The following is a 72,089-nucleotide window of genomic DNA, read 5'->3' as shown; positions in this document are numbered from 1 at the left end:
AACAGGTTTTAAATCTTGCAACAAGTGTTTGTTGCCAGTCATGTGCCGGGAACAGCCGCTATCTACAATCCAAAGATTGTTGGCAGCCCTGTTCAACTGTTCCTGCACAATAAAACAATGAGTTAGAATCTTGGGACCCAAGACCAGTTGGTCTTGGATCGATACATCCCGTACCCTGGCTTTCTCAAGTTAGCGTCAGGATAATTTCTGTACGTCCTGTTAGGGAATCTCCCTGCAGATTGAGTGTAATGCCTTCCAAACCTTTGAGAATAGAAAGTGTTATTTCTTGTGGTTTGGTTGTAAAAATGAGGTTGGTTTTTATGAAAACTTGAATTCGTTACATTTTGGCAATTTTTAAAGTTTTCATTTTTAGCTGGAATAAAATGACGCTTATTCTCATTTTTATTTGGCTTCACATCTCTAAATCTCGGTTTCAAAGGACAATCTGCAACAAGATGTCCTAACCTGTTACATCTAAAGCAACATCTACTCTCCATTTTCTTGTCAAATGTTGGTTTGGATGTAGAGGTAGTATTACCAGCCGTTCGTCTCACATAAGGTGGGACGTACGGATTGAGTGGAGAACTCTTTTTAGAAACTTTATCATTATCTCCACTGGTGGGTAATTCTACCTTTTCTTTTGTCTGACCAGATTCGGACAACATATCCGAATCTGATGAGACTGGACTTGATACGGAAATATTCACACTAGAAACAGGCGAACTTGTTTCGCCACAGCTAACACTTGGTTTGACACTAGTAATTCTAATTGGGGTTGACTGAGCAATCTCAAAATCAACAGATTTCTGAACACTTGGATTATAAGTGTAATTATGGTTAAAGGGTGGTGGAACCTCGTGGTATCCGATTCCTGCCCTCTTTGCAGAGGTACTTGGATCACTCACAAGGTGATCAAGGATAGCCGAGGAGTTTCTGAACTGCTCAAGTTTGCGGTTCAGTTCCACCACCTTTACCTGGTGGTCAGCAATCTGTTTATCTCTATCAGCAATCAATTTTGTCTTTTCTTCCAAAACCTCATAACTAAGATCAATAATTTCTATTTTCTCAGCAAGTTTAGTTTTAAGACTTTTAATGTCTTTTTCACAAGACTTTATCTTAACTTTATAACTGTTTTCTCTTGCTTTAATGAAATGGTGATCTTCTTTAACAGTTTTAAACTCAGCATCTAATTTGACATACTGATCAGTTATATTGGTTAGTTGCTCAGTCAAATTTTCACAATTAGCACAAATAATTTTGGGACATACCTTGGATCTACCATCCTGATCGTTCGCCATGAAAGCAGTTTCTTCTTCATTTGCTTTCTTCTCTCCATCAACCTTCTCAACTTCTACAGCTTCAGTCTCAGCCATGTGTGCTTGTTCACCCAAACCACTTGAGTGTTGGTTCCAGTTGTATTCTCCTGCCTCTCTAGTTAACATGGCATTGATCTCGCGGTTAATTCCAGAGTGTTGGTTAGGCCTAACTTGTCCCCGTTCAACTCTCTCATTCCTACATTCCCTAGCAAAGTGCCCGAACTGTTGACAATTGTAGCACCTTACTTTTGATTTGTCAAATCCAGGCCTACCACCAACAAACTTTCTTCCTGTTTTGTTCATAAAACGTTTTACCCGTCTCACGATCATTGCCATTTGCCATTGCAAATCCATTTCTTCCAAATCGTCAGCATCAATCTGGTCATAATCCTCATCAAGAACGGCAGGGTCCACAATCTTCCCCTGGATATAATTCTCGTATGAAGCAATAAATGAAGCGTAGACTGCAAACTGCTCTTCAGCAGATTTTACACTCATAGGCATCTTGGTGTAATTATTGCTTGTGGGACCAGCTGAATAACCACTTGTAGAGGATTGAGGCTTTGAAGCACTAGATCCTCCAGCAACAAAACATACGTCCCCATTTGAGTTCACAGAAACATTTCCTTCATGTGCAGAGTCAGAACCTGACTCCCCCTTCGAATAAAATGCAGCAGATTCAGGCCTTGAACTTGAGCCTGAGTTAACTTTAGCACCATACATACCAGGGTCTTGTATCTGGTCTGTGGGTGTCTCCTTTCGAACCATATTTAGCTCATACGTTCTGAGCTTGTTCACTGCAGTTTCTAAGTCACAGTTAGGAAAGTCTTTGTCTTCCCTCATTAACACGGTATACATTTCCCACTTCGGTGGGAGAGCATCTAGAAGCTTTTCAACGATCTCCTCCTCTCGATAGGCAATTGAATAGTTGCTAAGCTCTGTCATTAAGTGATAGTATCGGGTGATAATATCATCTAAGGATTCATTCTTCAAATATTTGAAGACGGAGAATTGGGTTTTTAAAAGTTTAATTTTTGAGGCACGTATACCCACGTTCCCCTCGAATCTGTTTTCCAGAGCATCCCAGAGCTCTCTTGCAGAAGTGTACTTTCGGAATGTATGAAGAACTTCTTGAGGTAGTGCCATAGTAATAGCAGCATGGGCCTTACTCTCAGCCTCATACATTTTCTTCTCCTCGTCATCCATCTTACTGTACTTCTTCACCACATCACGTCCTTCGTATTGCATGGTTGGAGGTACATATCCATCCTGCATGCACACCCACATCTTGGCGTCCTGATATTTGATATACTGGATGAACCTGTCCTTCCATGCCACGAAGTCCGTTCCCTTCATCAACCTCGGGGCCTTAGTGGCTGACCCCGCCTCTACCTCCATCTTGACTAAATCTGAGATGTTAATCGCGGACATCCTTGCGAAAACCTGAAAAACCTGAAAAACACACAAAAAAAATATTAAAACAGCTCAGATGGCGAAGTTAAGAATAACTTCGCTGGAAGTTAACTTCGCTGAACAAGAACTTCGCTGGATCTTAAATTCGCTTGACTTGGCGAAGTTAAGAATAACTTCGCTTAGAATGAGCGAACTTAGGATGTAAGCGAAGTTGGGTGGTAAGCGAAGTTACGGATAACTTCGCTTTGGCGAACTTATGAGGTAAGCGAAGTTGTGGTTAACTTCGCTAATCCTTATATCTTCGCCGAAACCCTAATCTCCAGTGACGGCAACTTCGCCTGAATTCAGCAACTTCGCCCGATGAACGCGAAGAACAGTTCAGATCTGAAACTCGGATTTTAACGAGAATTTTGAAGGTTTAAAGGCTTAAACACACTGGTAGGTAGCTAGAATGAATAAACACACCAAAAACTCGTCCCGGTAACACCCGAAATGAAACGAAATCTACACCCGCGTGAAATCCCGAACCTCACAATCGAGCCGATGGCTCTGATACCAATTGTAGGTTCCTGAACGCAGATCGTACACGGGAAATCTCTAACAACGCAGGTGCGGAATCCCTGCGTATATAGGTACGAGTGTAGATATTGTAGAGATTGAATACACGAACAATGAACACGAGCTATAAGGTAAACACGTTATATTGAATAACTAAACACGTGACAGTAAGTCACTGTTACAGAGAACAAAACGAAACAAAGCGTAACCAAAAACCCTAACTCACGTTCTCTTCTGTTTCGGCTGAAACAGTGTATTTAAACACGACAACTTCGCCACTGGCGAAGTTGTCAGTAACCTCGCTAAATCAGCAAGTTCGCCATAGCGAACTTGCTGATAACTTCGCTAGTTTACAAAACAAAACATAAACAAACCATTAACTATATTACAGACTCGATAACAAATACTAGACTATGAACTACTGACAAACATGTACCAACAATTCAAAAAGATTTTATTTCTGGATTATTTTTTATTACCAAACTCTGTGGATAAACGATTTGAAAAGAAAAAGATTTTCTCACGATTTAAGTTAAGTTTGTTAACGTAAGCACTGTCAACGTAATGTTTTTACCTTTTTGGTAAAACTTTTAATGTATTTTAAAGTAGTTTTATCAAAACTTTGGTTTTTTTAGTTACTTAATTGGTTTGAAATGGTAAAATTTCCATTTTAAGGTAAATTTACCATTCGTTACACTGTTGTAACGAATGGACGACCATTCGCTAATTTATGATAACGAATGTGGTACATTCGTTATTCATTCACATTCGCTTCCGCTATCTGATAACGAATGGGCATTGATTCATTGAAATAGTATAACGAATAACTAGCTATTCGTTATGTTTTAATGCATGAGTTTATTCATTAATTTATTAGCGAATGAGCTTACAAATGAAAGGTTATTCGTGTATTTAAATGTAAGATTGGGCCTTATTCATTCACCTAGGGTTTTATGCCAGTACAACATATAAAAATACAGATCCAACGAATGAACCCTTGTTCGTCCGGATATATTTACATTGAAAAGAGAGAATACCAAAGGTTTCTCTGTCCAGATTTTCTAAAAATCCCAAACATCATCAAATCAATATTTGAGTGATTGTATTGTGTTCGTAATGTAATTACGAGTTTAATGATTTAAGAATCATCAGTTTTTTTTTACCGTGTTTCATATGTTAATTGGATCAATATTCATACGAAGCTAATATTAACTAATTGACTGCTTAAATGATTCAATTTAATTAATTAGTATGTTAGGGTTTGTGATCGACATCTTTACGGTCACGACGATATCATTTTTAATGTATAAAACTGATATATGAACTGATTTGCAATTTCAAATTGCATGTTTGACTAGTCATGTTCTTGATAATTTTGACTTCTGACTAACTAGAGTAAAAAAAATTCGATCGTCATTTCACATTCGTTCTCTGTAACGAATGAGAAGGTCATTCGTGATTTAGGTAACGAATGAGACTTCATTCGTTAACTTTGAAAGTTAATCATAACGAACAAATTCATTCATTTAACTTGTCATAATGAATGTGATCATAGATTAATTAATGTAACTAATGAATAACGAATGTCAGTTGGTTTAATTTTGATAAGAATGATATTTCACTAAGATTTAGTGAATTTTTATTGAATTTTAAAGTATAAATTGGATTCTAACTATTCGGGTTTTCCTGATATGGCCGTGGATATGAATATTGAGGCTTCGTCTCAGGAACAACCTATTGCTCAAGCTCAAGAGGAACCTCAACCTTTAGAGCAACCAACTGTTGAACATGTTTAAGTTATTGAGCTATCGTACGACAAGAAGCACAATTTCCTTGGGCGAGCTATGCTCGAAGTATGATAGAGTTTCTTAAACGCTCGAAGATTCATTATGCTCTCTCAGCCGATAAACTGATTTACTTTAGCATTATCCTTCCATTTTGGGATTCTGGTAAGTATAATGATGCAGAGAATCAGATAGAGGGGAGATCCGGAATAAGAAGATAATCAATTATGTCGAGGTTATACACAAGGTGCTACAGTTTCCTAATATTGTAGATGATCGGTGTGAGTTTGATAAGGAGCTTATTAGAGAACTACTTAGTTGTTTGAAGTACAAGGGTGAACTTAAGAAGTCGCAGTAAAGCTTATCTATGCGAGCATTATAAGTACCTACTCCATGTACTTATACATGTTGGGCAACAGAAAAGGAGGTTTCGACTAGTGTCGGATTATGTTACAATCCGAATTTGTGGCTTTGGTGTTGAACAAGCCATTCAACTTCTCTGAGCTTGTCTTTTACCATCTCAATGAGAACTACACCACACGTAACAAGAAGAACAAGTTCCTCATGTACCTAAGGTTTTTTCAGTTGATTATTGCCCACCTAGGGCCGAATTTGGTGAGAGATTCGGAGTTGATGGATGATGTTATTCTTGAACACATGAGAGAAGAAATGATGTAGCGTTTGAGAACATATCGTGGTAGAACTTTGGAGAACAAGCCAAAGTTTAAACTGTTGATAGGTCACATTGCTAGACTTGATTATGTATGTCCACCTGATGGTCGTTGGATCCACGACGACTCGGATTCTGAACGTGAGGGTGTAGCATGTGGGAATGATGGTGGTGAGGGTGGAGATGGTGGAAATGATGGTAATGGGGGAGATGGTGATGTTGTTGCACGTGAAGATGTCGAGCATAAGCGTAAGGGCAAGTCTAAGGTTTCTAATAGGTCTTCTAAACGCCAAACACGTAGAGGTTCTGCTATGGAGATTGATGACTTTGTACCAAGTTCGACTACTAATGTATCACTGCAGCAAGCACCCGTGGCCACTACTCCTGTTATTACCATGGTGGTTACTTTATCGATGACTGTATCATCAGATCCGAGGTTCGCATCAATTCCATATACATTATTATCACCGTTGCCGACTCCTCAACAAGCTGCTTCTGCTACAAGTCCTACACCGATGACTATACACCACTGGACTTTTCGCTTAAGTTATTTATCTGTCCAGCAGGTCCTATGTAGTTGGCTCCTCCGTCCTTTCACAACATGCCACTTTAATTAAAAATGTTCCAGTTGTTGAATTTGGTACATTTACAGAAGAACCAAATGGGTGCAGATCCTCAATTCCAAGAGCATATAGATTTGGATCAGCAAAAGATGGTTAGCCACATCTTGTATGTTCAACGTGAAAACCGTGAACTGCGCGCGTTGGTTACTGCTCAGGGGGAAGATCTAGAAACAGGATGAGATCATACTTCAGTTGATATGCAAAGAAGATATGTTAAATAAATTCTAGAGGAATGATGATGACAAAGAACCTGAGGCAGGTGCGAGTGGTGGTGAGCGGCACCAAATGCTGGTGCTTCTGGTAGTAGTGCTGTAGTTGAAGGATCGGATAAGCTGTTAGTAGTTTATACCGATATTACTAATGTGCCGTTGATAAAATCTGTGAAGGCTAATATGATATTATTTATGGATAATTAGAAAGGGATTGTGATGAGTATGGAAAATGCGGACGAGATTGAGGAAGGCGAGTTGTGGATTGTTCGTTATCGAAAGAACAAATTGATTTACGTTTGGGGTTCAATGAGGAAGAGATAGATGAGTTGGAGAACGAAGAGGATGTGGAGGTTGTAGACGATGAGGAAGTTCGGTTTTATATGAGTATTCCTTCTAGGATTACGTGGTTTGATTATGATGAGGTGAAGGTTGAAGATGTGATAGCCGAGGAATACCCTGATCTGTATACTTGCTCGAAAACAGATGAAGGAGTTCCATTCTTCATGACTGAACATGTTAAAGGCTAAAGAACGTCCAAGAAGAAAAAGAAAGATAAAGTAAGTGAAGCTGGAAGCTGGATCTGGATCAAAGGATTCAAGTGATAATGTATTCGATGGGATGTTCAAACACAATAAGGCTCGTTTGTGAAAGCTTATTGATGTTCTAAGGTATGCTGAGCAAGAAGCCATGCAGAAGAAATCTCATGCCACTACTCATCATATGGCAAGGTATAAAGCTTCAAATACAATGAAGGGTGATATAGGTTCATGGATATATGATTCTGAGTTGAAGGTTTGTATTATCAACTAGGAACACAACATCCAATATTTTCAACATGTTGCTGATGTTCTTAATTTGCCAAGGTGGGATGTGCGGACGTTGGCGAATAGACCGTTCGTTAATCGTGGTGGTAACCAGATGGAATGATGGTTTTATAAGCAACTTTTATTTGAGGTACGTCATGGATTTAATTTTTTCAAGCCACAGGTTCCGAATTGGAAGAACATTGATAAGATTACCCGAGAACTGGCTGGAGAAAACTTGTTCTTAAGGTAAAACCGCCACGTACATTGAATCGAGTTCTCGTTAAGATTTTCCTTGAATCCGTACTAGTAAATCCGTGATTTTTCTGGGATCGGGGCTGAATACGGAGTTCATGTGTGTAATCGACCCGATGTGGTTGGTTAATTTATCTGAATCTGGTAACGATGCGTTATCCAATATTCAGATCAGGTGGAGCCGAGATGAAAGATTATGATCTTCCTATGCAATTTCAGCATGTGGTACTTGCTTTCCATGCGTTCGGGATTCATAGTTGTGCCGATTGGAAGTCCAAGTGTTTTAAATGATCAAGACAAAGAGCTTGAGATGAGGGGGAGTTTGTTAGTATAGATTTTGTCTTCTCGGTCTTTGTTTATAATATATTTGGTGTATAAGGGCATTTTGGTACATGTACTAAGGTACATTTGTTATGTAATATGAGTCCATTCGTTAGAGTAGATAATAACGAATGGGCTCATACGTATTTAGTTAAGTCCATTCGTTAGGGATGTTTTTTAACGAAGAAGAAAACGAATTGTACATTCGTTTGTTTTAATGTATAGAGTAGAGAATGGTGACGAATGAAGTCCATTCGTTATGGCCTGTATAACGAATGGCTTCATCTTCTATATATACTCTACAATTTATTGTTAATTCAAGCAGTTATTATTATTATTGTTATTATAATTATTATTATTATTATAGATTTCATCTCGTTATGCTACCCATATATCCTCTCACACACTAGGCTAAACGTATTCAAGCTACCCTAATCACCTAGATCATATCTAGTGACTAGATGTTAATCGTAGTTGTATAAGTCATAATGTATTCATACGAACATGGTTTCTCAAGATAGATAGAAAATTCCAATCAAAACAAATCATGCCAAGCCATTGTACAAGATACATAAATTGGGCATGATCAAAGGCTTTTGTGAAATGGTCTGCAAAGTTGTAATCTGCGTGGGCCTGTTCAATATTAACAAGTTTACGATCATAACAGTCATGAATGGAATGCATTCAGATGTGAATATGTTTTGTCTCTGAGTATTGGACCGGTAACAATACAAAACGCTGTATCGTTATTACACTTGATTGGGGTGTTAAAGAAATTCAAACCTTAACGTAGTAGCTGATGTTGGATCCATCGCTTGAGAAAAGAAGCTGGAGGCAGCAATGTATTCTGCTTCATCAGTGGAGGTGGATACGATGACATGTATCTTGCATTTCCAAGAGACCAAGTGGTCATCCAAGAATTTTGTTCATCATATAGTTGACTTTCTGTCTAAGTTGCAGCCTGCATAATCACAGTCGGTGTAAGCATGCAACATCAAAGGAAAAAACTTTTGGATACCAAAGACCCAAACAAGGTTTCCCTCGAGATACCAAAATATACGTTTGGCAGAGGTTAAGTGAGACTCTTTCGGATCAGATATCGCACAGTGACAAACAGGAAACATGATGATCGGCTTACACAGTGAGATACATCAGAGAGCCAATCACCTGAAAGGTGTTGATCGATTGACTTTCCCAATGGATCTGGAGCTAACATCGGTCAAGTAACAATATGAGTGACGAAAGAAATAGGATATTTGAATCCAAATTTCTGAAGAATTTCATGGACGTACTTCTCTTGATGAATCAAAATCTTATTTGTCTTCTGTACAACTTGTAAACCCAAGAAAAATGTCATCTCCCCCAATGAGCTCATCTCAAACCGACTCTGCATCACCTCTGAAAACTCTACACACATATTATCATCAACATACTCTTGGACCAGGATCAGATCATTGCCAACTTTCTTGACCAAGAGTGTTTGATCAATAACACCTCTCCTGTAGCCATTATCCAACAAATGTTCTGCCAATGTTTCATACCAAGCATGAGGTGCTTGCTGGAGGCCATAGAGAGATTTTCCAAGACGATAAACATTGTTTGTATGATTAGGATCCTCAAAACCTTGCAGTTGCTCGACATAAATATCTTCCTTCACTTTACCATACAAGAAAGCAGTCTTCACAACCATTTGATAAACTTTGAAGTTCATGTATGACGCATATGCTAGAAAGATACGAATAGCCTCAAGCCTAGCAACAGGGGCATAGACTTCATCATAATCAAGACCTTCATGTTGTGAAAATCCTTGCACCACCAATCTTTCTTTGTTTCTTATAATTACACCTTTATCATCCTTCCTGTTCGGCTTCTTTATAAGTCTCCACACATTCACCTTCTTAAATTGAAGTAGTTCTTCTTGCATAGCTTCAACCCATGAGTTCCCTTTTTGGAGCCACATAAATAATCTTTTGGTTCCACTTGAGAAAGAAAACATGAAAAAAGACACTTGTTACTAGTACCTAGCTTTCTTTTTGTTTGGATGCTAGCTGATAAGGAACCAATTATGTTCTCAGTTGGATGTCTCATGTGAATGGAAAATTGTGGCATCGGATCAACTTGCAACTCAACAGTTAGATTCTCAATGAGTTGATAGACAGTAGGAGCATCGATTAGAACATGAGTGGTTGGTTGAATGTTTTCTAGTTAATCAATCACATGTTCTGGAACAATAGGACCATCCCACAGATTTTCCATGAAGGGGACTTGAATTGAAGTGATCGGAGAAGAATCTGTGGTGATTGAAGAGCCAAATGGAGTTTCAAACATCTTCAGCAGTGGCAGGTGCTTCATATTCAAAAGGATAATGTAATTTACGAAAATTCAAAAACCCTAAAATAATAATAAAACTGCATTATTATGGCGAATTTGGACGAACTAATATATTGTAAAAATGATTACATGTATTCGCGAATAACCAAGTGCTTTATATAATAAATAAAGAGTGGTTAATAAATCCATAATAACAACAATATTAATATTTAAGACATAATGTAACAAATAAATTAAGAAACATATAACAATATTATTTACTAGCATTTGCATTCACTTTACTTTTCTTATTTATTGGAGTCAATGCATAATAAGACTAAATGAATAAATAAGTGACATATATAGTTGTGCGAATGCGCTTAACGACATATATGAAAGAACGATTTTATTTTGTACATAAATCGTCCTCCGATCACATTTAATCACATAATTACTTGATTACCAAAATTTTTATTTGCATTTTGACGCCCCTTCCGTTTCTAAGATTTAAACCCATGTAAAATTCGGGATTTCTTAATCCTTTTAAACAATCAATTAATCATATTAATATATTAATTCCACCCTTCGAAAAGAGTTTGTCTCCCTTTGTTGAAACCCTATGTTTATCTTCAAGAAGCCGACAAAATGACACCTGCAGTCACCGGTTTGAACCAGTAGCATCGGTCTATTTCGCCTTGAGATATTTGATAATCATCTAACATAGTCATTTCAATACACACATGTGTAAACCTACTTTTTATGCAAGTGCAGAATGCATAATCATGTCAAACATTCATATTGCAATCATAATCAAGCATGTAGAGTGATCATTTCAATTCATCACACAGGAAATTTAGACACACATATTCATTGATCATTAGCACACACAATCAACATTCTTATACAAAACAAACACATCATTCATGGATAATCAGTCAAGCACTTTTCACGCAACCACATATAACCAAACAAACACATAGAGAACTCTTAAGACCTTTCTAGAGATAGTCAATTAGCACAATAAGCATATTTCATTAATTAGATTTTATAAAAGTTTAACAGAAATTCGCCCAAAGCCTTTAACAGAAAGTTGAATCTAGTTTTATCTAGTGGCTTGGTGAACAAGTCAGCCAAGTTATCACTAGTCACAACTCGTTTCATTTCTATCAAGCTTTTCTCATTACAATCTCTGATAAAATGATGTCTAACTTCAATATGCTTGGTCTTCGAGTGTTGCACAAGATTTCTTACAATGAACATAGCAGCAGTGTTGTCAATGAGAGTATAGGTATTCAGAAAATTCGAACTATAGTCCAAAAACTGATTCTGAATCCAGGGAACTTGTGCATAGCAAGCGGATATAGCAATGTATTCCGCTTCAATTGTTGAAATGGACACTATAGTTTGCTTCTTGTATTTCCATGACAACAGTCTATTACCCAAGTACTAACAACCCCCTGAGGTAGAGTTTCTACTCATATTACAGCCATCATAGTCAATGTTTGTGTATGCAAGAAGATCAAGTGATCTATTCTTTGGGTACCAAATTCCAAAGCCGGTGTTTCCCTTTAAATATCAGAAGATCCTTTTCACGGCCATCACATGAGAAACTTTGTGATTGGCTTGAAAACTTTAAACAAACACATACCGCAATCATGATGTCAGGCCTAGATGTAGTAAGATACATTAATGATCCTATCTTGGCTTTGTACTCATGCTGGTCTACACCCCCCCCCCTTTCATTAACGATCATTTTCTCATGTGTGTCCATAGGAGTTGAGGCTGTATACTGTCACACCCTCAAAATCCACTTACTGAGTTTTACCGTCAGAGGGTGTGAACTAACAGGATCGGAATCATTAGTTATAATCAAACCATAAAAACAAAGTTTCAAAACCATGAAAACGTTTACGAGTAATTAAATGCGGAAGCGTAAAACCATAGAAACCAATGTTGCGTCACGCAGGACGACCTAAAACCCAATGATAACAGTTTAAGATAAGTTTGCATAATTAAAAATGTTTCAAGCAATGCATGTTCCTAAACCGCGCGCCCGCCTCGGCTACCTGAGAATAACATACTAAAAGTGTCAACACAAGGTTGGTGAGTTCACAAGTTTAAATAAAATAAAGCGTTTAGCGTTTGCGTTCAGCGTTTTGCATTACAGCGTTTTGCGTTAAGCGTTACCAGATAGTGTTATGTCAATTATATATCTATAGGTAGCTAGCCTATAAAACAAGTATTACTAAGTGTTCGACACCGAAGCTGACTGTTTATCATTTGCCTTGCCACCAGGTCTATCCCGACCATAGTATGTGTTTAGCCAAGATTACACCCACTCGACCTCCAGTCGAGTTTAGCGTTGGGTGGGGTTTGTCAAACCCAGTAGTACTACTCAACAATGACTCGCTATTATCCAAATATTAACCGGTTCGATGTTATGAAGGACTTTAGTTATTGCGTTTGCCACTTAGTCTTTACAAGTGATATATAATCTATATTAACAAAATCTTAAATGCGTTTCGGAGTATGTTATCTCCCCCAAGTGAAAAGTGTTTGAAAATAGTTAAAAAGGGGAAAGTAAAACTCACTGTTTGCGAAGTATTCCCAAAATAATTCACCAAGATGCGCGTCACAGAAAAACTCTCTCTAGCGCTCTAAAACAATAAAGAGATTTTTCTAAGTGTCGGAATATTATTGAGTCTCTAGACCCGGCACATAATACCTATGCACATAACATGTTTCGTGTTTCGTTTGTGAATTGTGTGTGACTTTAACAAAGGTATTTGTGATACGTTACATGTGTAAGCAATTATATACGTGTCATGTATTCATAAAGTACATCACTAGCAATTACTCACTGTAAGGGCATTTTGGTCAACAAATAACAATTAACTAGCCATTATTCTCCATGAGGGCAATTTGGTCAAATCATGACAATCAATTAGCAATTATTCCCTGCAAGGGCATTTTGGTCAAAACATAACAATTATATAGCAAGTATCATGTTTCATGCATTTTCACAAAACTCAGCAGCTAGTTTCACCGAGACAGAAATTCTACTTGAAAGATTGTACTATCTCACCAATCATAGCATCTCAATTAATTTACCAAAAATCATCACAGAAGCATATATGTCTTAGGTTTCCAGAACATATTTTATTATATTTTTATTCCACATAGTTTTCTCACAATCATCAAATCATTACAGCAAACTCATAACAGTCAAATTCATGCGCAACAGAATGTTATTTGAAATTCCCGTTAAACGAAAAATCCAATAAATGCAAGACCACCTGGGTTAGGTTCATAACTCAATGAGTCAACGTCCAGAAGTGGAACCAACCCAATTGGTCTTGTAGTTCATGAGATATAACATTTACAAAACAACCTAACAGCAGGTCTAACAGCTCAGCTTTGCACAACGTTTTTGTAAAATCATAAAAGTTAACCTTTACTTGTCCAAAAATTACAAGTTTATATTATTTAGAAACTAGACTCAACCTAGTTTACTGTAGTATCAATAATCTCAACCAATTTTCACATTTACACTTCGTTACAGTCACTTAAACATCAATAACACAATCTGTCCAGAAACTGTTTGCATCCAAACTCAACATATTAACTATTTATGGACCATCATGCATTCATATTACACTCTAGACTCCATAAAAACTATCCATGCACATCAATTACACATTACATATATGATTAGGGTTTTTGTTTTGAACTCAAATCAAAGACACAACAATTAACGTGTAACAATATCAATTCTATTTATCAAATCATCATCAATACATCATCAATACATTATATGAAACACATACACACATAATCGGCTTCTAGGGTTTTCAATTAACCCATTAAACATCAAAATTAAGTATAAAGGATGCATAGGATAGTCGTTTATACCTTCCTAGTACCTTAATCTTCGATCAAAACTTGAAATTGATGGTGTATATGTGTGTATAAGTCGACGGCAGCCAAGGGAGTAAGGGGAGGGGTTTCCGATCGGGGTTAGAGGGAAAGAAAAAGAAAAGTGTTTTAGGGTTAAGGTTTAGTATTATTTATAAACATAATATGTTACACTCAAGTCCCTCAACTTCTAAGTATTACTAATCTAGCTTAACTAACTTGTTTACATCTTGAGTTAACGTTTATAACCATGTTATCACATAACACATAAGTCTAACACATAATTATCACATAATTACTGTTTTGACGTTTTTCGTTTATTCATCAATCATTTGCGTCAACTCGTTTGCGTTTCGGTGCAATTCCCGAAAGACTACACATGTAGTAAATGTTAAGCGTCATTTAAACCCTAGTTTAAATGTAATGAGGTGTGCGTTATAGATTCAGTGATCTTAAGTTTGAATTGACGGAGTTGAGTTAACGAAGTTAACCTGAAATTGACGATTGTCACATATACACATCATGGCATTTAAACTTGGTCAAGATTTCATTTACATACTTGAATTAGTTAATGAATATTCCATCCTTTTTTTGTTGAACTTGCAACCCTATGAAGAAATTCATATCTCTCATTGAACACATGTTGTACTTTGACTTCATCACACCCTCAAATTCCTTACACATCTCTTCATTTGTAGATCCAAAAATGATGTCATCAACATACACGTGTACCAGCAGTAAGTCTTTTCCTTTCTTTATAAATAAGGTCTTGTCGATAGCTCCTCTGTTGAAGCCATTTGCAAGAAGATGGTTTGATAACTCATCATACCAAGCTCTTGGAGCTTGATGTAACCGATACAAGGCTTTGATAAGCTTATACACATTGTAAGGAAACTCAGGGTCTTCAAATCCCAAAGGTTGAGTCACATAAACCTCCTCATCTATCTTTCCATTCAAGAAAGCAGATTTGCTATCCAACTGGTAAACCTTGATGTTCTTTGATGTTGCATAAGCTAGGAAGATTCTAATTGCTTCTAAGCTACAAGTCTAGCCTTTTTTGTTCACTACAATCCCTCTCTCATCTCTCTTATTCCTGAAAACCCATTAGGTGCCTATAGCGTATTTCTTGTTGGCTTGTCTACCGGTTCCTAGACTTGCAAATCTCTGAACTATGCCAACTCATCCTACATAGCTTCTACCTAATTGTTGTCTTTCAATGCTTGAACAATGTTCTTTGGTTCAATTTGACATAGAAAGCAAGAATAAATACAAATATTTGCAGTTTCATATGCAATTCTGGTAAACCTCTCATGCAGGTCACCAATGATGTTTCCAAGAGGATGATTTCATTGAACCGAAGAGGTTTGGTTGATTGAACTTGTAGTCAGATCAGGGTATGAATTTGAAACATTCAAATTAGACTCATTATTGTTTTGATTTGAAGTGTTGGATGTTGAAGCAACATTGTTTGAAATATTAAGATTTTCAAATAAAGATTCAAACATAGTTTGAGTATCATGTTGAGGTTGTTCATAAGGATATTCAATTGGATCTTCATTAGTGAAATTTTGATCTGTCTCTTGAGTGACAACATGCTGCTCAATTTCTTCATTATCAGTTGAAATCTTCCGTTGAAATGTAAACTCAGTGTCATCATTAGCAACTTTGGACCATAATTTGTCCAAATATATTTTCATTTCAGTTGTTGCTTCAGGAAAAATAGTTTGATAAGCACTTTCTTCAATGTATTCAGGGTATATCTTGGATGACTAGATGAGCTTTTCAAGGTTAAACAACCAGCTATGACCATCGACAGTGTTGAAATGGTTTTCATTGAGTACAATGCTAGAGGATTCAATCACACTTAAATGATTTTTGACACAGACTCTATAAGGTTTTGATTGTGATGAATATCCAACGAAGAAACAATCCAAAGATTTAGCCTGCAACTTGTTCAAGTAGTCCTTGGTGTTCAACAAGTAACATTTGCAACCAAATGGTTTAACTTTTGTTGAGAAGCACCGTATTTTGAACATAACAAGTTGTGTTAATAGCCTCAGCCCAAAAGGAGACAGGCTGATAAACATCAGCAATCATGGTTCTTGCAACTTCAATTAATGTTTTGTTTCTTCTTTCAGCAAGCCCATTTTGTTTAGGAGTTCTAGGAGCACTAAACTATTGAAATATTCCCTTTGCAAGACAAAATTCAGTCATTACCCCATTCTTGAATTATGTACCATTGTAACTTCTGAATACCTTAACCCTCTTGTCAAGCTGATTCTCCATTCTTGTAATGCAACCATTTATTAGCTCAGTTGTTTTATCCTTCGTAGACAAGAAATACACCCACGTGAACTTTGAATAATCATCAGTTATCACCAAACAAAACCTCTTGTTTCTAATACTTGGAACACTTACAGGACCCAAAAGATCCATGTGAAGCATTTAAAGAACTTTATCTATTGAGTTTATAAATTTTGATTTGTGCGATGATTTATGTTGTTTACCCTTTTTATATGAGGACAATGGTCTTTAAGCTTGAACTCCCTTATAGGCGAACCAATTACATGCGCACCTTTTACGAGTTTGTTCATATTTTTTTAAATTAACTTGACACAATTTCCAATGCCACAACCTTAATTCATTTTCAGAAGCCTTTGAGATAAAGCATGCTCCTCCTATTGATACTGCATCTTTCATGCTCAGCTCATATAGATTCCCATTTATAGTAGCCATCATCATTATCATAGAAAGGGGAATCACAAACTCAGGTTTCCATATAAGCAGTGTGAATCATTAAATCCCACTTTATAACCCTTGTCACAAACCTGTGAAATGCTCAACATGTTGTATTGAAGTCCTTCAACATGTAAAACATTATCAAAAGATATTTTTCCATTTGTCAAGATTCCTCTACCAACAATCTTTCGTCCATTCTCATCACTGCCAAATGAAACATGTCCTTCATACTTTTCTTCATAATTAGTTTTGAAGTGAAATACAAGCCAAAGAAGCTTGCACTTCTTCAACAATCTTTCTTCTTATTGAATGTCATGTGTCTGGAACATCACTGTCCATGTACCATATGTCAGTTTGCTATATGGACTGCTTCTTCACATTAAAGAGACATTTTGATTAGTTTTGAAGTGAAATACAAGCCAAAGCAGCTTGCACTTCTTCAAACACAATTTCAGATTGTTCATCTTGAACTAGATCTTCATAGACTACTTCACAAGACTCATCAGTCTAAAAACCACTCTCATAAGGCTTTCCATAATAAGCCACAATACTAGTGCATTCTCCTAATACAGTTTATCTTCTCAGATTACTTCTTAGTGTTTCATCTTTAGGCTTCCAAAGAAATCCCCTTGGCTCATGCCCGTTTTTTATTAGGTACTTTTCATCACCATTAAGTTTTCTTCCTTATTTTCTTCTGAAGGTTCATGCATTATATTTTCCTTTTACACTAGTTATAGAAGATGACACTAACTTCTCAGAATCAAATGAACTTTCAGATTCATGTGATATGAATGAACAATTCTTCACAAGTTTCCTTTCTATCACAGTTTCATTTTTCACTTCATATCCCACATCCTTCTTCATATCTCTCTCCAAGTATTCAACATACATTTTCTTGTTAAAAAACAAAATCTTGACTAAACTTGGTGGAGTCAAGAACATGAAAAGGTTTAGGAGTGAATCTGTCTTGAGAAGAATCAGTATGATGCCCATAAACATCACAGATCCTTCACCACACTTGTCCATTATGCTTTGCAACTAAGTTTCCGTTCTTGTACCACTCACTTGGTCTATGAGGATCAATACCAATGGTCTTCTGATGGGTGATTTCTCTGTAAAGTCGATTAAGATTGGTTGAAACACATTAATCTTTTCATTACTTTGAACATAAAGTTTACTCTTGCAATATTTACTCTATTTCCTCTTTGATCACATTCTCTTGTCGGACTTGTCTCCTTTTGGAAAAAAACTCAACATCTCCAATGCCAAATATCTCATGGTTTGAAAACACATGATAGATGGGTAGGAATTGATTGATGTCTTTTAAAGCTTCTTCAGATTTCTTGTAAAATGAATTACCTTGTTTTACATTATTGAATTGTTTATTCTTTAGTTATTGAAGGTTTCTCTTCTCTTAAGGACTCTTGTTTGCATATTTCATTTCTTGTTTTTCTTTGAGATCCTCCAGAAATATCAAATGGTTTGTGATTCTTTCTCATCTATTAATAATGTTTCTTCAAATTTGGAGATATTGGGGTAATTTTGCATTTTCTTTGATGGATTTTTCTTTTGTGACGTCTTCTTGTTCTTATCAGTGATCTTGCAGCTACAACAGCTTAAGCTTTTACTCTTTTGACTGCTTGAATCTGTTTCAGCATTTTCACTTGAATCTGCTGATTTCATATTACTTGAGTCATCCTCTTTAATTTCAAAGTCACCCTTATCATTCACAATCACCTTCTCATAGTTTTCTGTGAATTCTTTCTTTTCACTGAAAGTTGACGTCCTCTGACACAAATATGCTTCTATGTTTTCTTTATCAACCTTCAATTGGTAATTGTCACCAAAAGGTGGTGGAACGACCCTATATTTTTCTTCGGGTTTAATTTTCTCAAGTTTTCCACAAATGTTTCCAGTGGAGACCAAATTCTCTAAAAATTCGACTTCAACTTGTAACTGAGTGTTCTTCAACTTTTCCTCTATATACATTTTTTTTCAATCCATCAATCTGAACTGTGAATCTTGACAAAGTCTTGTAACTTTCAATATAGTCCTCCTTAAGACCCCTGATTTGATTTGCATATGTATGTTCACTCATTTTGTACACATTGATGACACTATCCTTCCTGTGACTTTTACACTCCCATTTTCCCATATATTTTCTCAAATTATCAATTATGATCAGTAATTCAGAAGATGAGGGTTCAAAAGTTACATGACTGTTTGAAGATACACCACTTTCATTGATCATTGCCATGTAAGACACAACATATTTTTCAATTTCCTTGGCATGATTACTCCAATCAAACTGTCGATCTTGTGGCTCTCTTGCAACTGCCACGTTACCTTGGTTTCTTAGTTGTTGATTCATGTCATGTTGATTTTGATTATTTTTGTTCTAATTAGGAGGGGCTTGATTTAAGTTCTGGTTGTTATGTGGTTGTTCATGTTGTTGAGGAATAATTTTCAAATTATTCTGGTTAATCTGCTGTTGAAAATTGTTCTGATTTTGCCTTTGTTAAGGGTATTGGTTTCTTTTAGGGTAGTTGTTGTTGAAATTGTTTTGATGATGCCTAGGAAGTTTGCATTCTCTTGCAAAGTATCCTGGTTGCTGACATTGTAGCAAATTGCCTTGGCCTTATCAAAACCTATTCTTTCATTAGGACGAGAGAATGTGGATCTTCATGTTCTATTATACGAACTATTGCTTCTTGGTGCCAACATTTTTGCTTGCCACTTCAGGTCAATTACTATAAGATCATCAGCATCAATTTGTTCCAAATCTTCTTGGACCACACTTGTGTGAATGAGATTCTAGGCAACAAATGCATTCTAAGAGTCAGTAAACATTGAGAACAGAACTTGGTACTCATTACTTTGACTAGCATTGTTTGGCACATAAGGAACATGAAAACTTGCAACATATGAGGTATCCCCATCATTTATCATTTGCACATTGAATTTTTGCTGACCAGACTGACTACCAAAGTTGAATTTTGAAGGTTCTTCAATGAGTGGAAGCTGTTGTTGAGGTTTTCTGTTCAAATTACTCATAGGAGCAATGAGAGCATTTGTGACGGGAAAGCTTGGTTTGTTTCCTTTGATCATATTATTTTCAATCATCTCATGCTCTGCTGCCTGTAGGAAGGAAATGACATCATCCAGGTTGAAGTTTGTAAAGTTGACCTTTTCTTTGATGAATTTACTTGTAGTGTACCATACACTAGAAAATGAGGACAATAACTTCTTGTTCACATCAAAATCTGTGATTTGCAAGTCAGTTGTCTTAATTCATTGATAATGGATACAAATCTTTGTAGTATAGATTTCAACTTCTCCCCTTCCTTAAACTTGAACCTGTCAAGTTGCTGTTTCAGTCTATCTTTCTTTATATCTTTCAATTTAGTATTTGGTTGTTATTCGGTGCTGCCGAAGGAACAAATGGTCCATTCTTGATTGAATTCCACAATTCAGAGTTATTATAATTCACAACTGCCTCAAATAGAACATTCCACTTGATATAGTTATCCTGGCCTAACAGTCTAGGAATCTTGTTAGTAGAAACCTCTTGGTCATCCATTTGCTTTTAAAAAAAAATATTTTGATAATATATTTTTGGTATTTTGATTTTTGGAAATTTTAATAGCTAACTTGAAAGAAAAGTTAAATACTTGTAAGAAAAAAAATGAAAGACTTTGAAATTTTCAGATCTAATGAGAAATTTCCTAGATCTACAGAAAAACAAAGGATTCTGACCAAGGTCTAAACAATGATGATGAAATGAGTGTATATCTAGGAATAGAAAACTTTTAAACCTCTTAGAAATTCATATATGAAGCTAAAACAAAGAAATAATAGAGTAGCTCGCGTCACTCTTCAATAGAATAGTGATTTTCTTACATCATCTTCTTCAATCTTCGTTCAAATTTGCACAAATCTTCCAATCTTTCACAATCACTCCTTGTAGTAACAAACCGGTCTTTACCGAGCTTACTCAAGCTCTAATACCATTTGTCAGGACCGTATTGTACCTCGTACACAAACACTAATTCGACAAGAAAACTAAGAGATACAAAATATGAAAAGACCCTTAGATTATAGCCGACGAAATCGACAAAAACCTGGATGTTTCTAAATATAGATAGAACACAAAGCAAACAAACACATGATTCACTCAAAAGATTTCCATTAGAATATTTAGAAAGGTAAAATTGGAAATTCTTTAGTGATTCAGGTGGAATGTCAGGTGAGGCTGCCTTTCGTACAGAGAATAATCAGTATGTCTCAAAAGGTGTGTAATCAACCGTCTTCATAAATGTGACCTAGTATTCCCTTATATAGGCACCTGACAGTCCTTTTTGAAACCTTAATCATTACGAAACATTCTCAAAATAAACACAAGTGTCAAAACAAGACTTCGAGTTAAATTGATCTTTGTCGAGCGGACCTTGTAATCCTGAGTGTGCTTGAGGATGTTCTTCGAGTAGACTTTACTTAAATATTTCCAAATTCCTTTGGAAATATTCTTCCAAGCTGACTTCAAACTTCATGATATATCCAAACTTTGATCGGATATATCCGTCGAGCAAACTTGTTCTTCTTGATCTCTTCAATCATTGTCCTTAGACTTATTCTAGCAAACACATTATACTCGGGTACTGTAGCTTGCTCGAGATTGAACTATTCTCTTAGAAGTCTTATAATAAATCCTTTAACTTCTCACAAGCATTCATGAGATCTTTCTTATGAATCTTTGCTCAACCCACCAAATTACATGTTAACATGGCCTAAGCTCGGATATGTCAAATGTTTGCTCTGACACAAACTGTGCTTGACTAAAGAACAACTTTTCTCGATGAAGTGCAGTTTCCTCGAAGCTTGACACTTAGAAGAATTATTGAAGATAACCTTACTATCATAAGATACCTTGCTAGAATAATTAAATACCTTGCTCGAAGTGTCGGGTTTGATCAACTTCCATACTTTGCATGTTTCCCAAGGAGGTTGAAAAGATTCCAATCTACCGTGATTAATCCTTTAGTCCCAAAATGTTAACTCCATAAGGGAACTTGCTAGGATCGTGAGTAATGAAGCGAATGATGAGAAAGTAAAGATGATCGAGAAGGATGGTGATTGTCAAGGTATCCTAATTGAAAAGGCATGAAATGATGAGGCTACATGGTGTAGAGAATGTGAAAAAAGAACACTAGGAAGTATGTAGTTGTGAACCTGAGACTGTTATGAAGAGACCATTATCGATACTTTAGTTAAAATCATGAGAATGGTTAAAAATTGTAAGATAGAGCTACAGGGACATGAGTTCCACGCTACTCTTTATGTTATGACCTTAGGAGGGTTCTATGTGGTTTTGGGGATGGATTGGCTATATGAGTTTGAGTTTCATATAGTGTGTAAGTGTAAGTCGATAAGGTTGAAGTTTGTAGACGGTAGTATAGTGACGGTTTGTGGTGATAAAAAAAATTTCAGGGCTTAATGTCATTTCGATAAATAAGTATGGCATATTAGGCAACCTGATTTACAGAAGCAGACAACAATGAATTCTGAGGATAAGACGAGACTTGTTGATACACATTTTGTCATCTCGATCTTTGTTTAATGCATTTGGAAAATATTATAAAGTCTAGGGGTATTTTGGTAACTGTATTAGATACATTCGTTAATGTAATTGAAACATTTGTTAAAGTAGGTAATAACGAATGTCTCCCCGCGTGTCTATCGTGCTCATCCGTTAGGGGATGTTAACATATGAATCCATTCATTATTAGAACGAATGTAGAGTAACGTATAATGATGAACGAAGATCTCATTCGTTAGGAATGTCTAATGAATGAGATCGTCTTCTATACATACCCTGTATTTTTCCAAGTTAATTATTAGTTATTATTATTATTATTATTATCATTCATGTACCTTTACTCTGCCAAATCATCCTCTCAACACACAGTGCACACAGCTAACGTAATTGTAAACGTAATTCATATCGTACACCAGATCCATGATCGTAATCAATCACATATGGTTTCTCAAGTGGTATCAGAGCCATATGTGTTGGGCTAGACTTAATGGTTAATACTTAATCTATTGGGCTTGGGTTTTGGCTAACTTGTAACACCGAAAATTCTATTTTCGGTGGCCTTTTGTATGGGCTTGGGCACTAGGGTGTTTTGTATTATATATACCTTGTAACTAGGGTGTTTGGTATTCTTATCATATTTTAATAGTGGTGAAGGGCTTAAGCACCCGACGTTTATATGACGTGTGTTTTGAGGTCCATCGTGTCTTGATTGTTGTTTATACTTGTTTGTATTGAATCAATTCGTTGTAAGTTTCCGCTTAATAACGGATTAATTGATATCACATTGAAAGATCCTGTTTTGGGACTTCAGTATGTCTGACTGAATCAAGTTTAGGTTTGATATTAACATCAATTGAAACACAAATTGAAATGGAGCCTACAAATGCTTGTACTTATATTGCATTGTGTAGTATGTATGATTCTCGAGGAATGAGAAAGGTTCCTAGGTCAGGTTTAAAGTTAGAAGGTTGAAACTCCGGGTGTAGTTGGATTTGTTAATTGCGATCACCTCTAAATTTTATATGGGTTCACTATAATTATTCTTATATCGTTTCTACAACATTTTCAAAAATCAATGGGTGTCCATGCAGCCACGGGTACCTACGTAGGCCCGCCGCTGGTTTTGTCAAGGAAACTTGAGTTTTTATAATGGTGAGACGAATAGTGAAATGGTTGAACGGATTATTAGAACACCCCTTGGGGTTCATTCAAAAATACAATAATCATTGTTGTGAATTATTCGGTTTATATTATATTAACATTTTTTTTACCTCAAAAGTCAAACTAGGTAATGTGATTTCAATTTTGACTTATTTTCAAGTATAGCATTGGGTGTGAATTTCATACACAACACGAACATAACAAGATACTTGAGGGTTTAGATTTCATGTAAACATATTAGTTTTGGGTAGAGCCCGTTTAGCTTAACGGCTCGTGTTAGTGTTAGCCTAACGAGTTCATGTGGGCTGACTCGCATAATCCATTTTTTTATATTTAAACCAAAAGACAAAGAAAAGGTTCATCATCCATTAGAATAATTCAGTGCAAAAACATACCAAATGGCATATAAAATAGATGTCAATGATTATGTTCACCTAAACCCAAAGTTAACAAAAAAAATCGACCATGACCCGCATTACATACTCAATAAATGCTTATATAGCATTGCATAATAGATGAAAAAATTGAAATGGTAAACATAGACTCAAATGACTCAGCAACTAATCCAATCGTGACTCCACATGGCTCCAATATAATGACCATTATAACTTGCAATATCAACTTTTCTTGGTATACATGCACATTTTTGTGTAAGTAATGCAGCTTGTGCTCATTATGTCCAAGAAGTTCATCGAAACGCGTTATCAAAATCTAATGATATGCCAACCCGTTTTTTTCGCTAACTCCTAGCATATCATCAGATTATGTCAAATCTTTTCGATGAACTTGAACATAATGAGTACAAGATGCAGTACTTACACCATGGTAATGCATGTATCTCATACCCTTCAAGAAGCCATATAGAAATTAACCTACATAATACACAAATTCACAAGAGTTAAACGATGATAATATTGGACTTTATTATTATTAGGTATTGTTAGTCGGAGTTTATGGGCCCACCTTTTAAGTTTCTACAGTTTGCATTCTCTAGATTGTATTTCAAGGTCTAATTCTTGTTCAAATTCCATCTTTTCTTTTACTTCCCGTGCAATAACTTGGCGTGCTTGGTGAAGTATACTTGACCTTGGGATGAGAAAGAAGTATGTACTAGCAAGATTTGATTATGGATTACGTTGAACTATCTCTTGCAGACTTATTTTCCCATGTAACGGAGAGTTCTCGCTGGGAGTCTTTCAAGGATCTCTTTGACAGTTTGAACCGCCTGATCAACCTTCTTTATCCTCCGTGGCCATCTCATAAACTTCGGTAATTAATTAGATAACATTTAAAGAAAACATGGTTAGTGTTTGTAAAATCTCCCCCCCCCCCCCTAGTCCTTTACTAATTAGTTTCAAATATAAGTTTTGAATATATACGTTTATAAAACATGTAAACAACTTTAATTAATCTTTTTGTCAAATAAGCATTCTTTTCAAATGATATGGTGGCTACCATGGTATCACCTAGTGCTAGGACATCTCCAATTTATATGTAAAATCAATTAATAGAAGGGTGTAGGAACACGACAAATAGTGATAAAAATCGTAAAAATGTGATTTAAGGTGATGAGACTTTTATATGGTATATCTTAAATCCAGACGTACCAGATCATTGTTAGAATTATATTAATCTAGACTTTAATAATAAATAAGATGCAGAATAACATAACCATCATGTCACTAAAACAATTCTAGAAATTAGTTTTAGCTGTCAGTTCTCCTAATAATTGAACATTACAATAGCTGTCCTTTTTAAATGAAAAATAATAAAAACCCAAAGAATTAAAATGACTATACTACCCCTAGACTAATATTATCTCTAACTAATGATGAAACTAGCCAAAACAAGAGAAAATATGTCAATTAAATGAAATGAACACCGACCATGCATATATAAAACCAATTTCCATCAACCATGCCTCAAATAACCAAAACATAAGGTCTATGTATGATGTTTCTTAATAATATAATTGGTGATCATCAAGATAGGTTATTTTCTCCTTATATAGATCTTAACATGCACGTTTTTTTTAGATTAAAGTCAAGGGAAAAGAATTATAGAATTACCATCAGAATGTGGGAAAATCGGTTTGGTGTATCATTAGATTTTGGTGATACCTATCGATGAACTTCTTGAATTCAATGAGAACAAACTACATCACATGCCCCAAAGTAAGCATGCATCCTACACCATTCAGAAAGCAACATAGAAACCTACAGAATAGACACATTTGTATTATCATTCTGCTTTGGGTTTTGGTTGTATTTATTGTCTTAGATGTCCCTACACATGTAAAACAATGGGTGACCTAATAATATAGCCTTGTAGAATGTAAATTGATGTTGAGAAGGAGACAAAAGTTCAAGTAAAAGCATTGTAACTGTTTGTGTTTCTTTTCTGCTGATCAGACACAACTTTAGAACAAGTGACAATTTTAGAACAATTGACAAATAGTGGTTTGAAACAGAGGATTGATGGGAAACTTATAAAATTTTGCAAACCGTGGTTTAAAATCATGGATTGCACCAAAAACATTCATCCTAAGATCATAAGATACCTTCCTTTAGAAAAAAAGAAGAAAAAAAAGATCAAATGGTGGCTTCAAACCATGGCTTGAGTAGAAAACCACCAAAGAAAATAAAACGGTATTAGGGTGAATGTTTTTGGTGTAATCCGTGTTTTCAAATCATGGTTTGTATTATTTTATTTGTTGCTAATCAATCCCCTATTTCAAACCATGGTTTGTCATTTGTGAAATGTTGTGTCTTAAACATTTGCTATAATGAAACATAAACCATGGTTTCTAATCATGGTTACACCAAATGTGAAACACCCTGTAAAAGTAAACTATTTTTTAAAGAATGTTTCTATAAACACTATTTCTGGAAAACAATTCTTCATTATATATATCCATCAAACAACAAAAAAGTAAATATCAACGTCATAGTTGAAGGAAATTAAGTCAACTAGACCACATATTAATTTCTAATTACCCAACAATGATATATATATATATATATGTATATATATGAAAACAATTATGAAATAGTTGTCAAACAAGTTACCTTGTATGAAAATAATTACAGTTTTCAACGCAATAAGTATCATTTGAAATGTACCAAAGAAAACTGCAAGAAATTCAATTGTTGATAAACCAAATCAAACTGACATGATCGCACTGAATTATTAAGCCCATAATCTCAAATCATATATTTCGATATAACAATAATGTAAATCAAAAACAGATAATTACATTTTAATTTCAATTGAATATCCGAGTTGACAAATTTCATTCAGTTTAATCATGATTAATAACTACTAATTACCCCTTACGAAAAAAACTAGGGACAATATAAACGCCTTTTTCATAGGTTTTTTGAATCACATTGTTACCCAGTCTAAAAATAATTAAAATGTTTTATGCAAGAATGCAACTGTTAAAAGCATTAACTTGTTATACAAAAGCTAACTTTGCAAACTTACCATATATAAAACCAATTAGATCACGCTAAACAAATTAAGAGCACAAACTCAAATCATGTCAACTAGGTTAAACGAAATTTCGGCAAAATAATAAGATTCAAGAATAAAATAATTCATCTCTATACTAGAATCGGTATGAAGTTGAATTAAAACTGTAACAATTAAACAAGATTTTATAACCCAAGTTATCAAAGAAAGTAAGGTCAGTAGATCTTAATTAAGAAATATATGGAAGATAAGTTAACAAGGAAAGATGAAACATTAAAACAAAGAAGTCATCGCCCAAGGAAGATCATATATACCTGTCGTTAGAAATAGATTTGTTGTTGGAGTCTCCATGGCTGCGACAAACAATAATGGGGACAAGAAAAATAAAGATTGTGTATATATATAGCAGGAAACCAACTATATACCTAGCCCTAAAGCCCAGTGGGCTACTTATTGGGCTATAACACAAATAAATGGCATTTAATATAACATTATAAGGTTGAAAATGGAAATGAGGAACATTACATATAGGAAATGAAGGTTAACTTTGCGTAAAGTATGTGAGAAAGAATACAAAAAAGAAAGTTTTTGACAAAATAAATTCTTTAAAAAAAATTATAATTACACTAAAAATTCAGTTATCAAATACAAAAACAAGTGCGATTTTTCAAGGATGTGCGCAATTGTTAAAGCGTTAGCCGATGATCGAGAACATAACATTAATTTCTCGCCTATTTTCTTAATTCTCGTTCTCGCGACAGTGAGGTTGGGTTGTGCCAATCTCAAGTAATGGGGCGACTTAAGTTGGGTTGGTTTCAACTTTTGAATTGGAACAATTATTAATTAATGCAAATGGGGATAAATTGAATAGATTGTATTAAATACATGATATATAATTAAATTAGTAGATGGACATGTAGGTATTATTTATTTTCTAATTAGGAGTTCGAGTCCATCTCTAATCGTACCGAGTTAAGGAATATATAACCTAATCAAACTAGTGATTGCGGTTATGTTTTTGTAATCAGTTTTAGATATATATTTTTATAGTTATATAGCCAGATTGAGTGCTATTCAATTGAGTTCATCATGCGTGCTTTTCATTTTGATGAGTTATATCAAATCTTTTTTCATTGATTTTGGAAATTTACCAAATGTAAAGTCTCCAAACCCCAATGTTGATAAAATAAATCAAACCGATTAGGGGATCTCACTGGATAAATAAGGTTGAAAAAACAAAGTTTTTAAACCATAACCCACATTACATACTCGATAAGTGCGTAAATAGCATAGTACATAATGGGAGGAAAAAGTTGTTAGTGCACGGTTTTGTATCTCGGTGTTTGTTAATGTATTTTGGATTATAGTTAAGGTACTAAGGGTATTTTGGTTACATACATGACACATTCGTTAATGTAAAGACATATTCATTAGAGTAGCTAATAACGAATGTGTCATTAGTCTTTATTTGTTAGGGGATGTTAACGAATGAAGCTCACGTATGTGTTCATTCTTTATGTTAATGAATGGAATTAATGTATTAATAGAGAATGAGATTCATTCGGTATGGTATGCATAACAAATGAGGCTCATCTTCTCTATACACCCTGTAATAATTAATAACAGTTCTTCATTTATCCAATTTTCTCTTGTTATCCTGACCGATTCACTTCTCAACACACACACTTAATGTAATTCATCAATACCTAAACATATTTCATATAACAAGACTAGATCCGTAATGTATAAGATAGTATTCAATCAAATCGTGTTCTCTCAAGTGCTATTAGAGCCATACGTCTGACTGAACACGTTTAGGTTGATAATTCAAGTCAAGTCCACATTAATTTGGATAGTAATTGTATCGAATTAAACGTAATTGAGTTTCGGAACTATTCGTATAAAAGTCGATCAATTAAGAATTGTAATGGTGTTGATTGAATCCAAACGGACTCTAGGATTATTCACGACGCTGAACTGAGTATTTGTTATCATTTAATTGTTTCAAATTGTGTTGAATTGTTGTAATCGATTTGCACGGGAAGAGTTTACGTGTTTGACTTTATTTTGGTCAAATTGTGTCAAGATCGATTTTAGAACTATCAACCTCGTAACCAACAACTTAATGTTGACAAGATGGTTACGAATTTTCTAATGTGAAAACCCAATGAATACTAAAGGCATAATCAGTAGTATTCAGGATGTTGCTCAAATAACACAAAGATGACAAACACGCAAGACACTCAAAATATTTCCAATGATATTAATTCATAATACGAAGGAATTACTTTAGGGTTAATAGGTGGAATGGAAGGTGAGGCTACTTTTATTAAATAGGCACACCTGACACCATCTAGAAACCCTAAACATTGGAAAAACATATTTAGACATATAAAAAATTATTACAAGTTTAAACAGGTCTTCAAGTAAGCTTTTGTCTTTATCAAGCAGACCTTGTAATCTATAAGTGTGCTGGAACAGTTCTCCAAGCAAGCTTTTACTTTGAATATTTTCCTTACAAAATATTCCTCAAGCAGACCTCAATCTTTATGATAATATCAAACTTTGCTCAATAATATCCTACGAGAAAACTTATTCTTCTTGATCTTTTCAACCTTTTGTTGATAACTTATTCTAGCAAACTAAGTGTGCTGGTGGTACTGTAGCTTTCTCAAGGTAGAACCTTGCTCGTAGAAGTCTATATAATTCCATTAACTTTCTACAAGTGTGCTTGAGATCACCATTATTGAAACCTTTCTCGACCCACCAAATTACTTGGATTAAACTTGGCAAAGTCAAGGGTTTCCACTTAAACAAACCTTGCTCAACTGAAGAACAACCTTACTATATGAAGTGTAGTTTGCTAGAACTAAACACTTAGAAGAATTCCAGAAGATAACCTTGCTCGTTGTAAGATACCTTGCTTGAATAACTATTAGACTTGCTCGAAGTTCTTGATTTGCTCGAATTCCATACTTAGCATATTTCTTGAGGAGGTTGAGAAGATTCCAATCTTCCTTGATCAATTCTTGATCCCAACAATCTCCCCCTAGATTGGAACAAACTCAGATGCACCAAAACACATCCTGTAGGTTACATACACTTGTCTAACATTCACATCAAATTCTTAAAAGCATTAATAAGGTATATCTGTATAGAGTTCACAGTAGTAATTTAATTAGAGAAATGGAAGGAATAAAATATGAAAATCTCACCCTTAAGTAACTTGAAAAAGCTTTGAAAGATAAACTAGAAGTAAAACAAAAGGATTTCTCCAAATTTCAAAAGGATTTTAGTGTAAAATTTTGTCACCACTTAGATGCAAAATAGAAAAATACCGAGCTAGCTTCCGAGTTAGACTCTTGTAAGTTGGAGATTGCAAAATTAGCTGCTAAATTGGAAAACGTTGAATTGAACTTTAAGAAATTCGATGTCTCTAGTGCTGTTGTCGAATCTATGATTGAACAACAGTTAAAATGGGAAGAGAACAAAAGTGAGGGTATTGGGTACAACTTAGTTCCTCCTCGATATAATAAAAATCACATTGGGCTTCCTCTTACTAAAGAAGAGGAAGCAAGGAAATCGTTCATGCAGTATGGCAAGCCGAATGCAAATGGCAAAATTGTTCATGGTTCGGTCAACTGAACCATCATTGAGATAGAATGATACTAATATGTTTACTTCACGTGTAGATGAAGTAATTATAGAGGATTGGACCGATGAGGAGGAAGATTTACATGTTTTAAATAATAAAGACATTAATTCTAGTGTTTCTTTAAATTTTCCTGTTTTGGATTATGTTGCTACTAATGTTTGTGTGGGCTCTATTTTTAAGATCAACGACAACTGTGTGGTTGATCCTTCTAAAACTTTTAAAACTTGTGGTGTGGTTTCAAATAACATTGATAACAATAAAAGTTTGCATAAACATTTATCACCTAAGTTTATTAAAGAAGGAAGTTCATGTGTTCATAATTGTAATAAATCAAATGTTCAGTCCAAAGCGGGACAAACTGGCTCACACAACAGGTCAAGACCAGGAGTCGACCACAATGATTTTTATATTAAAAGGGAAACATGTTTCAATTGTGGCATTCCTTGTCACATTGCTAGAAATTGCCCACATCATCCTTATGTCCTATACTACCGACATAATCAGAGGAATATGTCTCGAGATACCTTCAATAAATTTAATTCTAATAAATCAAGGTATTACAAGGCAAATCCCTCTGATGGTTATTGGAAAAGAAACAAGGCTGACAGGTTGAAATCCCGTCATGCTAACCCTGCCATGTTTCAAAAGCGTGATGGAAAATCGATTTTGGTCCTGAGACCAAATTCGGCCTCTATATCGAAATCAATCTGGAAACCAAAGTCCAACATGACTTCCGTCCGAAAACCAGAGACAAAGACAACCGTTTACGCTAGTCACAGAATTATAAAACCCACCTATAAATGGTTGCCTAACTCTTCGGTGTCCAAATCACAAAAGACTTCTTGTTCGATCTTAGATAACTAGGAAGACATGTCATGGAAACCTGTATCTTGCATAGATGTATTAGGAGTACCCATCATTACTGACTGGGTACCAAAAACTGATTGATCTCGCACATCGTGCACGGACAGCTATGGAGGAATATAATCAGACCTTGGTATGTTGATAGTGGCTGTTCCAGGCACATGACAGGAGACATCTCTCAACTGCACAATATTCAAATATTTAATGGAGGGTATGTTTCCTTTGCGGGAGGAGAAAAAGGGAAGATCACACAGAAGGGTACTTTAAGCAATGGTGTTCTTAAGTTCGAAAATCTCAATTTTGTTCCAGAGTTAAAACACAATCTGCTAAGTGTCTCGCAGATTTGTGACAAGGGTTTTTCAACACATTTCACAAACAAAGAGTGTTTATTTTAAAACCTGGTATCATCATAACAGAAGATTAGGTTCTTGTTCGATCACAAAGAAAAGATAATGCTTACGTGATCGGCATGAATAAAAATGTTCCAGATGAAATCACTTGTTTATTTTCAAAAGTGTCGAAACATAATGCCATGCTTTGGCATCGTCGTCTTGGTCATGATAATGTTAAAACTCTAAATCGTCTTACTAGAAAAAACATTGTTCGAGGTTTCCTGATCAAAGATTTTGTAACAATTGAGAAATATGTAGCTTGTGCTCTAGGCAAACGTCATCGTAAATCTCATAAGCCAAAACTGCTCAATACCATCTCCTCTGTTTTTCAGTTGCTTCATATGGATCTGTTTGGTTCTGTTCTTGTATTGAGTCTTTCTCGCAGTTCATATTGTTTGGTTATAACTAATGACTAGTCACATTTTACTTGGATGTTTTTCTTATCAAATAAGAGTGAAAGTGTAGAACTGATAAAGCACTTTGTGGTGCTAGTGGAGAATCAACTCAATTTGAAGCTAAAAGGGATTCGACGTGACAATGGCACAGAGTTCAAGAACTCAACGTTAAATCATTTTTGTATCGAAAAAGGAGTACTCAAACAATACAATTCAACTCGTACACCGCAACAAAATAGTGTAGCTGAGAGAAGCAACAGAACCCTAATTGAGGCCGCAAGGACCATGTTGTACGACTTGAAGCTACCTCTGTTCTTCTGGGCTCAAGCGGTCAACACAGTGTGCTATGTTCAAAATCAGGTGTCTATCAACAAAAAATAGAAAAAGACTCCTTATGAGATTGTTTATTGTCACAAGCACACTATAGCACACTTGCGTTCCTTTGGATGTCCATGCACTATGTTGAATCTCGAATCAACTCTAAAGTTAGGAGCTAAAGATCATGATTGCTACTTCATGGGATATGATGGTCGCACTGCCTACAGAGTTTATAACAAGGCAACAAAGCATCTTGTGGAATCTTATGATCAACACTGGCTAGTCGAGAATGAAACCAATGTTCGTGTCGGTTCTGACTAGTTATTTGATTATAATGAACTGTTTAAGCCATTTAATGTGTTTCCAGTTGTTGATGCAGGAAAATCAGTTAAGGGGTTTCGAATATTGTAGATGAAGAATAAGAAGACATATCTGTTGGTTTACAAAAGTCTTCGGTGCTGGGTATCGATCCGTCAAAATTTTCGGATATTACTCAGCCTTCGTCTTCAAGTCCACAAGAACATGTTACTGAGACTGATTTTTCTCAAAAGTCTCCTGAAGAATATGAATTACATATTGCTGAGACATCTGCGGCTGATGTTTCGTCAACAGAGGTGAAAGTGCCATTCGTCAAATATTTGGTAGCACTCTGTTTCCAGATGTCATACCAAACGAATACATTGAAAGTACCTCGTACTCGCACAGTACCTTGGCATCTGGATGGAGGAACCCGCTCTCTGAATTCCTTAAAGACCCAAAACATTTACCGGCTACCAGTTCCGTTCCCGATCACTATGTTCCAACAAGAATTCAATTGGATCATCCAATTGAGAATGTCATAGGTCCCCTTGAAACAGGCGTCTCAACCATAAGTCAAACAACACAAATCAATAGGTGTCTATATTCCTGTTTTAATTCTCATATTGAACCGAAGTCCGTTGAAATGGCACTGCAAGAACCAAATTCGGTGGAAGTCGTGCATGAATAGTTAAATCGTTTTGAGAAACTTAAGGTTTGGAGATCGTTTGAGTTACCCGTCAAGAAAAAGGCATTAGACATGAGATGGGTTTTCCGCAACAAGCAAGATGATACTGGGGTTATTGTTCGAAACAAGGTGCGGCTTGTGGTTTGTGGTTTTCGTCAGGTTGAGGGTTTAGATTACACCGAATTGTATGCTCCGGTGGCTCGTCTTTAGGCCATTTGAATTTTCTTGGCATATGCTTCCTACATGGGTTTCACAGTTTATCAACTGGATGTCAATACGGCAATTTTGTATGGAGAAATAAAGGAGGAGATATAAGTGGATCAGCCACCTAGTTTTACTAATTCGAAGCATCCTACTCATGTCTATAAGTTGGACAAAGCTCTTTATGGTCTTCATCAAGCTCCTCGGGCATGGTATGTTATTTTGAAGCATGGGTATAAGCGAGAACCATCGCACAAATAATATTCCTCTAAACTGTTGGAAAAGATTTGATCTTGGTTCAGATTTATGAGGACGGCATCATTTTTTGTTCCACTAGCAATAATCTATGTTCTGAGTTTGAGGAAATAATGAATAAAAGGTTTGAGATGAGTTCTTTACGGGAGATGACGACATTTCTGGGGCTAAAGGTTCATCAAACTTCAATAGGAATTATGCTACACCAAGGGAAATATGTCTAGGACATGTCGGCGAAGTTCGATTTCAAAGATTCTAAGTGTGCGGCGACTCCCATGGCGGAAAGATCTCTTCTTTCATCTGATCATGAAGGGAAATCCGTAGAAAAAACGTACTATCGATCAATAATCAGATCCCTGATGTATCTCACTACCAGTCGTCCCAACATCATGTTTGATGTCTGTCAATGCGAGCGTTTCCAGACCAATCCTAAACTTTTCACTTAACTGTTGTTAAACATAATTTTAAATATCTGAAAGGGCAACCGAAGCTAGCTATTTGGTATCCCAAAAACTCATATTTTGATTTATATGCTTTTGCTGATAGCAATTATGGAGGTGATGATATTGACATGAAATCTACTTCTTCTGGATGTCAATTCTTGGTGATCGACTTATTTCATAGAAATGCAAAAAACAACAAATGATGTCCACATCCATTGCTGAGGTCGAGTACATTGCTGCTTCTGCCTGCTGTTCACAGGTTATCTGGATGCAACATCAATTACTGGATTACGGTTTGGAATTTCTTGACACTCCAATCTTTTGTGATAATGATGCTACTATTGTTATTGTTAAAAATCCGGTTCAGCATTCTAAAACCAAGCACATTGACATAAAAATTCATTTCATTCATGACTGTTATGACCGGAAATTGATTCATCTTGAACAAGTTCACACTGATAATAATGTGGCAAACTTATTTACAAAACCGGTCAGAACAACCAAATTTAATGTGCTTGTAGGATTCCTTAAAATGTTACATTTCGATGATTGAGTCTTTTTTAGATTAAATTTGTATATAAAAGTTTTTCTTTCTATTAAAAATTTTGCCCAAATTTAGGGGGAGAAAATTCAAAAATACATAAAGAGTGTTTGTGTGTTATAATATTAAAAAAAATCAAACAGAGTGTGTGTGTATTATAAAATTCAAAAAGAATGTGCGTGCATCTTATAAAATTAAAAAAAATATATAAAAAACTTGGGTTTTGGTCCTTTTTCTAACTGGGAAGTGATATGTTTATTCAGTTACAAGTTTTATAAGAAGCTTGAAATGTTTTAAATGAAATTTGATCCAACCTTTGGAAAATGATAGGTAAATTGACTTTGTGTGTCTATCGTGTAAAGTTACTAGGCTAAAAAGGTTGCTGAACGGTCATTGATAAGTATGGTATCTTTCCATGATGCCTAAAAGTTTGAAGTGATATAAATTAAATCAGCTAAACGTACTATGAAGAGTTATTTTGAAGATTTATGCATGTCTCTAGATAAATCTCTCCGAATGAAAGGCAGAAAAGCAAACCCAGTCATACACGAGCCCGTTAATTTCTTGATCACCAAAAATATTTTATTCTTTAATCGTTGATAAAAAATGCGTATAATTATTGTAATAATAGTTTATAATCTTGAAGTCAAAATTGTTTTAAAGCGTAAAGGGTTAAGGAATTGTTTTTATCAAACATGAAGCGTTAAGGAATTGTTTTTATCAAACATGAAGCAAGCTTTATGTTCATTTGTGTTCTTAGCCCATAAGGCCTGGTACGCCTATTGTGTTTTTGGCCCATATGGTCTGCCCAGATGATAGTGAAAATCCCTGGTTTCAGCCCAAATCAAAATTTTGATATATAAAGGGCACTTGATATTATTTTTTGTTTATTATTTTCAGAAAAAAATCAAACGGCAAATTATACTCTCTCTTATAAATCTCAATAATCATACTTTCCATTATTTTCATCTTCTTCGCTTTCACTAATCTTTATAGGTAAATAAATTCGCTTTTAAGGATTTGTTTCAGGGTCACTGTTAAACGATCTATGGACCTTAATTAATGTTTTGATTTAAAAGGGTTATTTTTTAGTGTGATGTTTGATTGACTGAATTTGATTGTGGTGCCTATTTATGGTGAATTATGGTCTTGTTATGAGTTTTTTTTAGAAGTTGCAGGTTATTCGTTAATGACGGTTTTGGTGTGTTTGGGAAGATGACACTTTATTCGAGATGGATTTCAAATGGTTTATATGCCCGAGATCATCGGAGATCTTGGTATCATGGGTTCTTGAGGATGGTTGACCGAAAACCTTTGGTCAACCAGAGAACCCCTGAGATTTACTGAGATCTCAAGGGTTCTCAGTCAAGTTTGATCGAGAACTCATAAGGTTGACCGAGAACCTATGGTTCTCGGCTGTCTAGGCTTATTTTTAACGGAGAACTAATTTGTTGGACCGAAATCGCTTATTATTGACCGAAAACTCTTTGTTTTGACACAGAACTCATAATTTGGACAGAAAACTCATTGATCAGATTTTAATATGTGTTAATTGGACTAAATTTATAAAAAAGGACTTATAGTTTCATCATTTCAAGTCTTGGTCCTTATAATATTATCATGTTATCAAAAAAAATAGAACTAATAGAGTATGGACATAAGTTAATATGTATCTAACTTGACTCATTTGTTGCAGTCATGGCTGATTAAACATCTCTCAAATATGTTGATACACACAATATAGTTGGATGTCTGTTTGATCCTCCTCCAACTCACAAAGAATTCAAGTCTATGATTGTGAGGCTGAATACATGCAGGATTCCTCACACACTACAAGAAAATACTGTGATTTGCAAGAAGATGGTGACAGATTTTTGGAACCATGCCTCAATCAATCAATGAGGTGTCAAGGGATCAGTTACCATCGACTCTACTATGAGAAGTGTTGCTGGTTGGTGATCAACCTGAATACCCTACATAGTATTCAACTGAGGCTGTAGCAGAGATCGTGCAACGAATGGTCTATGAAAGAACCTATCCTCCTGCCATCAAGAAGCTATTCAATCCGTACTGGAGGTTTCTAATTCACACATTCTTTAAGTGTGTCTCGGGAAAAAAGGGGGTTCTGATGAGATCAGCCACACTCAAATGTCGGTTGTAGTTGCTTTGATCATGGTCTGGAATTACAACTACTCAAAGTTCATGTCAGATGAGATGATAACCAACCTGAAGGGGAAGAAGAAAGATATGTTTTTGATATATCTGAGGTTTCTACAAATAATCGTTGATTCTCATTATCCTGAGCTGAATCGATTTGTAAAGACGCTTGATCTAAAGGAAATGGGTCCAAATACCTTTGGTTTAATGAAGCAGTCAAGGAAAGGGGCTAAAGTGGTTTATCAAGGACTTCATCCACTGGTAAAATTTGGTAAATTTTCTAAGACTGAAGTTGCTGTTGTTGCTGAGAAACACGCGGTTCCTGTTCAAAGGCCTTCAACTGCCTTTGAAACTATATCTGATGATGACTCTGATAGTTCTCCATCTCAACCTTTGGAGACAGAACGCCAAGTGCAACAATCTGTACCCACTACTGAACAACTTGAAGCTTTTGAGACGTTTAAAGAAAAACTCCAGTCAATTGCATTGAAACCTCCTCAATTAGTTGCGGTGACAGATGATGAAGTTGTTGAAGATGAGCCAGCCACCGATCTTATCCCACGTAAGCGTCGAAAGAAAGATCCATGGTGTGCTGGAAAGTGACTTTGTGCCAACTGTTCAACCAAAACTAACTGAACCTATTATTGAGCCTTAATCTGAACAAGGCCCATCTGTTGAAGCCCAATATACTCGAGATCAAGATGATGATGTCATTATGAAAGAGTGTAACTTTGAAGCCCATATTCAGTCAACTACTGAACTTTCCATATCATCTGATCTGATTGGTCAAGAAAGCTGGCAACTGAGAAGATTGCCCACATTCTCGCTATCCAAGATAAGTTTTTACAAGACAAGGGTAAAGGGGTTGCTTTGGAAGCCGAACCAGTTTATGTACATGCTTTGAAACGCAGGTCTTTGAGCTTGAACAAGACTCTGTGGTGAAAGATGTGCGTATTTAAGAGCTTCAAGCCAGCAACACTGATAAAGACTCTAAGATTGAAGAACTTCAGGCTATCATGGGTGGTCTTACCGCTTTATACTTTGATCTCCAACAAAATGAAGAAAATAGAATGAAATAGATTGCCTTTATCTCAGAGTTTAAGGGAGTGGATGATAGCGGTGATAAAACTGTTGGTAATGAGCAAGGTGCTCCTGATGATAGCGGTTCCAGTTAGCGGTTCTAGTTTTGTGTACTGCTTAAAATATCGATACTTCCGCGCAACTGGAAAAATACTTAACGGCTCCGCCTAAGACTGCTGAAAAAATAGAAAGAATCAAAAGGAAGACACTGATAATGAAAAACTCCAACCAGAACATCGTATCTTCATATCATCTGGACAAATTTGTGGTGGAACTCCAAAAGGGGTTATCAGATAAATATGGTGATCGTTCAAGAGTTGTTTCATGGGGTTACGATATCGAGAAAGAGATTTGGTAGGTCAAGCGTAAGTCTGGGAACATGGAATACTACAAGAAGATGAAAGAATTTGGTTCATGGATAAAGGTTGATTTAAGTGATTTGATACAAGCCCCTTTCCATGACCCAAATCATGATCCAAAGGCCACCAAGTTCTGGGACTTTCTAAGAAATCAGGTGGAGAAAGGGTTCCTCACTATGCCCACTGCTGATTCATTTGTCAAGAAAGCGAAGGGGGTTGTGATCCTTACACTAATAAGCCGATGCTGAATATTATGTGGCCTCCAACTACCAAAGTGAAGTCCATTCTGACCACTAGGAGATTTCTTTAGGGTGCTCTTGATGAGATGAAGTTTTGGTCGTATGATGGTGAGACTGCTACAGTAATTATACGGCTAAGGAAGGGTAGTACCGTATCGTTGATCCATGAGACCTTCTCAAGTTTGAAGAGAAAGATATCAGAACTCTTAACGGCTTTCAAATTATTGCAGAACCAATTTATGAGCCAGCTGCTAAAGAGTATACAGGTATGGTGGGATCGATCATTCGTACGGGGTTATGGGTTGGTGCTTACAGAGAGTTAGATGTGAAGTGATGGAGCATGAATGAAGATCAAGCTATAAACAATCGGGAGATTGTTGGGCTATACTTAGGGGGTGTTTGGGATTCCTTATTTACGCCTCCTTATACCTTATATAAGGAGTTTTTCATAAGTTACAATATCCTAACTTATGAAACTCTTAGTTTCTTCTTTAAAAGGTTTAATAAGTTATATTATCCAAACACTATTTTAATCAATAAAAGTGAATAGGTTATAAGGAGGTAAAAATAAGGAAACCCAAACAACCCCTTAATCTATTGGGCTTGGTTTTGGCTAACTTGTAACACAGGCTTGGAACGTAGGGTGTTTGGTATTATATATACCTTGTAACTAGGTCATTATAGGAGTCGATCATTAGCAAACGGTGTGAAGTTACATAGTCTTTGATTCTTATCATATTGTAATCGTTGTGAAGGGCTTAAGCACTCGACGTTAATATGACGTGTTGTGAAGCCCATCGTGTCTTGATTGTTGTTTATACTTGTTTGTCTTAAATCAATTCGTTGTTATTTTCCGCCTACCAACGAGTTAATTGATATCACATTGAAAGATCACGTTTTGGGACTTACAATATATCTAATTGAATCATGTTTAGGTTTGATATTAACATCAATTGAAACACAAATTGAAATGGAGCCTACAAATGCTTGTACTTAAATTGCGTTGTGTAGTATGTATGATTTTCGAGACATGTGAAAAGTTCCTAGGTCAGGTTTAAAATTAGAAGGTTGAAACTCCAGGTTGTAGTTGGATTTGTTAACATGCGATCACCTCTAAATTTTATATGCTTTCACTATAATTATTCCTATATCGTTTCTATAGAATTTTCAAAAATACTCAAGCTTGGCTCGCTTACTTGCCCGAGTGAGTGGGCTTCCTGTACTGCTTAGTTGAGACTCACCTTGTCACTGACTGTGTTCGCTTAACCTCAGAAATAGCCGACTACTTACTTCAATTGCTCCCTGCTCAAGGGCTTTGGTCAGAAGTGTATTGCTACCATCCGGTGCTATGTTGGATTTGAATCAGATTTCGGATCAATCTATATTGATTGACTGTCTCCATTATGTTGTTGCTAGCAAATACCACTATTTTTGGTTTATTTTCAAAAAGGGGGTTGCGGCGTAGCTTGTTGCCCGCTTACCTGCCACTTCATTGTAAATCGTTTGGATGTTTCTATGATAATAAAATAAATGGGTGTCCATGCGCCCACAGGTTCCTACGTAGGCCCGCCGCTGTTTTTGTCAAGGAAACTTGAGTTTTTATCATGGTGAGAAGAATAGTGATATGGTTGAGCGGATTATTAGAACACCCCTTTGGGTTCTTTCAAAAATGCAATAATCGTTGTTGTGAATTAATCGGTTCATATTATATTAACATTTTTTTGTTTAACCTCAAAAGTGAAACTAGGTAATGTGATTTCAATTTCGACTTATTTTCAAGTATAGCATTAGGTGTGAATTTATTACACAACATGAACATAACAAGATATTTACGGGTTTTGGTTTCATGTAAACATATCAGTTTTAGTGTTAGACAAACGAGTTCATGTCGGCTGACCCGCTTAATCCATTTTTGTTTATATTTAAATCAAAAGAAAAAGAAAAGGTTCATCATCCATTAGAATAATTCAGTGCAAAAACACACCAAATGGCATATAAAATAGATGTCAATGATTATGTTCACCTAAACCCAAAGTTGACAAAAAAAAAACTCGACCATGACCCGCATTACATATTCGATAAATGCTTAAATAGCATTGCATAATAGATGGAAAAATTGAAAAGGTAAACATAGACTCAAAAGAAATAATCCAAGCATGACTAAAATGACTCAGCAACTAATCCAACCTTGACTCCACATGGCTCCAATATAACGACTATTAACTAGCAATATCAACTTTTCTTGGTATACATGCACGTTTTGGTGTAAGTAATGCAGCTTGTACTCATTATGTCCAAGGAGTTCATCGAAACGCGTTACCAAAATCTAATGATATGCCAAACCGTTTTTCCGCTAACTCCTAGCATTTCATCAGATTATGTCAAATCATTTCGATGAACTTGAACATAATGAGTACAAGATGCAGTACTTACACCATGGTAATGCATGTATCTCATACCGTTCAAGAAGAACTATAGAAATTAACCTACATAATACACAAATTCACAAGAGTTAAACGATGACAATATTGGACTTTATTATTATTAGGTATTGTTAGTCGGAGTTTATAGGCCCACCTTTTAAGTTTCTACAGTTTGCATTCTCTACAAGGTATTTCAAGATCGAATTGTTGTTCAAATTCCATCTTTTATTTTACTTCCCGTGCAATAACTTGGCATGTTTGGTGAAGTTTACTTGACCTTTGGATGATGAAAGAAGTATGTACTAGCAAGATTTGATTATTGATTACGTTGAACCATCTCTTGCAGACTTATTTTCCCATGTAACAAAGAGTTCTCGCTGGGAGTCTTTCAAGGATATCTTTGACAGTTTGAACCAGCTGATCAACCTTCTTTATCCTCTACGGCCATCTCCATAAACTACTACAATTGATTAGATAACATTTAAAGAAAACATGGTTAGTGTTTGTAAAATCCCCATCCTAGTCCTTTACTAATTAGTTTCAAATATAAGTTTTGAACATATACGTTTATAAAACATGTAAACAACTTTAATTAATCTTTTTGTCAAATATGCATTCTTTTCAAATGATATGGTGGCTACCATGATATCACCTAGCATGGTATCACCTAGTGCCAGGACATCCCCAATAAAATCAATTAATAGAAGGGTGTATGACCACAACATAGAGTGATAAAAACCATAAAAATGTGATTTAAGGGGATGAGACTTTTATATGGTATATCTTAAATCCAGACGTACAAGCAAACCTGATCATTATTAGAAATATATTAATCAAGACTTTAATAATAATTAAGATGCAGAATAACATAATCGTCATGTCACTAAAACAATTCTAGAAATTAGTATTAATTGTTATTTCTCCTAACAACTGAACATTACAATAGCTGTCCTTTTTAAATGAAAAATAATAACAAACCCAAAGAATTAAAATGACTATACTACCCCTAGTCTAATATTATCTCTAATTAATAGGATGAAGCTAGCCAAAACAAGAGAAAATATGTCAATTAGATGAAAAGAACATTGACCGTGCATATAAACCAATTTCCATCAACTATGCCTCAAATAACCTTAACATAAGGTCTATGTATGATGTTTTGTAATAATATAATTGGTGATCATCAAGATAGGTTCTTTTCTCCTTAGATAGATCTTAACATGCACATTCCTTTTGAGATTAAAGACAAGGGAAAAGAATTATAGAATTACCATGAGAATGTGGGAAAATCGGTTTGGGGTATCATCAAATTTTGATGATATGTATCGATGAACTTCTTGAACGCAATGAGAACAAACTACATCACATGCACCAAAGTAAGCATGCATCCGACACCATTTAGAAAGCAACATAGAAACCTACAGAATAAACACATTTGTATTATCATTCTAGTTTGGGTTTTGGTTGTATTTCTTGTCTTAGATGTCCTTACACTTGTAAAACAATGGGTGACAAATAATATAGCCTTGTAGAATGTAAATTGATGTTGAGAAGGAGAAAAAAAGTTCAAGTAAAAGCATTGTAACTGTTTGTGTTTCTTTTCTACGGATCAGACACAACTTTAGAACAAGTGACAATTTTAGAACAATTGACAAACCGTGGTTTGAACAGAGGATTGATGGGAAACTTATAAAATTTTGCAAACCCTAGTTTAAAATCACTGATTGCACCAAAAGCATACACCCTAATACCGCTTTCTTTTGTTTGATGGTTTGTAGTCAAGCTATGGTTTGAAACCACAATTTGATCCTTTTTATTTTCTTTCTTTTTCCTATGAAATGTCAACGGCTTGATCTTTTTCCCTATTTTTTAGATGACAATGCACTATTGTTATTGTATATTACTATTTGTATTTTAGTAATATTCAATTTCAAACCTTAGTTTCGAACTGCAGCTTGACGCAAATAAAACAAAGATCGTAAGATACTTTCCTTTAAAAAAAAGAAACAACGATCAAATTATAGCTTCAAACCATGGCTTGAGTAGAAAACCACCAAATAAAATAAAACGGTATTTGGGTGAATGTTTTTGGTGTAATCCGTGTTTTCAAATCATTGTTTGTATTATTTTATTTGTTGCTAATTAATTCCCTATTTCAAACCATGGTTTGTCATTTGTGAAATGTTGTGGCTGAAAAATTTGCTAAAAGGAAACATAAACCGTGGTTTCAAATCATGGTTACGCCAAATGTGAAACACCCTTTAAAAGTAAACTATTTTTGAAAGATTTTTTCTATAAACACCATTTCTGGAAAAAAAAAATTCATTATATATATCCATCAAACAACATAAAAGTAAATATCAACGTCATAGTTAAAGGAAATTAAGTCAAATGAACCACATATTAATTTCTAATTACCCAACAATGATATATATATATATATATATATATATATATATATATACTAGTAGGTACCCGCGCGATGCGGCGGGATCCGAAAACAACTTGCAATATATAAATATGATCATTTACCAAATGCAATACATAATTATGCCTTAAAAACTCATAATTTCATATGGAAACAATCCTATACAATATTCACTAATTTTGTGTAACATGTGTACACTAATAGTTTCCGTCTTAAAAACTCGCAAGGTTGTTTGTATAGTGTAACAATAAGCTATTAAAATTGAATAAGGTCCTTCTATTTAGGTGCACACAACATGTAATTTCCTATCTACTGCAACAATCAATCATCATCATAGCATTCAGCTCGCCATGCAGCCAAAGATAACAGGAAAGAAGGTGCAACCTGTGCATAAAATGAAATTATATAACTTTGCATATTCCTAAACTTAGTTATTTCCAATCAGCATCAAATCAAAATTTAATACTTACTTATTGACCATGAAAGTAAAACTTCACCTAAATACCGTACTGAACTGCTTAGCCCTAAAATTGACTTTTCTTTTTGCCAAACCAGACAAATTATGGTGTAAAATTGATATAAATTCCCTTAGAAGATAGAATGTGATAAAACAATCAAACTGTTTAAAAATGAAATGCGATTAGTGAAGGTTCTAAACTTAAAGACATAATTCATGTTCATTGGTTAATTATTAATAGATGATGTTTACATCGGGACAATTACAGACTAACGGCAAATAGACGAGCAACAAGCTGCGCTGCTACCCCCTTCTGAATAGCAAACCCTACCCTACTAAATACAACGTTCCCTTTAGCATGGGCGGAGTTAGACATAATTGAGTATTGATACTTAAATTTTATAAATAAACTGGTTGACTAACTGGCCAAATCTGACTTGTTAGCCAAACGAGTCGATAAAAACTTTTTAGCCAAACGAGTTGATCAAAAGTTCTTGGCAAACGAACCAAATAAAACTTTTTAGCTTATCAGAATATACATTTTTAGTCAAACGGGCCGAATAGAACCTTTTTTATACATCAAACAAATTTTGTAGTAGTAAATAAAGATTGAAGTAGAAAATAAAGTCAGCCAAACAATAACAATAACCCGAAAACCCGAAATCCGAGCTTCAAGCTAAATAAAAGCTTATTTGTAAACAAGTCCGAGCTTCACTTATGAAGCTCGAACTAGCTTACAAGCCTAAATGAGTCCCTATTCTTTATATAAAATTATTTTAATTTATTAAAGATATATATTTATATTATAATTAATATTATATATAAAATTATAATAAAAATGAGTAAGTAATAATTAGGTTATACAAGAAACTTATAATTAAAATATATTAAAATATTATCAAAGATGTATATAATTCAATAATAGTTAAGAAACGAGCCTAGCTCGAGCTTGAAAAACTACTAACGAGCCAAGCTCAAGCTCCAGTTAGTTAAGCCACGAGCTCGGGCTAGGCTCGTTTACACCCCAAGTAGGGCTCGTTAGTTTTCCTTAATGGGTTCTCATGGTTTACCTATATTAATCTTCATGATTTATTACAGGTATTCATAAGGGTCTAAAACTATGCCAGTCAAATCAAGTTATAGTCATATTCTTCTATCAAATTGCTATAGAGACAAAAAAAATATTAATAGAATTATTACAAATTTTTACCTTTCAGTAACTGATTTTGTTGTGAGTCCAAATCCAAAAGGAAAAACTGGACCATAATGTTCATCACCAATATTCATTGGCGGTTGATCAACTGTTCTAAACCAAGTTCTTGAAAGTTTACCAGTGAATTTAAGGTCACCAAAAAGCACATCAGCCACACCTTGGCCTTCAGAACCTGGTAACCAGGCTGCAACCAGAGCATCAATAACCGACATATACGGTTCATTCACAACCGGTCGACCTGATATGATGACCACAACACATTTCACGTTCTCGCAAACGTTTGTGACGATACTTGGACCTGGGTCTGCAATTGTGAGGTTACCAAACATTTATGTGTAACGATGTTCACCAACTATAACTATGGCGTATGAGAAGTTGTTGGACTTGATGAACTCGGTATTTGGATTCTCCATGTAGGATATTTCGGTGGTCGGGTCAACCACATATTTGATTACGTTAAGAATAGTTGTTCCTTTAGTTAAGATGTAATAGATACATGTTTTAGTATAGTTGTTCCTGTAGTAACAGTTGTATTAATCACCAAGAGGTCAAGTAGTTTCAATGCATACGCCATTACAACTTAAGGGTGTGCACTAAACCGAAATAGTTGACATAACCGAACCCAATAAAAAACCAACGCTTTGGTTTTGTGTTTTTTAAAAAATCGGTTTTGCTATAACCAATAACTGAATACACTGATCCGAACTGATATGACCGAAAAAAACCGACTTTGAGTAGTTTATAAGAAATTAATAAATGGTGTGGCCAAAAAATATGAGGTTCACATGTGTAATAATCGGTTAATTATAATTTTAAAAGAATGTAGGCGCAAAGTTTTTGGCCCAAATTCATATTCTGGGCCTTTTTCGGCCCAAAACCGAACTGAACCCACTGTAAAAACCAAACAGTTCCAAAAACCGATTTTTTTGTTTTTGGTTTGATTTGAGCCAAAAACCAACCAAGACGACCCATCCACAAACTTCTCAAAATTTCTTTACTTGAAAACAAGCCATAGTAAACTTGTACGCCCATTTTGCTACCTCGAGCAACAAGAAAGCAATAACTGACTTTCCTTTCGGGTGATTAAACGCGGGCTTTTGGCCCGTAAGATAAACGTACCTGTTGTGTTTCCATTCCCGCTAAACCCTTGCCAACCAATTGTCCACCCGCCACATTGGTAGCCCAAGTTATCTGCGTGACTTCCAGCAACCAAAACCTTAGATGCCATCTTCAGTAGGGGCAGCATCTTGTCATCACTCGTTTCCTAGTTTTTCAGCAGCACTAATGATTTCCTAACCGCCTCCCTTGCTATTTCTCGGTGTGCCTATATTTCTCAAAACCGTAAAACAAACACATTTAATAAAGTTAACGAATCACTTACAAAGTCTGAGTTCACTGACTTGGCTTCCAACCTCGTTAACCATACTGAAATCGGTTAGAGGGTTCTCAAACAGGCCCATGGTAAACTTGACCCGTAGAATTTGGCTCACTGGATCATCAATACGGTCCATTGAGATAAACTTGTTCTTGACCAAAAATGTAAGATCATTAATGAACTCGATGTAATTATTCGGCACCATAACCTGTTGAAGAATTTAAATTAATAATGAACTAATTTAACATGAACCAAATATACGCATATAGACATATAGTTATATACTAACCATATCAATGCCAGTAGTAAAATGTACGATTTTAAAAGATTGTTCTAAAAAAGCTTGAAAAATTCACTCAAATTCGGTTCGTTTACAAACCGAGCCAACTTGAAAAAACTCGCTCAAAATTGGCTTGTTCACAAACTGAGCTAGTTCATCCGACTTGTTTACAAACCAATTTTTAAAACCCTGAAACAACAGTTACCTGACTATTAAAGAGTCAAACTACCTTTAATCAGTTTTTATTTGGTATGGTCTCAGCTATGGCTTTAACTCGCGAGTTAACTTTTTTACAACACTAATATTATACTTGAAAGAAATTTAAAAATTAAAAAACTTTTTATAATATGTAGTAACACCGCAGATTTCATCAAATACAATATGCTGAAACTCTACCATGCAACACTACAAAACAACATGAAAAATAATCAAATTAACAGGTAAGGTTATACAGAGTTAGTTAAGTGAGTAAAACATACCTGTTATCGAGATGGCCCAAGAAGAGGATTAAAATAGGGTTTGACAGGTCCATCTCGAGCAAAGGTTCCTCGAACAAAATACACCAGCTTTAAAAAAATAAATTTGAAAGAAAAAGTGAAAAGGAAATAAACATCCATAGAAACATTATGAAAACAACAAATTAGGGATGAGATCGGTGGGTGCCATACCGGTAACGACCTGTACCGGTATTAAAAATCCCGATCCCGAAATCGTAAATTCTTGGTACCGGTACCAAATCTCCGAAATTTTCTACCGGTACCAAAATTTTCGGTTCAGTAACGGTATTAAGGTAAAATTCGGGAAATATGTGTACCGTACCGATACCGAAATTCAAAACTTTGGTGCGGATTCGGTTGCTCATCCTCGCAACAAATTTAGATAACTTCTCTTTTGAAGCCAAATTACATGACATAATGCAATAATAAAATTGAAACTGAAATACAAAAATAATTAAACTCAATCTAAATGATACACCACAATCAAAGTAAATAAAAGAATCCAACATGTGGATGTTTCATTGAGAGATCATCCATGCATTGAATTAAAAACGCAATGTTCCCTTCTATGAAAGGATTTGTTGATAATCGCATCCTATCATAATATGACCACATATGAAGAGATATAATTACAAATCGATTATATAAAGTGACAAGAGTGCAAAATGGCTCCTAAGAGGATACAACCTGGATCACAGGTGAATCAGATTCCAGTTTAGTCATAAATACACTAACAAGAGCTAAAATTGAAATCTTGACATGTAACATGTGAAAAGCATTTAAGGGAAACATGTTATTCAATGTATTTTGTAATTAAAGAAAAAAAACTTGTTCAGAAAATTAAGCACTTTCGTATAGGAACATACAAGGTTCTCCTTTAATATATCGTCGCACGATAGAGTTTTTTCCCACAACCCCTAAAGCACAAAAAAGACTAAACTTGATCTATAACGCACATCTCATTACATTTAAAATAAGGTTTTAAATGACGCTTGACAATTACTACATGGTAGTCTTTCGGGATTGCACCGAACGCAAACAAGTTGACGCAAACCATTGGTGAATAAACGAAAAACAACCAAACATTAATTATGTGATAATTATGTGTTAAGCTTACGTGCTATGTGATAATATTGTTTAAAACACTAACTCAAGATGCAAACAAGTTACTTTAGGCAAGAAAAGTAATACTTAAAAGTTGAGGGACCTATGTGTAACATATTATTATTATTAATAATAATAAAACCCTAACCCTCTCTCCCTCTCTCTCTAAACCCGACGGCAGCCCCCCCCCCCTCCCCTCTCTCTTGCGATCGGAAGCCACACCCACACCCATATCACCTTCGTTTTGATCTTGTTCTTTATAATCGGAGCATCCCACACTCGTTTCTAAGCATCTCTCATCTTTCTCTAGGTTTTTTCTGCGTTTTTAAGGTATAAACATGAAACCCTAGCTTTGTAAATTATGTATTAAATGTTTATATGCTTGATTTTGATTTGAGGATGATTGATTATGCGTTGGTTATTGGTTTAGATAATCATATGTGATTTTGAACGGTAAAAGATTGTTGAATCATTGATTGTTTGTAAACCCTAGAGGGTTACTACTGATTTTTGTGATTAATTATGTTTATTGCATGTTGGAGTTATGTCGTATGCTTAGGATGCATGTTAGACGATTGTTTGTGCTTGCTGAGTTTTGACAGCAAAGATTGTTAAACTTGAACGACATGTAACTTGTTAAATATAAAAGCAAACTGAGCTATTTATGAGTCTAAAAGGTAGTACTCTGAGTCTAGTTTCCAGAAAACCCAACCACGCCTAATTTGGAGGTGTTTTGGTTGTTCAAACGATTTAAATGTGATTAAAGGTCTAAACTGGTACTGGACAGATTGTATGTTATGTTTAGACAACTGTAACTAAATGTTAATGTGGAAATTGGTCGAGGTTGTTAACACTACAGTGTACTATGTTGAGTCTAGTTTCTATGAAGTCCAAAATTGAAATTTTTGGACGAGTAAAAGTTAACTTTTATTATTTTACAAAACTGAAGTGCAAATCTAAATTGTGAGACCTGCTGTTAGGTTGTTTTGTAATTATCATATCTCATGAACTACAAGACCAAATGGGTTGGTTCCACTTCTGGAAGTTAACATGTTGAGTTAAGAACCTAACCCAATTGGTCTTGCATTAATTGGATTTTTCATTTAACGGGAATAACAAATAACATTCTGTTGCGCATGATTTTGACTGCTGTGAGTTTGCTGTAATGTTTTGATCATTGTGAGAAATTTATGTGGAATAAAAATACAATAAAATATGTTCTGGAAACCTAACTCATGTATTATTTTGTGACGATTTTTGGTGAATTAATTGAGATGCTATGATCTGTTGAATAGAGTAATCTTTCAAGTAGAATTCTGTCTTGATGAAACTAGCTGCTGAACTTTGTGAAAATACATGAAACGTGCTAAGTACTAGATAATTGTTATGTTTTGACCAAATTGCCCTTGCGGGGAATAATTGCTAGTAATGTACAATATTAATACATGATATGTAAGTAGTTGTTCACACATGTAACGTGTCACGAATGTGTTTGTTGAGACACACACAATTCACAAACGAAACACGAAACATATTTTATGCATAGGAATTATGTGCCGAGTCTAGAGACTCGATAATAGTTCCGACACTTAGAAAATCTCCTTGTTGTTTTAGAACGCTAGTGAGAGTTTTCTGTGACGCGCATCACTTGGGTGACTTGTTTTTGGAATTCTTCGCAAACAGTGAGTTTCACGTTTCCCCTTTTAACTCTTTTAAACGCTTTTCACTTGGGGGAGAATACATACTCCGAAACGCTTTTAGATTTTGTTATTAGATTATATATCACTTGTAAAGGCTAAGTGGCAAACGAAACAACTGAAGTCCTACACATCGAACCGTTTAGTATTGGATAATAGCCAGTCACTGTTGAGTAGTACTACTGGGTTTGACAAACCCCACCCAACGCTAAGCTCGACTGGAGGTCGAGTGGGTGTAATTTTGGCTAACACATTACCATGGTCGGGATAGACCTGGTGGCAAGGCACATGATAAACAGTCAGCTTCGGTGTCGAACACTTAGTAATGCTTGCTTTATAGGCTAGCTACCTATAGATATATAATTGATTTAACACTATCTGGTAACGCAAAACGCTAAAAGCAAAACGCTAAACGCAAACGTAAACGCTTTATTGATATAAACTTGTGAACTCACCAACCCCGTGTTGACACTTTTAGTATGTTATTCTCAGGTAGCCGAGGCGGGCGCGCGGTATAGGATCATGCATTACTTTTGAACGCTATTGTTTATGCAACTTGTTTTAAACTATTATTTGGGTTTATAAATCGTCCTGCGTGACGCAACTTTTGGTTAAAAGTTTTACGTTTCCGCACTTATTTACACTTAAATGTTTTCATGGTTTGAAAACTTTATATATGGTTTGATTATAACTAATGATTCCGATCCTGTTAGTTCACACCCTCTGACGGTAAAACTCCGTTAGTGGATTTTGAGGGTGTGACAGATTGGTATCAGAGCCATTGGTTATAGCGAACTAGAAATTGCATGCATACTAGACTATAACCGCAACGATCCATTAGTTATAATTATACGCACTGCATATATATTTTGCTTAGTCTCTCGTTATCTTATCTCTTTACCTCATTCACTCATACGCGTGCATACACGACTTACCTGTAGGGATGTCGACGCTACCATCATCATCATCCGACCAGATGACTTATGCTCATGGAAAGGAACCACAGTTACCTACCTCATCGCCACCCCGAGTAGTCCCGGAACTAGAACCCCTGCACCGAAGAGGTATCGCCTGTCTGGAGGCATGTACGACGACGACGTTAGCTGGGATTGGTACCCGAGTCTGATCAGACGTATGGTCTATAGCGAACAAGTTCCCCCGCTACCCCACCCGAGTCGTCCTACTTACCCCAACACTCTACCACCCATAATCGAACCAACGGAGCGAGTTCTCGCGGCTGTTGTCTCTTGTTTAGAACGTGACGTGGGTTTTATGCGCTCGGAGAGAGCGGACATTCCCGGACTGATAAGAGATGGAACCGAGGCTAGGGAGGAAATTTCCCGCCTGAAAACGACTATGAAGGAAATGCAGGATGCTAATGATCAGCAGATGAAGATTATGAGAAAAATGCAAGCAGAGATGATAGACTTGCAAGAGCAACTCCAAGTGGCGAGGACCCGGACAGAGATAGCTCTAGAGCGTTGCGATGTCTTACAGATGCAAATTGCTCAGAACGCAGCAGAACCTGAGGCAGAGCCTGAAGAGGAACCCGAGGAGGATCCTGAAGAGGAACCTGAGGAAGATCCAGAGGAAGAACCTGAAGAGGAACCGGAGGAAGAACCGGCTGAGCCAGAGGCACACTCAGAGGTGTCCTTAGACGATGACATCTAAGGATGATAACACTTAGATGGAGGGGTTGTCTCCATCCAAACTATTATTTTCTATAATTTTAAGGATTGGTTTTAAATACTTTGTAGCGAATACAATGGTTTTAAATCATGAATTATTATTTGGATTATTATATGGTTGTGATGTGATGTTTGTTTCTTTTATCCTTTCTTACCTATCTTTTTATTGCATGTATGGTGTGTTGCATATGAAACCGAGATTTCATGTCTGACATTTTATGCTGTGATTCAAGGAAATGGCTGGAAGAAACGCTGGGCACGGTCGCGGTAACATCAACTTAACCGCAGCAGAACTCCAAACCCTGTTGAATGACCATGCGGCGGCAGCTCTAGCCGCACATGTTCAAAATCAAGCTGGAGGTCCAACTGGAACGTGTACTTTCAAGAATTACCTGGATTGCAAGCCCAATTCGTTTAAGGGCACTGAGGGAGCCATAGGTTTCCTGCGTTGGGCTGAGAAGGCCGAATCAGCTTTTGAGATGTGTAACTGTCCACCTGCCAGTAGGGTCAAATTTGCTGCTGGAACACTGGAAGATTCTGCTCTTAATTGGTGGAATTCGAATGTGCAAATTCTTGGACTGGAATTAGCAAACGCTATGAACTGGGAAGAGTTCAAGAACATGATGCGGGAAGAGTATTGTCCTAGAGAGGAAATCGCAAAGCTGGAATCTGAGTTTTGGTCGTTGAAAATGGTGGGTTCCGAGATTGAAGCCTACACCACTCGTTCTCACGAGCTAGCAGTAATGTGTCCACGGATGGTAGACCCGCCGAGTAAGAGAATCGAGATGTACATCGATGGGTTGGTACCGCAAATTTAGGGTATGGTGACGTCTTCTAAACCGACTACAATTCAACAAGCGATCCGGTTAGCTCACAAACTGACGGATCAGACAGTGACCCAAGGTGCATTACCCCCTAGAGGTTCGACCTCTAAAACCCGTGATAACCCGAGCACTGACAACAGCAACAACAAACCGAGCAATGGAAAGAGAAAATTTGACAACACCAGGGCCTCATCATCGAACCCCCCACAGCAATAACACTACCGTAAGCCCGAACTCACCCGGAGTTTCATTAATCAGGGTCCCAATAACAACAACGGTAGCGGGCAGGGTTCGAGCGGCTATGCTGGGAAACACCCGAAATGCAACAGGTGCAACTATCACCATGCTGGCCCATGTGACCGTGTCAAGTGTCTGAGATGCGGAAAAATGGGTCATCAGGCCAAGGAATGTAGGGGAGACCTAGCGGCAAAGGGTGCTCCTAAACCACCTATGGAGACTAAAGGGTGTTTCGAGTGCGGTCAAGAGGGTCATTTCCGGAAGGATTGCCCCAAGCTAAAGCAGAATGAGAACAATGGAGGCAGCAGCAGTGGCGGAAGCAATGGTAAAGGTAGAGCTTTCGTCATTGGGTCGGGCCAAGCCCGCAGCGACCCGTATGTGGTGACCGGTAAGTTTCCTGTGAACGACTGTTTTGCTTCTGTTTTGTTTGACACTGGAGCTGATAGGAGTTTTGTGTCGAAAGCCTTTAGTAAACTCTTAGACTTAATTTCAACCCCGTTAGATGCTAAGTTTCCTGTTGAATTAGCTGACGGTAAGTCTATAGAAACAACTCACGTACTTGCGGGATGTAAGTTGAAACTGTCAGGTCATACTTTTGATATCGACCTCATACCTTTTACACTTGGTAGTTTCGATGTCGTTATCAGCATGGACTGGTTATCTGAGAACCGAGCGGAGATTATATGTCACGACAAGATAGTCCACATCACTACCCCTTCCGGCGAGATCATTTCGGTCCAGAGCGAGAAGTGCGGCATGACCACCAGCGTCATCACCCTCATGAAGGAGCAGAAGTATCTACGAAAGGGTCATCCGGCAATTCTAGCCCATATTGTTGAGAAACCCGCGGAAGAGAAGCGAATCGAAATTATACCGATTGTGCGAGATTTTCCGGAAGTTTTCCCGGAGGATTTTCCTGGACTCCCTCCTATTCGACAAGTCGAGTTCCAAATCGAATTGACCCCCGGTGCGGCACCCATAGCACGAGCCCCATATCGGCTCGCACCGGCAGAGCTTCAGGAGTTGTCCACTCAATTGCAAGATTTGTTGGATAAAGGTTTTATCCGACCTAGCTCATCACCATGGGGAGCCCCTGTCTTATTTGTCCGAAAGAAGGACGGGACTTTCCGCATGTGCATCGACTACCGATAGCTGAACAAGGTGACGATCAAGAACCGTTATCCCTTACCCCGAATTGATGATTTGTTTGACCAACTACAAGGATCGAGTTACTACTCAAAGATCGATCTGAGATCTAGTTACCATCAATTAAGAGTGCACGAAGAAGATATTTCAAATACGGCTTTCAGAACTGGGTACGGTCACTACGAGTTTTCGGTTATGCCTTTTGGCTTAACCAATGCACCAGCCATATTTATGGATCTCATGAATCGAGTATGCAAGGCGTACCTCGACAAGTTTGTGATCGTTTTTATTGATGATATCCTCGTCTACTCTAAGGACAAGACCGACCATGAGGAACATTTGAGGTTAATTCTGGAACTACTGAAGAAGGAACAACTGTACGCTAAACTCTCGAAATGCGAATTTTGGCTTCGCGAGGTTCACTTCTTAGGACATGTGATCAACGAGAATGGTATCCATGTCGATCCCGGTAAGGTAGAGGCCATCAAAAACTGGGAAGCACCCAAGACTCCGACTGAGGTGCGACAATTCCTAGGACTGGCCGGCTACTACCGACGTTTCATCGAGGGATTTTCAAAGATTGCTCAACCCCTCACCGCTTTGACTCACAAGGGAACTAAGTACAATTGGAGTGACGCGCAAGAAACCGCTTTCCAACTGTTGAAAACCAAACTCTGTAGCGCCCCTATTCTAGCCCTTCCCGAGGGAACAGAAAATTTTGAGGTGCATTGTGACGCATCGATACAAGGTCTCGATTGCGTGCTGATGCAACTCGAGAAGGTTATAGCCTATGCCTCTCGAAAACGACGGATTCACGAGAAGAACTACACGACCCATGACTTGGAACTCGGAGCTATAGTGTTTGCTCTTAAGATATGGAGGCATTACTTGTACGGTACCAAGTTTACCATTTACACCGACCACAAGAGTCTCCAACATATCTACGATCAGAAGGAGCTTAACATGCGACAGCGTCGTTGGGTCGAGCTGCTTAAGGATTATGATTGTGCCATCAAGTACCACCCTGGCAAGGCCAATGTAGTGGCCGACGCTCTCAGCAGAAAAGAAACCGATAAACCCAGATGAGTTCGAGCATTACAACTCACGATCCACGCCAACTTTCCCGGTCAGATTCGCGATGCGCAACTCGAAGCCTTGAAAGATGAAAATCTCCCATCAGAACTCACGCGGGGCATGAACAAGCAACTTGAAACCAAATCAGGCGGGGTCCGATATTTTGAAAACCAGATTTGGCTTCCACGATACGGAGAGTTGAGAACTCTAGTGATGGACGAAGCACACAAGTCCCGATATTCTATCCACCCTGGCTCAGATAAAATGTACCATGACCTAAAGGCACTTTACTGGTGGCCAAACATGAAAGCCGACATTGCCACCTACGTGAGCAAATGCTTGACTTGTGCAAGAGTCAAAATAGAATATCAAAAACCATCTGGTCTACTACAGCGACCAGAACTTCCAACGTGGAAATGGGAACACATTTCAATGGATTTTATCACGGGATTACCCAAAACACCGACGGGATGCGATACCATCTGGGTGATCGTTGACCGGTTGACTAAGTCTGCACACTTCTTAGCAATCAAAGAATCGGACAAAATGGAAAGATTAACTCGCATCTACATGAAAGAAGTAGTGTCTAGACACGGAGTGCCTGTCTCAATCATATCTGATAGAGATTCCCGTTTCACTTCTCACTTTTGGAAGTCTCTACAAAGCGCACTAGGCACCCGCCTTGATATGAGCACAACCTACCATCCTCAGACGGTTGGGCAAAGTGAGCGCACCATTCAGACCTTGGAGGACATGTTGCGTGCATGCTTGTTGAATTTCGGAAAAAGTTGGGAACCTCACTTGCCTTTGGTAGAATTTTCGTATAATAACAGCTACCACGCAAGCATTAAAGCAGCACCGTTTGAAGCGTTGTACGGACAGAAGTGTCGATCACCTCTCTGCTGGGCCGAGGTGGGTGATAGCCAAATCACTGGTCCAGAACTAGTACTTGAAACCTCTGAAAAGATTGTTCAAATCCGAAACCGCATGGCAGCAGCACGAGATCGCCAAAAGAGTTACGCAGACAAGCGTCGAAAGCCTCTTGAATTTCAAGTAAACGACCAAGTATTACTCAAAGTCTCACCTTGGAAAGATGTGGTTCGCTTCGGGAAGCGAAACAAACTCAACCCACGATACGTTGGTCCCTACCGGATAACTGAGCGCATTGGTCCGGTGGCGTACCGACTGGATTTACCAACCAAACTCAGTGGCGTACACAATGTATTCCATGTATCCAACTTGAAGAAATGCCTATCCGATGAAACCCAAGCAGTCCCTTTGGATGAATTGCAAGTTGATGAACAACTACGCTTCATTGAAGAACCAGTCGAAGTTTTGGATTGGGAAACCAAAACACTCAAGCACAGCAAAATTCCAATCGTTAAGGTTCGTTGGAACTCGAGACGTGGACCGGAGTTCACGTGGGAACTCGAGGATCAAATGATGAAAAAGTATCCTCATCTTTTTGAAGGGTTGACCAAACACACCCGTCAAACCGTCAGAAATCACCGGAGGTATAAATTAAATTTCGGGACGAAATTTCTTTCTACTAGGGGATGATATGACAAACTGAAATTTTTTTCTTGCTTTCTCAGACACCCATCGCGACTTGACTCAAATTTTCAGGACGAAAATTCTTTAACATGGGAATGATGTGACACTCGTCAATTTCAGGTTAACTCTGTTAACTCAAACTCCGTCAATTCAAACTTAAGATCACTTGATCTATAACGCACATCTCATTACATTTAAAATAAGGTTTTAAATGACGCTTGACAATTACTACATGGTAGTCTTTCGGGATTGCACCGAAACGCAAACGAGTTGACACAAACCATTGGTGAATAAACGAAAAACAACCAAACATTAATTATGTGATAGTTATATGTTAGGCTTATGTGCTATGTGATAATATTGTTTAAAACACTAACTCAAGATGCAAACAAGTTACTTTAGGCTAGAAATGTAATACTTAAAAGTTGAGGGACCTATGTGTAACATATTATTATTATTAATAATAATAAAACCCTAACCCTCTCTCCCTCTCTCTCTAAACCCGACGGCAGCCCCCCCCCCCCCTCTCTCTTGCGATCGGCAGCCATACCCACACCCATATCACCTTCGTTTTGATCTTGTTCTTCATAATCGGAGCATCCCACACTCGTTTCTAAGCATCTCTCACCTTTCTCTTGGTTGTTTCTGCGTTTTTAAAGTATAAACATGAAACCCTAGCTTTGTAAATTATGTATTAAGTGTTTGTATGCTTGTGACAATCGTCAATTTCAGGTTAACTCCGTTAACTCAACTTCGTCAATTCAAACATAAGATCACTGAATCTATAACGCACACTTTATTACATTTAAACTAGGGTTTAAATGACGCTTAACACTTACTACATGTGTAGTCTTTCGGGAATTGCATCGAAACGCAAACGAGTTGACGCAAACGATTGATGAATAAACGAAAAACGTCAAAACAGTAATTATGTGATAATTATGTGTTAGACTTATGTGTTATGTGATAACATGGTTATAAACGTTAACTCAAGATGTAAACAAGTTAGTTAAGCTAGATAAGTAATACTTAGAAGTGGAGGGGCCAAAGTGTAACATAGTATTCTATAAATATTAATAATAACTAAACCCTAACTATTATTTTCTTTCTCCCCAAGACCCCGATCGGAAACCCCACCCCCTTGCTCCTTGGCTGCCGTCGACTTACACACACATATACAACCAAGAATTCAAGTGTTTGATTGAAGAATTAGGTGCTAGGAAGGTATAATCGGTTATCCTATGCATCCTTTATACTTGATTTTGATGTTTGGTGGGTTAATGGAAAACCCTAGATTGGCCGATTATGTGTGTATAGGAAGTTAATATGATTGTTGATTTGATAATGATATGATAACTAGTATTGATATTGTTACACGTTAATTGTTGTGTTTTTTATTTGAGTTCAAACAAAAACCCTAATCATGTATGTAATGTGTAATTGATGTGCATGGATGGTGTTTATGGAGTCTAGAGTGTTATATGAATGCATGATAGTTCATAGATAGTTAATATGTTGAGTTTGGATGCAAACAGTTTCTGGACAGAATGTGTTGGGCACTAAGGGAGCTATAGGCTTCCTGCGTTGGGCTGAGAAGGCCGAGTCGGCATTTGAAATGTGCAATTGTCCCCCTGCCAGTAGGGTCAAATTCGCTGCTGGAACACTTGAGGATTCTGCCCTCACTTGGTGGAATTCGAACGTGCAGATCCTTGGATTGGAACTGGCTAACGCGATGAACTGGGAGGAGTTCAAAAACATAATGCGAGAGGAGTACTGTCCGAGAGAGAAGATTTCGAAGTTAGAGTCAGAATTTTGGTCACTGAAGATGGTGGGCTCAGAAATCGAAGCCTACACTACCCGTTCTCACGAGTAAGCGGTGATGTGTCCGCGGATGGTAGATCCGCCGAGTAAGAGGATTGAAATGTACATTGATGGGTTAGCACCGCAGATTCAGGGCATGGTGACGTCTTCCAGACCAGCCACGATTCAACAAGCGATCCGTTTAGCTCACAAACTGACGGATCAAGCTATGACCCAAGGTGCGTTACCACCTAGGGGTTCAACCACTAAAGCCCGTGACAACCCGAGTAATGACAACAACAGCAACAGCAACCCGAGCAGCGGAAAGAGGAAGTTTGACAACACCAGATCCTCGTCCACGAACCTCCAACCGCAACAACACTACCGTAAGCCCGAATTCACTCGGAGCTTCAACAATCAGAATCACAACAACAATAACAACGGTAGCGGGCAGGGTTCGAGCGAATATGCTGGGAAATATCCGAAGTGCAATAGGTGCAACAATCATCATGTTGGCCCATGTGACCGTGTCAAGTGTTAGAGATGCGGAAAGATGGGTCACCAGGCGAAGGAGTGTAGAGGAGACCTTGCGGCAAAGGGTGCTCCTAAGCCACCTATGACGACGAAGGGATGTTTCGAATGTGGGCAGGAAGGTCATTTCAGGAAAGATTGTCCCAAGCTGAAACAGAACGACAACAATGGGGGTAATGGAAGTGGCAGTAGTGGTGGAAGCAATGGCAAGGGAAGAGCTTTTGTGATTGGGTCGGGTCAAGCCCGCAATGATCCGCACGTGGTGACTGGTAAGTTCCCTGTGAACGATTGTTTTGCTTCTGTATTGTTTGACACTGGAGCTGATAGGAGTTTTGTGTCGAAAGCCTTTAGCCAACTCTTAGACTTAACTCCAACTCCGTTAGATGCTAAGTTTCCTGTTGAATTAGCTGACGGTAAGACTATAGTAACGACTCATGTACTTGCGGGATGTAAGTTAAAACTGTCAGGTCATGTCTTTGATATCGACCTTATTCCTTTTACGCTTAGTAGTTTCGATGTTGTGGTCGGCATGGACTGGTTATCCGAGAACCGAGCGAAGATTATATGTCACGATAAGATAGTTCACATTACTACCCCTTCCGGCGAGATCATTTCGGTCCGAGGTGAGAGAAGCGGCATGACCACCAGCGTCATCACCCTCATGAAGGCGCAGAAGTACCTGCGAAAGGGTCATCCCGGCAATTTTAGCGCATATTGTCGAGAAACCAGCGGAGGAGAAGCGAATTGAAGATATACCGATTGTGCGAGATTTTCCGGAAGTTTTCCCGGAGGATTTGCCTGGACTCCCTCCTATTCGTCAAGTCGAATTCCAAATCGAGTTGACACCCGGTGCAGCACCCATAGCACGAGCCCCGTATCGGCTCGCACCGGCGGAGCTTCAGGAGTTGTCCACTCAGTTGCAAGATTTGTTGGATAAGGGTTTTATCCGACCTAGCTCATCGCCATGGGGAGCCCCTGTCTTGTTTGTCCGAAAGAAGGACGGGACTTTCCACATGTGTATCGACTACCGAGAGTTGAACAAGGTGACGGTCAAGAACCGTTATCCTTTACCCTGAATTGATGATCTGTTTGTCCAGCTTCAAGGATCGAGTTACTACTCGAAGATCGATCTGCGATCCGGTTACCACCAACTGAGAGTGCGCGAAGAAGATATTTCAAAGACGGCTTTCAGAACACGGTATGGTCACAACGAGTTTTCGGTTATGCCTTTTGGACTAACCAACGCACCAGCCGTATTTATGGATCTCATGAATCGAGTATGCAAGGCGTACCTCGACAAGTTTGTGATTGTTTTCATTGATGATATTCTCGTCTACTCCAAGAACGAAGCTGACCATGAAGAACACTTAAGGGTAATTCTGGAATTATTGAAGAAGGAACAACTGTATGCTAAACTCTCGAAATGTGAGTTTTGGCTTCGCGAAGTTCACTTTTTTGGACATGTGATCAACGAGAATGGTATCCATGTCGATCCCGGTAAGGTAGAGGCCATCAAAAACTGGGAAGCACTTAAGACTCCGACTGAGGTGCGGCAATTCCTAGGACTGGCCGGCTACTACCGACGTTTCATCGAGGGATTTTCAAAGATTGCTCAACCCCTCACCGCTTTGACTCATAAAGGCACTAAGTACAATTGGGGTGACGCGCAAGAATCCGCTTTTCAACTGTTGAAAACCAAACTCTGTAGCGCCCCTATTCTAGCCCTCCCCGAGGGAACGGAAAATTGGTTGAGATTATTGATACTACAGTAAACTAGGTTGAGTCTAGTTTCTAAAGAATATAAACTTGTAATTTTTGGACAAGTAGAAGTTAACTTTTATGATTTTACAAAAACGTTGTGCAAAGCTGAGCTGTTAGACCTGCTGTTAGGTTGTTTTGTAAATGTTATATCTCATGAACTACGAGACCAATTGGGTTGGTTCCACTTCTGGAAGTTGACTCATTGAGTTAGGAACCTAACCCAAGTGGTCTTGCATTTATTGGACTTTTCGTTTAACGGGAATTGCAAATAACATTCTGTTACACATAAATTTGACTGTTATGAGTTTGCTGTAATGATTTAAGGATTGTGAGAAAACTATGTGGAATAAAAATATAATAAAATATGTTCTGGAAACCTAAGACATATATGCTTCTGTGATGATTTTTGGTAAATTAATTGAGATGCTATGATCGGTGAGATAGTACAATCTTACAAGTAGAATTTCTGTCTCGGTGAAACTAGCTGCTGAGTTTTGTGAAAATGCATGAAACATGATACTTGCTAACTTATTATCGTGTTTTGACCAAATTGCCCTTGAGGGGAATGATTGCAAGTTAATTGTCATGTTTTGACCAAAATGCCCTTGCGGGGAATAATTGTTAATTGATTGTAATGATTTGACCAAATTGCCCTCGTGGGGAGTAATTGCTAGTGATGTACTTTATGAATACATGACACGTAAATAATTGCTTACACATGTAACGTATAACAAATACATTTGTTAAAGTCACACACAATTCACAAATGAAACACGAAACATGTTATGTGCATAGGTATTATGTGCCGGGTCTAGAGACTCGATAATATTCCGACACTTAGAAAAATCTCTTTGTTGTTTTAGAACGCTAGAGAGAGTTTTTCTGTGACGCGCACCTTGGTGATTTAATTTGGGAATATCTTCGCAAACAGTGAGTTTCACTTTCCCCTTTTAAACTGTTTTAAACGCTTTTCTCTTGGGGGAGATAACATACTCCGAAACGCATTTAAGATTTTGTTAATATAGAATATATATCACTTGTAAAGACTAAGTGGCAAACGCGTTAACTAAAGTCCTTCATAACATCGAACCGGTTAATATTTGGATAATAGCGAGTCACTGTTGAGTAGTACTACTGGGTTTGACAAACCCCACCCAACGCTAAACTCGACTGGAGGTCGAGCTGGTGTAATCTTGGCCAAACACATACCATGGTCTGGATGACCTGGTGGCAAGGCAAATGATAAACAGTCAGCTTCGGTGTCGAACACTTGGTGATACTTGTTTTATAGGCTAGCTACCTATAGATATATAATTGCATAACACTATCTGGTAACGCAAAACGCTGTAACGCAAAACGCTGAACGCAAACGCTAAACATTTATTTTTATATAACTTGTGAACTCACCAACCTTTTGTTGACACTTTTAGTATGTTATTCTCAGGTAGCCGAGGCGGGCGCGCGGTTTAGGAACATGCATTGCTTGAAACATTTTAATTATGCAAACTTATTTTTAAACTGTTATCATTGGGTTTTAAGTCGTCCTGCGTGACGTAACATTGTTTTCTATGGTTTTACGCTTCCGCATTTAATTACTCGTAAACGTTTTCAAGGTTTTGAAACATTGTTTTATGGTTTGATTATAACTAATGATTCCGATCCTGTTAGTTCACACCCTCTGACGGTAAAACTCCGTTAGTGGATTTTGAGGGTGTGACAGATTGGTATCAAAGCCATTGGTTATAGCGAGCTAGAAGCTGCATGCATACTAGACTATAACCGCGACGACCCATTAGTTATAATGATACGCACTGCATAGTTTTGTGTAGTCTTGTAATCTTATCTCTTTACCTCTTTCACTCATACGCGTGCGTATACACGGCTTACCTGTAGGAATGTCGACGCCGCCACCCTCATCCTCATCTGATCCGATGACTCATGCTCATGGGAAGGAACCACAGATACCTACCGCATCGCCACCCCGAGTAGTCCCGGAACTCGAAGCTCCCGCACCGAAGAGGTACCGCCTATCCGGAGGCATATACGAAAACGACGTTAGCTGGGATTGGTACCCTAACATGATCAGACGTATGGTCTATCGTGAACAAGTTCCCCCGTTTCCTCACCCGAACCATCCTGCTTATCCCAACACCCTACCACCCATAACCGAACCTGTAGAGCGAGTTCTCGCAGCTGTTATTTCATGCTTGGAGCGTGACTTGGGTTACATGCGTTACACGAGAGCGAACGTTTCCGGACTGTTAAAAGACGGAACTGAGACTAAGGAGGAAATTGCCCGCATGGCAGCGGCAATGAAAGAAATGCAAGAGGCTAGTGATCAACATATGAAGATCATGAGAAAGATGCAAGCCGAGATGATAGACTTGCAAGAGCAACTCCAAGTAGCAAGGACCCGAACCGAGATGGCTTTAGAGCGTTGTGATGTGTTACAAATGCAACTTGCTCAAAACGCAGCCAAACCTGAGGCAGAGCTTGAGGCCGAGCCTGAGGCAGAGCCTGAAGAGGAACCCGAAGAAGATCCCGAGGAGGAACCCGAAGAAGAACCGGAGGAAGAACCGGCTGAGGAGGAGGCACACTCAGAGGTGTCCTCAGATGATGACATCTAGTGATGATGACACTTAGATGGAGGGGTTGTCTCCATCCGAACTATTATTTTCTATGATTTTAAGGATTAATTGGAAATACTTTGTAGCGAATACAATGGTTTTAATCATGAATTATTAATTAGATTAATATATGGTTGTGATGTGATGTTGTTTCTTATTTCTTTCATACCTATCTTTTTATTGCATGTATAGTGTGTTGTATTTGAAAGAAAAATTCATGTTTAACATTTTATATTGTGATTCTAGGAAATGGCTGGAAGGAACGCTGGACACGGACGTGGTAACATCAACTTAACCGCAGCAGAACCCCAAACCCTGTTGAATGACCATGCGGCGGCAGCTCTAGCCGCACATGTTCAGAATCAAGCCGGAGGTCCAACTGGAACGTGTACATTCAAGAATTACCTTGACTGCAAGCCCAGTACGTTTAAGGGCACTGAGGGAGCTATAGGCTTCCTGCGTTGGGCTGAGAAGGCCAAGTCGGCATTTGAGATGTGCAATTGTCCCCCTGCCAGTAGGGTCAAATTCGCTGCTGGAACACTTGAGGATTCTGCCCTCACTTGGTGGAATTCGAACGTGCAGATCCTTGGATTGGAACTGGCTAACGCGTTGAACTGGGAGGAGTTCAAAAAACATGATGTGAGAGGAGTACTGTCCGAGAGAGGAGATTTCGAAGTTAGAGTCAGAATTTTGGTCACTGAAGATGGTGGGCTCAGAAATTGAAGCCTACACTACCCGTTCTCATGAATTAGCGGTGATGTGTCCGCGGATGGTAGATCCGCCGAGTAAGAGGATTGAAATGTACATTGATGGGTTAGCACCGCAGATTCAGGGCATGGTGACGTCTTCCAGACTAGCCACGATTCAACAAGCGATCCGTTTAGCTCACAAACTGACGGATCAAGCTGTGACCCAAGGTGCGTTACCACCTAGGGGTTCAACCACTAAAGCCCGTGACAACCCGAGTAATGACAACAACAGCAACAGCAACCCGAGCAGCGGAAAGAGGAAGTTTGACAACACCAGATCCTCGTCCTCGAACCTCCCACCGCAACAACACTACCGTAAGCCCGAATTTACTCGGAGCTTCAACAATCAGAATCACAACAACAATAACAACGGTAGCGGGCAGGGTTCGAGCGAATATGCTGGGAAATATCCGAAGTGCAATAGGTGCAACTATCATCATGTTGGCCCATGTGACCGTGTCAAGTGTCAGAGATGCGGAAAGATGGGTCACCAGGCGAAGGAGTGTAGAGGAGACCTTGCGGCAAAGGGTGCTCCTAAGCCACCTATGACGACGAAGGGATGTTTCGAATGTGGGCAGGAAGGTCATTTCAGGAAAGATTGTCCCAAGCTGAAACAGAACGACAACAATGGGGGTAATGGAAGTGGCAGTAGTGGTGGAGGCAATGGCAAGGGAAGAGCTTTTGTGATTGGGTCGGGTCAAGCCCGCAATGATCCGCACGTGGTGACTGGTAAGTTCCCTGTGAACGATTGTTTTGCTTCTGTATTGTTTGACACTGGAGCTGATAGGAGTTTTGTGTCGAAAGCCTTTAGCCAACTCTTAGACTTAACTCCAACTCCGTTAGATGCTAAGTTTCCTGTTGAATTAGCTGACGGTAAGACTATAGTAACGACTCATGTACTTGCGGGATGTAAGTTAAAACTGTCAGGTCATGTCTTTGATATCGACCTTATTCCTTTTACGCTTAGTAGTTTCGATGTTGTGGTCGGCATGGACTGGTTATCCGAGAACCGAGCGAAGATTATATGTCACGATAAGATAGTTCACATTACTACCCCTTCCGGCGAGATCATTTCGGTCCGAGGTGAGAGAAGCGGCATGACCACCAGCGTCATCACCCTCATGAAGGCGCAGAAGTACCTGCGAAAGGGTCATCCCGGCAATTTTAGCGCATATTGTCGAGAAACCAGCGGAGGAGAAGCGAATTGAAGATATACCGATTGTGCGAGATTTTCCGGAAGTTTTCCCGGAGGATTTGCCTGGACTCCCTCCTATTCGTCAAGTCGAATTCCAAATCGAGTTGACACCCGGTGCAGCACCCATAGCACGAGCCCCGTATCGGCTCGCACCGGCGGAGCTTCAGGAGTTGTCCACTCAGTTGCAAGATTTGTTGGATAAGGGTTTTATCCGACCTAGCTCATCGCCATGGGGAGCCCCTGTCTTGTTTGTCCGAAAGAAGGACGGGACTTTCCACATGTGTATCGACTACCGGGAGTTGAACAAGGTGACGGTCAAGAACCGTTATCCTTTACCCTGAATTGATGATCTGTTTGTCCAGCTTCAAGGATCGAGTTACTACTCGAAGATCGATCTGCGATCCGGTTACCACCAACTGAGAGTGCGCGAAGAAGATATTTCAAAGACGGCTTTCAGAACACGGTATGGTCACAACGAGTTTTCGGTTATGCCTTTTGGACTAACCAACGCACCAGCCGTATTTATGGATCTCATGAATCGAGTATGCAAGGCGTACCTCGACAAGTTTGTGATTGTTTTCATTGATGATATTCTCGTCTACTCCAAGAACGAAGCTGACCATGAAGAACACTTAAGGGTAATTCTGGAATTATTGAAGAAGGAACAACTGTATGCTAAACTCTCGAAATGTGAGTTTTGGCTTCGCGAAGTTCACTTTTTAGGACATGTGATCAACGAGAATGGTATCCATGTCGATCCCGGTAAGGTAGAGGCCATCAAAAACTGGGAAGCACTTAAGACTCCGACTGAGGTGCGGCAATTCCTAGGACTGGCCGGCTACTACCGACGTTTCATCGAGGGATTTTCAAAGATTGCTCAACCCCTCACCGCTTTGACTCACAAAGGCACTAAGTACAATTGGGGTGACGCGCAAGAATCCGCTTTTCAACTGTTGAAAACCAAACTCTGTAGCGCCCCTATTCTAGCCCTCCCCGAGGGAACGGAAAATTGGTTGAGATTATTGATACTACAGTAAACTAGGTTGAGTCTAGTTTCTAAAGAATATAAACTTGTAATTTTTGGACAAGTAGAAGTTAACTTTTATGATTTTACAAAAACGTTGTGCAAAGCTGAGCTGTTAGACCTGCTGTTAGGTTGTTTTGTAAATGTTATATCTCATGAACTACGAGACCAATTGAGTTGGTTCCACTTCTGGAAGTTGACTCATTGAGTTAGGAACCTAACCCAAGTGGTCTTGCATTTATTGGACTTTTCGTTTAACGGGAATTGCAAATAACATTCTGTTACACATAAATTTGACTGTTATGAGTTTGCTGTAATGATTTAAGGATTGTGAGAAAACTATGTGAATAAAAATATAATAAAATATGTTCTGGAAACCTAAGACATATATGCTTCTGTGATGATTTTTGGTAAATTAATTGAGATGCTATGATCGGTGAGATAGTACAATCTTTCAAGTAGAATTTCTGTCTCGGTGAAACTAGCTGCTGAGTTTTGTGAAAATGCATGAAACATGATACTTGCTAACTTATTATCGTGTTTTGACCAAATTGCCCTTGAGGGGAATGATTGCAAGTTAATTGTTGTGTTTTGACCAAAATACCCTTGCGGGGAATAATTGTTAATTGATTGTAATGATTTGACCAAATTGCCCTCGTGGGGAGTAATTGCTAGTGATATACTTTATGAATACATGACACGTAAATAATTGCTTACACATGTAACGTATAACAAATACATTTGTTAAAGTCACACACAATTCACAAACGAAACACGAAACATGTTATGTGCATAGGTATTATGTGCCGGGTCTAGAGACTCGATAATATTTCGACACTTAGAAAAATCTCTTTGTTGTTTTAGAACGCTAGAGAGAGTTTTTCTGTGACGCGCACCTTGGTGATTTAATTTGGGAATATCTTCGCAAACAGTGAGTTTCACTTTCCCCTTTTAAACTGTTTTAAACGCTTTTCTCTTGGGGGAGATAACATACTCCGAAACGCATTTAAGATTTTGTTAATATAGATTATATATCACTTGTAAAGACTAAGTGGCAAACGCGTTAACTAAAGTCCTTCATAACATCGAACCGGTTAATATTTGGATAATAGCGAGTCACTGTTGAGTAGTACTACTGGGTTTGACAAACCCCACCCAACGCTAAACTCGACTGGAGGTCGAGCTGGTGTAATCTTGGCCAAACACATACCATGGTCTGGATGACCTGGTGGCAAGGCAAATGATAAACAGTCAGCTTCGGTGTCGAACACTTGGTGATACTTGTTTTATAGGCTAGCTACCTATAGATATATAATTGCATAACACTATCTGGTAACGCAAAACGCTGTAACGCAAAACGCTGAACGCAAACGCTAAACATTTATTTTTATATAACTTGTGAACTCACCAACCTTTTGTTGACACTTTTAGTATGTTATTCTCAGGTAGCCGAGGCGGGCGCGCGGTTTAGGAACATGCATTGCTTGAAACATTTTAATTATGCAAACTTATTTTTAAACTGTTATCATTGGGTTTTAAGTCGTCCTGCGTGACGTAACATTGTTTTCTATGGTTTTACGCTTCCGCATTTAATTACTCGTAAACGTTTTCATGGTTTTGAAACATTGTTTTATGGTTTGATTATAACTAATGATTCCGATCCTGTTAGTTCACACCCTCTGACGGTAAAACTCCGTTAGTGGATTTTGAGGGTGTTATAATGCTTGATTTTGATTTGAGGATGATTGATTATGCGTTGGTAATTGGTTTAGATAATCATATGTGATTTTGAACGGTGAAAGATTGTTGAATCATTGATTGTTTGTAAACCCTAGAGGGTTACTACTGATTTTTGTGATTAATTATGTTTATTGCATGTTGGAGTTATGTCATATGCTTAGGATGCATGTTAGACGATTGTTTGTGCTTGCTGAGTTTTGACAGCAGAGATTGTTAAACTTGAACAACATGTAACTTGTTAAATATAAAAGCAAACTGAGCTATTTATGAGTCTAAAAGGTAGTACTCTGAGTCTAGTTTCCAGAAAACCCAACCACGCCTAATTTGGAGGTGTTTTGGTTGTTCAAACGATTTAAATGTGATTAAAGGTCTAAACTGGTACTGGACAGATTGTAAGTTATGTTTAGACAACTGTAACTAAATGTTAATGTGGAAATTGGTCGTGGTTGTTAACACTACAGGGTACTATGTTGAGTCTAGTTTCTATGAAGTCAAAAATTGAAATTTTTGGACGCGTAAAAGTTAACTTTTATTATTTTACAAAACTGAAGTGCAAATCTGAATTGTGAGATCTGCTGTTAGATTGTTTTGTAATTATCATATCTCATGAACTACAAGACCAAATGGGTTGGTTCCACTTCTGGAAGTTAACATCTTGAGTTAAGAATCTAACCCAATTGGTCTTGCATTAATTGGATTTTTCATTTAACGGGAATAACAAATAACATTCTGTTGCGCATGATTTTGACTGCTGTGAGTTTGCTGTAATGTTTTGATCATTGTGAGAAATCTATGTGGAATAAAAATACAATAAAATATGTTCTGGAAACCTAACTCATGTATTATTTTGTGACGATTTTTGGTGAATTAATTGAGATGCTATGATCTGTTGAATAGAGTAATCTTTCAAGTAGAATTCTGTCTTGATGAAACTAGCTACTGAACTTTGTGAAAATACATGAAACGTGCTAAGTACTAGATAATTGTTATGGTTTGACCAAATTGCCCTTGCGGGGAATAATTGCTAGTAATGTACAATATAAATACATGATATGTAAGTAGTTGTTCACACATGTAACGTGTCACGAATGTGTTTGTTGAGACACACACAATTCACAAACGAAACACGAAACATATTTTATGCATAGGAATTATGTGCCGAGTCTAGAGACTCGATAATAGTTCCAACACTTAGAAAATCTCCTTGTTGTTTTAGAACGCTAGTGAGAGTTTTCTGTGACGCGCATCACTTGGGTGACTTGTTTTTGGAATTCTTCGCAAACAGTGAGTTTCACGTTTCCCCTTTTAACTCTTTTAAACGCTTTTCACTTGAGGGAGAATACATACTCCGAAACGCTTTTAGATTTTGTTATTAGATTATATATCACTTGTAAAGGCTAAGTGGCAAACGAAACAACTGAAGTCCTACACATCGAACCGTTTAGTATTGGATAATAGCCCGTCACTGTTGAGTAGTACTACTGGGTTTGACAAACCCCACCCAACGCTAAGCTCGACTGGAGGTCGAGTGGGTGTAATTTTGGCTAACACATTACCATGGTCGGGATAGACCTGGTGGCAAGGCACATGATAAACAGTCAGCTTCGGTGTCGAACACTTAGTAATACTTGCTTTATAGGCTAGCTACCTATAGATATATAATTGATTTAACACTATCTGGTAACGCAAAACGCTAAAAGCAAAACGCTAAACACAAACGTAAACGCTTTATTGATATAAACTTGTGAACTCACCAACCCCGTGTTGACACTTTTAGTATGTTATTCTCAGGTAGCCGAGGCGGGCGCGCGGTATAGGATCATGCATTACTTTTAAACGCTATTGTTTATGCAACTTGTTTTAAACTATTATTTGGGTTTTTAAGTCGTCCTGCGTGACGCAACTTTTGGTTAAAGGTTTTACGCTTCTGCACTTATTTACACTTAAATGTTTTCGTGGTTTGAAAACTTTATTTATGGTTTGATTATAACTAATGATTCCGATCCTGTTAGTTCACACCCTCTGACGGTAAAACTCCGTTAGTGGATTTTGAGGGTGTGACAACATTAAAATAATCAAGCAAAGTTGAAATCAAACCTTGAATCAGAATCTTTAAGTTAAAACTTAAACAATGTGCGTCTTGTTGATTTAGGTGAGAGAGAGAGAGAGAGAGACGAGAAACTTTTCGTGAGGTTTGATTTTCAATGTTGTGCTCTTGATTCAGGTGAAGGTGAAGCAGATCTAGGGTTATTTGAATTTTGAACCACTCATCAGTTTCAAAAAATAAGCGGGATATGTTGGTTTTGACAAGGATGCATTACAAAGTAGTACATTGTGTATTAAAATTAGTAAAACTCTTATTTTTAAGAGTTTTTGTTAAATGACTATTTTACCCTTCCTATATGTATTATAAGATAGTATATATATATATATATATATATATATATATATATATATATATATATATATATATATATATATATGAAAACAATTATGAAATTAAGTCAACTGAACCACATATTAAATTCTTCATTAGCCACGCCATTTTAAATAGTTGTCAACAAGTTACATTGTATGAAAACAGTTATAGTTTTCAACACAATAAGTATGATTTGAAATGTACCAATTAAACTGCAAGAAATTCAATTGTTGATAAACCAAATAAAACTGACACGATCTCACTGAATTATTAAGCCCACAATCTCAAATCATATATTTCTATATAACAATATTGTACATCAACAAAAGATAAAAACTTTTTAATTTCAATTGAATATCCGAGTTGACAAATTTCAGTCAATCTAATCATGATTATTAACTACTAATTGCCCCTTACCAAAAAAACTAGTGACAAGATAAACGTCTTTTTCCAAGGTTTTTAGAATCACATTGTTACCCAGTCTAAAACAATTAAAATATTTTATGCAAGAATGCAACTGTTAAAAGCATTAACTTGTTATAAAAAAGCTAACTTTGCAAACTTACCATAGATAAAACCGATTAAATCATGTTAAACAAATTAAGAGAACAAACTCAAATCATGTTCAACTAGGTTAAACGAAATCTAGGCAAAATAATAAGATTCAAGAATAAAATATTTCATCTCTATACTGAAATCGGTAAGAAGTTGAATTAAAACTGTAACAATTAAACAAGATTTTATAACCCTAGTTATCAAAAAAAAACAAGGTTAGTAGATTTTAATTAAGAAATATATAGAAGATAAGTTAACAAGGAAAGATGAAACATTTAAACAAAGAAGTCATCGCCCAAGTAAGATCATATATACCTGTCGTTAGAAATAGAGTTGTTGATGGAGTCGCCACGGCAACGGCAAACAACGACGTCGACTGAGAAAAATAGAGATTGTGTATATATAGATCAGGAAACCAACTATATACCTAACCCTAAGGCCCAATGGGCTACTTATTGGGCTATAACACAAATAAATGGCATTTAATCTAACATTATAAGGTCGAAAATGGAAATGAGGAAAATTACATATAGGAAATGAAGGTTAACTTTTTGTAATGTATGCGAGAAATAATCCAAAAAGGAAAGTCTTTAAAAGAAATTCTTTTAAAAAATTATAATTACACTATAAATTCAGTTATCAAATACAAAAACAAGT

At 37.3% G+C, this 72,089-nt stretch overlaps 1 pseudogene; it reads right to left on the bottom strand.

Moving 5' to 3' along the window:
• Positions 1-45,469: 45,469 nt before the first annotated feature.
• Positions 45,470-47,134, bottom strand: LOC143535495 (uncharacterized; annotated as a pseudogene).
• Between the last annotated feature and the right edge of the window lie 24,955 nt (positions 47,135-72,089).

Source organism: Bidens hawaiensis, unplaced genomic scaffold (genome assembly GCF_021521415.1).
Source record: "Bidens hawaiensis isolate Kalapana, Puna unplaced genomic scaffold, B.hawaiensis_p1.1 tig00010504_1, whole genome shotgun sequence".
In the NCBI taxonomy this organism is placed as follows: domain Eukaryota; kingdom Viridiplantae; phylum Streptophyta; class Magnoliopsida; order Asterales; family Asteraceae; genus Bidens; species Bidens hawaiensis.
Note: the sequence above shows the minus strand (reverse complement) of the source record. Positions and strands in the feature narration are given on the sequence as shown.